Source organism: Barbus barbus, assembly GCF_936440315.1.
Source record: "Barbus barbus genome assembly, chromosome: 43".
Taxonomy (NCBI): Eukaryota; Metazoa; Chordata; class Actinopteri; order Cypriniformes; family Cyprinidae; genus Barbus; species Barbus barbus.
The window spans coordinates 8202182-8274270 of record NC_136721.1 but is presented as its reverse complement, the minus strand read 5'-3'; the positions used below and the strand labels follow the sequence as shown (position 1 = coordinate 8274270).

General features: G+C 41.9%; 3 protein-coding genes across 3 annotated transcripts; all 3 read left to right on the top strand.

The window, feature by feature from the left end:
* Positions 1-23177: 23177 nt before the first annotated feature.
* LOC306862122 (olfactory receptor 52N5-like) lies at positions 23178-24119 on the top strand (the record flags this gene model as incomplete). Its single annotated transcript, XM_079404765.1, has 1 exon — positions 23178-24119. The coding sequence occupies one exon, from the start codon at positions 23178-23180 to the stop codon at positions 24117-24119; it is 942 nt and encodes a 313-aa protein (XP_079260891.1).
* An 8038-nt stretch (positions 24120-32157) lies between these two features.
* On the top strand, positions 32158-33102 carry LOC306862121 (olfactory receptor 8G17-like; the record flags this gene model as incomplete). Its single annotated transcript, XM_079404764.1, has 1 exon — positions 32158-33102. One exon carries the CDS (start codon positions 32158-32160, stop codon positions 33100-33102), a length of 945 nt encoding a protein of 314 aa, XP_079260890.1.
* A 15132-nt stretch (positions 33103-48234) lies between these two features.
* Positions 48235-49173, top strand: LOC306862124 (olfactory receptor 8G17-like; the record flags this gene model as incomplete). Its single annotated transcript, XM_079404767.1, has 1 exon — positions 48235-49173. One exon carries the CDS (start codon positions 48235-48237, stop codon positions 49171-49173), a length of 939 nt encoding a protein of 312 aa, XP_079260893.1.
* Between the last annotated feature and the right edge of the window lie 22916 nt (positions 49174-72089).

Below are 72089 nucleotides of genomic sequence, written 5' to 3'. Positions count from 1 at the left end.
TCTTCCATACCGCTTATACTCTACGGGACTCGGGACGGGAGTGCTGGATGATTACTGACAGCAGCGGTATCAGAGTAAAGAGGTTATGAGAACGTTCTGGGAACCTTCAGAGAACTTTCTGGGAACCTTCTAGGAACGAAAATAGAACATTTCCTTTAGGTTAGGAGAACATTCTGGGAACCTTCTAGGAACGTAAATAGAACGTTCCCTTTAGGTTAGGGGAACGTTCCGGGAACCTTCTAGGAACGTAAATAGAACGTTCCCTTTAGGTTAGGGGAACGTTCCGGGAACCTGTCGAGAACGTTCCCGGAAGGTTTTGGGAACGTTCCCCTAACCTAAAGGGAACGTTCTATTTACGTTAAGAAAACTTTCCTGGCTACCCAAAAGGGAACGTTCTTGAGAACGTTCTGGGAACCAAAAATTGTTAGCTGGGAACTTTGCCTGCCTAGTTTACACAGGACTGGTGGGAAATGTGCATTGATACACCTTTATTATATATGTTACATGGTTTATTTTGATAGGTTAACTGTTTTTGTGGTGTTAAGAGAAAGCACATCCACAGTGCGTTTTTCACATAAGAGAAAGACAGTCTTTTCTGCTTGCTGCAATAAATAGCTGTTTTTCTGCACTAAACAAGTGAATTTTGCCAAAATATTTTCAGAGATGATAGATAAGATGTTATAGAATAATAATTTAATGAAAACCAAAAAATTTTGACAAAAAATGTATATTTGGCCTATTTTCGAATTTCCTGAGAACAGCACGACATCCAACTGTTTTTCCAGATCGCATCACAAATGAGTTTTTCTCCATTTGCATTCAAGATTACAAGTTTCTTTCTTGAGAGAATGGGTATTGCTGTTGTACCATGGCGCAGTGCGTTTTTCTCTAATCTTTTTTAATTTGATATGGGTAACAGCTTCTAATGTATTAGAGAAGATAGTGCCCATACTGCTAGTCATTTCGTCTAGTTCAAGTGTTTATGGGTACAGAGAGCAGTTGAGATATATCAGGCAGTTTATTTGCGAATCTATCTTTGGTGGTTGGAACAATCGTTCTACCCGGATGATAACGCGGAGCCATATAGTTAATATCAGTAATAGGCAGCATGCATGATACAAGGTAGTGGTTAGTAACATCGTCACTTTGACGTACTATATCTATATCATTAAAATAAATTTCATGCAATATAATTCAATCTAGTGTATGATTAAAACGATGAGTGGGTCTACTCTAGTTATGTTTTGCTTGACTCCAAAAGAGTTTAAGTCTGTAAACGTAAGTCCTAATGCATCATTTATATTATCAACATGAATGTTAAAGTCTCTGACAATTAACGCTTTATCAACATTAACCAATAAGTCTGAGAGAAAATCTACAAATTCTTTTAGGAAATCTTTATACGGCCCTGGTGGTCTATGCACAGTAGCCAGATAAAGAGATAGGAAAGATTTCTTTATGTTATCTTAAACCTGTATCCTGTTTTCTGAGTAACATTGAGAATATCACTATATATTGTTGCAATCGACACTGTCACCACGACCAGTCTGATGGGGCTCATGCTTATAACAGTAGCTTGGTGGAGTAGACTCATTTAGACCAATATATTAATTTGGTTTGAGCCAGGTTTCAGTCAAGCAGAGTACATCAAAACTATTCTCTGTGATCATTTAATTTACAATAACTGTTTTGGGTGCGAGTGACCTAATGTTTAGGAGCCCAAGCTTTAAAAATTTTTTTTGTTAATTTAATTAGCATTTTTCCGGTTTAATCACGATCAGTTTTTTTTCTAGATCCTGAATTTAATTTAGATTTTGACCTCACTATTCGGGGAACAGACACAGTCTTTATAGATTGGCCAACGCAAGTACTTCTATCATTTAAGTGGGTAGAACAAAAGCCATCATATCAGTTTTTTGAGAATTGGCTTACTTATCATATGGGCATAGTGTCCTGGAAATGTTTTCCGACTGGAGTTCCGCTCTGACTCTGCTGGGGTGCAGGCCATCAGCGTGATAAAGCCTAGGATGCTCCCAGAAAAGATTCCAATTATTAACAAAGAGCAGTTTCTGTTCTTTACACCATGGCAATAACCATTTGTTTAAAGCAAACAGTCTACTGAACCTTTCGTGTCCTAGTCGATACGAGGGAAGCGGTCCTGACACAATGACACATCATGGGCGTACCATCTCGATCAGGCTCCTGAAGTCCCTCTTCAGTGTTTCCGTCTGCCACAGCTTGATGTCGTTAACCCTCGCGTTCCATTGCATGGAGGAGAGCGAAGCGGTTTCGGGTGGAGATCTCGACGGCCGGAGGTGGTGAAGGGGGAGAGGTCCTCGCCCAGGGCTTGACTCGTGTCTTACACTGCTGATCAAGTCAAGTCAAGTCACTATTATTTGTATAGCGCTTTTAACAATGCAAATTGTGTCAAAGCAGCTTTACATCAGCTTGATATAAAGCTGATATAAAGCTGGGTGGCTTTACATAATGTAAGTAGTAAATAGTGTGTCAAAAGTGTGTCATTCTCCTTTGGCCAGACAAAATCAGCAGTTTAAATCTAGACTGCAGCAGAGTCAGATTTTTGCAAAGGACTCATCTGGTTCCTGTGGTCTTGTCCCAATGGCCGTCTAGGAGACAGGGTCTTCACTGGGGATCAGCCTCTGGGACTCATCTAGTTGTCCTGACGCTGTAGAGGTCATCTCTAGATGCTAATCCACCATCTGATCTGGTTACGGACTGGATCCGGGTGGCTGCAGTGACCATCTGATCTGGATACAGTCTGGATCTGGGTGGCTATGGTGACCTCAGAATAAGAAAGAAACAGACTAATATTAGCGTAGATGCCATTCTTCTAACGATGTAACAAGTACATCGGATGTTTTGGGAGGTGTTCCCGGTTTTGGTAGACCTAATTAATGCAGCCTAACAATCCTTTAATGGATTTGAATTATAGAAATAGTGTATTATGTATAAGCCAGGTTAAAGAGATGGGTCTTTAATCTAGATTTAAACTGACAGAGTGTGTCTGCTTCCTGAAAAGTGTTAGATAGATTGTTCCAGAGTTTGGGCACTAAATAGGAAAATGATCTCCAGTCCGCAGTTGATTTTGATATTCTAGGTATTATCAAATTTGCCGAGTTTTGAGATCGCAGCAGACGTGAAGGACTACAGTGTGATAAGAGCTCACGCAAATACTGAGGTGCCAAACCATTCAGGGCCTTATAGGTAATTAGCAAGATCTTAAAATGTATACGGTGTTTAATTGGGAGCCAGTGCAGTGTTGACAGAACCGGGCTAATATGGTCATACTTTCTGGTTCTAGTAAGAACTCTAGCTGCTGCATTTTGAACCAGCTGGATTTTTTTATTAAACGTGCAAAGCAACCACCCAATAAAGCATTACAATAATCTAGCCTCGTGGTCATGAACGCATGAATTAATGTTTCTGCATTTGACATTGAGAGCATAGGTCGTATTTAGATATATTTTTAAGATGTTTAGATATACAAACCCGATTCCCAAAAAGTTGGGACACTGTACAAATTGTGAATAAAAACAGAATGCAATGATGTGGAAGTTTCAAATTTCAATATTTTATTCAGAATACAATATAGATGACATATCAAATGTTTAAACTGAGAAAATGTATAATTTTAAGGGAAAAATAAGTTTATTTAAAATTTCATGGCATCAACACATCTCAAAAAAGTTGGGACAAGGCCATGTTTACCACTGTGTGGCATCCCCTCTTCTTTTTATAACAGTCTTATATAACAGAACAAGTTGCTCAAGTTTAGGAGAATGTTGTCCTATTCTTGTCTAATACAGGCTTCTAGTTGCTCAACTGTCTTAGGTCTTCTTTGTTGCATCTTCCTCTTTATGATGCGCCAAATGTTTTCTATGGGTGAAAGATGTGGACTGCAGGCTGGCCATCTCAGTACCCGGATCCTCCTTCTACGCAGCCATGATGTTGTAATTGATGCAATGGTCTGGCATTGTCATGTTGGAAAATGCAAGGTCTTCCCTGAAAGAGACGACGTCTGGATGGGAGCATATGTTGTTCTAGAACTTGGATATACCTTTCGGCATTGATGGTGCCTTTCCAGATGTGTAAGCTGCCCATGCCACACGCACTCATGCAACCCCATACCATCAGAGATGCAGGCTTCTGAACGGAGTGCTGATAACAACTTGGGTTGTCCTTGTCCTCTTTAGTCCGGATGACATGGTGTCCCAATTTTCCAAAAAGAACTTCAAATTTTGATTCGTCTCACCACAGAACAGTTTTCCACTTTGCCACAGTCCATTTTAAATAAGCCTTGGCCCAGAGAAAACGCCTGCGCTTCTGGATCATGTTTAGATATGGCTTCTTTTTTGACCTATAGAGTTTTAGCCGGCAACAGCGAATGGCACGGTGGATTGTGTTCACCGACAATGTTTTCTGGAAGTATTCCTGAGCCAATTTCCATTACAGTAGCATTCCTGTATGTGATGCAGTGCTGTCTAAGGGCCCGAAGATCACAGGCATCCAGTATGGTTTTCCGGCCTTGACCCTTACGCACAGAGATTGTTCCAGATTCTCTGAATCTTTGGATGATATTATGCACTGTAGATGATGATAACTTCAAACTCTTTGCAATTTTTCTCTGAAAAACTCCTTTCTGATATTGCTCCACTATTTTTCGCCGTAGCATTGGGGGAATTAGTGATCCTCTTGCCATCTTGACTTCTGAGAGACACTGCCACTCTGAGAGGCTCTTTTTATACCCAATCATGTTGCCAATTGACCTAATAAGTTGCAAATTGGTCCTCCAGCTGTTCCTTATATGTACATTTAACTTTTCCGGCCTCTTATTGCTACCTATCCCAACTATTTTGGAATGTGTAGCTCTCATGAAATCCAAAATTAGCCAATATTTGGCATGACATTTCAAAATGTCTCACTTTCAACATTTGATATGTTATCTATATTCTATTGTGAATAAAATATAAGTTTATGAGATTTGTAAATTATTGCATTCCTTTTTTATTCGTAATTTGTACAGTGTCCCAACTTTTTTGGAATCGGGTTTGTATTTTTAAGATGGAAAAATGCAGTTTGACAAATGCTAGAAACATGTTTTTCGAAGGAAAGAATGCTAGCAAAATTATGCATAGGTTCCTAACTGATGACAAAGAATTTACAGAGCAGCCATCAAGTATTAGACAGTGATCTAGGTTATTACATGCAAAGGTTTTTGGTCCAATAATTAACACCTCTATTTTTTCAGAATTTAGCAGTAAGAAATTGCAAGTCATCCAGATTTTGATATCAACTATACATTCCGTTAGTTTTGCAACTTGGTATGTTTCATTGGGTCGCGAAGAAATATAGAGCTGAGTAACATCAGCAAAACAGTGAAAGCTAACACCATATTTCCTAATGATATGTCCCAAGGGTAACATGTAAAGCGTTAAAAGTAAGCTTTAAGGTACTCCATAGTGCACTTGTGATTGGTATGATACTTCTTCATTTACTGCCACAAATTGATGCCGGTCAGATAAGTACGATTTGAAGCATGCCAGTGCACTTCCTCTAATGCCAACATCATTTTCTAGTCTATTTAAAAGAATGTTGTGGTCGACAGTGTCAAACGCGGTGCTAAGATCCAGTAGCGCTAATAGAGAGATACAACCATGATCAGATGATAAAAGCAGGTCGTTTGTAACTACAATGAGAGCAGTCTCAGTACTATGATATGGTCTAAAACCTGACTGGAAATCCTCACATATAGCATTTTTCTTTAAGAAGGAACATAGTTGTGATGATACTACCTTTTCTAATATCTTTGACAGAAAAGGGAGATTCGAGATCGGTCTGTAATTAATTTCAATCAGGACTCTCTTAAGTCAAAAAGAGTACCATAGACAAGCCTTTAATTAAACTTTTATTGCATATTTACTAAATTTACATTTGGCGGTATGGCTCTGTTCCAAGTTCCCTGTCCTTTTCATGAGCTCCATGAAAGCCAAGACAGGGAAACAGCAGCCACTTCAGGGGCAACTCTCCCATTTTAGGAGTAGGAGAGTAGCACAAAAACCCCCCAGAACAGAGCAAGCAACAATGACAACAGAATGACATTGTTTAAGTTAAACAAGTTAAAGGAGGAGATGGGGAGGAGGTGGGATGCAAGCAGCGTACAGAGGAAGCAGCAAAGCAAGCAAACAGAAGCCGGGTTTAAGTAAGGCGCCCTGTTTGAGATTTGCCAATTGAGATCTTGGGAGTCGGATCAGCTGATAGAGGCCGGGTTTGAATTTCTCCAATCAGCTAATAGCGGAGCTTGACTACGAGGCCTGCCTGAACTAACGCAGAATGCTTGATTAATTATTTGGGGTCAAGTTGTGCTTTTTTAATGAGAGGCTTAATAACAGCCAGTTTGAAGGTTTTTGGGACATATACTAATGACAACGATGAGTTAATAATATTCAGAAGAGGATCTATTACTTCTGGAAGCACCTCTTTTAGGAGCTTAGATGGAACAGGGTCTAACATACATGTTGTTGGTTTAGATGATTTAACAAGTTTATACAATTCTTCATTTCCAATAGAAGATAATGAGTGGAATTGTTCCTCAGGGGAACTATAGCATACAATCTGATGTGATACTGTGGCTGACAGCTGCATGGTTACAATTTTATCTCTAATAGTTTTGATCTTGGAAGTAAAGTAGTTTATAAAGTCATTACTGCTGTGCTGCTGGGTAATGTCTGTACCTGCTGATATGATATTGTTTGTTAATTTAGCCACTGTACTGAATACATACTTGTAGTTGTGTTTGTTTTCCTCTAAAAGAGACGTAAAGTAAGCAGATCTAGCAGTTTTTAAGGCTTTCCTGTAGGAAAGAGTATTTTCCTGCCAAGCAATATGAAATACCTCTTATTTTATTTTTCTCCAGCTGCTCTCCATTTTCCAGGATGTTCTCTTTAGAGCCTGAGTGTGCTCATTATACCACAGTGTTGGACTCTTTTCCTTAATCTTCCTTAAGCGTAAAGGAGCAACCGCATCTACAGTGCTAGAAAAGAGAGAGTCCATAGTTTCTGTTACATCATCAAGTTGTTCTGAGCTATTGGATATGCTGAGGAACTGAGATAAGACAGGAAGATTATTTATAAAGCAGTCTTTTGTGGTAGAAGTGATGGTTCTACCATATTTGTAACAAGGAGTTGGCTTTACAGCTTTAGCTATATGGAATATACACGAAACTAGATAATGATCTGAGATATCATCGCTCTGCTGCAAAATTTCAATGCCAGTGACATCAATTCCATGCGACAGTATTAAATCTAGAGTATGATTTCGACAATGAGTAGGTCCTGACACGTGATGTTTAACACCAATAGAGTTTAGAATATCTATAAATGCTGATCCAAACGAAGCTTTTTCATTATCAACATGGATATTAAAATCACCAGCAATTAGGACTTTTTCTGCAGCTGTAGAGATGAAAAAGATCAAAATGATCATATAAAACTGTAATGAAAAAGAAAAAAAGTTAAAATCAATATGATTTAAATGTATTATTTGGGGTGTCCACTAGGGGGAGAACGAAGGTTGGAGGTTGTGGCTGATGCTAGCTGTGCTGTGCATCACAGCCAATACAGACTGACGCAGAGACAACAGCACGAGTCGTGTCTTCATTTATTAATGTCTATTTTCCCCCCTCTATCAGGTATGAAATACATAACAGAGTATATTTTCATAATGAGTTAAAGCGATATAGTAGTCATGAAACTGGTTATTTCCGTGAATATATGTGAAAGCATGGTGTTTAATGCAAACAAAGACTGTAATGTTACCTATGCTAATCGGCATGCTGAATATGCTAAACATTAGGGTGGAGAAAACTAAATGAGACGTATCTCACAGTGGTTTAAGTGGAACAGACGGGTATATTTGTACAATGTTAATTGAAAGTGAATGTTATGTGTAATTAATTTTTTTGTGTATTTCATAATGAGTTCAGTGTTTTATAATGGATTGTTGAAATACTGTTTTATCGAGTTGGAACTCTGAATCGTTTTCTCATTCTGAATCGTTAATATCAATTGATATTGAACACAAAAGAACTGTATTGTTATCATCAAAAGGGAATAACTAATTTTGCAGTTGAAAAAGGACAGACAGAAGGGTGTTAAGTTATGAATGTTATAGAAGTGATGTATTTGTGTTACTGGCTTCAGACACATATTGATGTGATTTAATGTACTGATGTATTCATTTATTCACAGTTACGTTATTCAAGTAGTATCTGTTGATGAAAGAAAGACATCTCACACCCAATACAGACTGATGCAGAGACAACAGCACGAGTCAAGTCTTCATTTATTAATGTCTATTTTCCCCCTTTATCAGGGTGTAACACAGTTAGCACTAACTGAGATAGACAATCTGCAAATTCTTTAATAAAGTCTTTATGGTGGCCTGTATACAGTAGCCAGTACAAACATCACAGTGGATTTATCACTGACACTTGTTTCTTTGGATAACATTATATGAAGCACCCTTACTTCCTTTTACCTTTTGGGTGTGGCTCATGTTTGTAACAGTAATCTCTGGGGTGGGGGGTTTGGGGGTGTAGACTCGTTTAAAGTAATGTAATTATTTGGTTTTAGCCAGGTTTCTGTCAAACAAAGCACATATAATTTATGGTCAGTGATCATATCATTTACAAAACATGCTTTTGTAGAAAGGGTCTAATGTTCAATAAGCCAAGCTTTATCATTTGTTTATCTGTATTATATCAGTTTTTTTATTTGTTGAATATCAATTAAATTGTTACTCTTACTTTGGTATTGACGTTTTCTGTATTTTCTAGTTCGGGGAACAGATACAGTCTGATATCTAGGTGAAAGAGTCTCTTTGTGCTGAGAATTAACTGACTTCTGTGACGTGAGGTGGCTAGCAGACGGTCGGTTTAGCCAGCCTGTCTGCTTCCTGACCTGGGCCCCAGTTAGTCAAGTACGAACTCTAAGACTATGTGCCATATTTCTATAGAGAAGAGCGACACCACCCCAGGAGGGATGAAGACCATGTCTTTTCAACAGGTCAGGTCTGCCCCAAAAACTCTTCCAATTGTCTATGAAACCTATGTTATTCTGCGGGCACCACTTAGAGTGATGACAGTCTGCTATGAATCTCATCAGGGAGTGGAATGAATATGCAGGGAGCAGACCAGAGCACATGACAGTGTCTGACATCGTACTTGCAAGTTCAAACACCACTTTAACATTATTTATAGTGAAGTCGAACATCATTAGCACCGACGTGGATAACAATCTTTCTGAATTCATGTCTAGCATTAGCCAGCACTTTTAAATTTGGCAAGATGTCAGGCACTCTGGCTCCCGGTAAACATTGGACTATGGTGGCTGGTGTCTCTATTTTCACGTTCCGTACAATAGAATTGGCAATATCTAGAGCACTTTCATCAGGTTTCTCAGTGGGTGTGTCACTGAGTGGGGAGAACCTGTTTGATGTTTTGATCAGAACGGAAGAGCTGTGTTTTGACCCGCGACTATGCCTCACAGTCAACCAGTTGCCCTGCTGCAGAGGCGCTGAGCTAGTCGCATCCAAAGCAGTATATACAGGCCTCACATTCTTACTGTCCTGAACTAAAGTTTGGAGGCAGTAGAAAACAGGAATGGAGATGCGATTGACCCGCTAATAGGCTGGTGGAATGCTAACGTGCTGCTACGCGTAGCACTAGGCGGATGATGTCAAATTAGTCTTAAATCAGAAATATGGTGAGAATTCAATTATACTTTAGTGATTTAAACAACAGAGAGTAAGATAGAGATTTCTTCAGATAAACAAAGCTACACTGAGCTACAAACAGCAGCACAGCAGGCAGGAAGAGGAAGCGAAGTGGTGGGAGTGTTAGCAGTACGCTGTATACTTATCCCAGACTTGTGAGCATCAGCTCGGGATATTTCCAGCACGGCCCTCCGCTATCTCAGCTGGGCCTGCTTCTTCTCCAGGTCACGGATCTGCTTCTCCATGGCCTCCAGCTCGAGCTGCACCGAGTTCAGCTCGAACGTGTCTTCACCTGCACTCAAAGGTAGATACAAATCTGCCATTTAAAGCAAGTAACAGTGAGTAAAGGAATGAAGTTAAGCTGCACAAACTATTACAAAATGCAAATTCCACATTTAAAAAAAAAAGAAAAAAAAAAAGTCTGTGTTATGGATATCTGTTGATACTAGTGAGTGAGCTGCTGATGTAGTATCCATATGTCTTATGTGTAATGTCTGTTTTGGGTTCTGTTTCTTGTTCTTATTTTCATGTCTTTTATTTTGAAATTTAGTTTTGGTTCCTGTTTGTGTCATGCTTCCCTTTCCCTCTTGTCTCCTTGCTATTGGTTCCTCTGTTCAATGTATCATATTCGGATTGGTTGTATTAGTCATGTGTCTTGTTTCCCATTGGTTTGTTCTTGTCATATGACCCTCTCTGGTCATTTATTAATGTTGTAACCTGCTGTCAGTGAGTCTAGTCTGTTTCATGCCATGTCTGTTTCATGTCAAGTTGTCGTTTGGATCACCTTGTTTAATAAACTGCGGAGGGTAACGAGGTAACACAGGTGGGGCAAATTAACCAATAATCAGGAAACAAGGTGGGTGGGGTCAAGACAATTGACACGAGAGCACATAGAACCAAACAAGTCATGTGCTCACACAAAACAAAAACAGAAGCACATGGTCAGCAAAACAAAATCACTAGCCATGTGCAAAACAGGACACAAACACGCAGCAAATGAGGAAACTCATAAGCCGTGTTCACAAAAAATGACAAACATGAAAGCACGCATGACCAAGATAGGAGCATTTGTTTAATTTTTGTTAACTGCTTGAAAATTAGCATTTTCAGCATGGGTGTGTGTAATTTGCATTGTAGAGTAAAAGTATTGTCAAGTTATGTTTATGCCAGACCTTATTTTATAATTTTTTTGTAAAACCCCATTATAATTTCATGTTCATATTTCATGTTTATTGTTGAACACTTAACAATAAACATGAAACACACAACACTATCATACATTTAACACATACTTATTACATTTAAAATTTGCACCTAACATACTGTTAGGAGTTTGGACTTTAGTTTCGTTTTTTTTTTGGTTTTTCTATCTGTTCCTGTTTTCCCTTATTTGGTTTTGTTCTGGTTTTCCCTCATTAGTTCCTTATTAGTTGATTAAGGCTAAGTTCGTTCACCTGTGTCTTGGTGAACGAGCGCTCCACAGAGCCCGTTTCTCCAGAGTGCCCTCAAGTGCCCGCGCTGTCCGAGCGCCCCATAGAGTCCACTCCTCCTGAGCACCTCACAGAACCCATTCCTCCAGAGCGCCCTCTAGTGTCTGCGCCTCCAGAGCGCCCCCAAGTGACCTCGCCATCAGAGCACCCCCTAGTACCCGCTCCTCCTCAATGGCTCCCAGAGGGGAACTTCCCCAAGAAAATTAGGGGGGGGGGGGGGGACTATAGGGTCACGGCCATAGAACCCCTTTACCCGCCTTGGCTGCCCGAAAAAATAAGGCCATGGCCTCCCATGACTCCTGCCCCGCCATGGCCTCCCGAGCTCCCTGATCCACCATGGCCATCCAAGTGTCCAGTCCCGCCATGGCCTCCCGAGTCTCCAGTCCTGCCATGGCCTCCGAGTCTCCAGTCCGCCATGGCCTCCCGAGCTCCCTGATCCACCATGGCCTCCCGAGTCTCCAATCCCGCCAATTCCCTCATTAGTTCCTTATTAGTTGATTAAGGCTAAGTTCGTTCACCTGTGTCTTGTCATCATCTCGTTCACTCCTTTGTTTCCGTTTGCTTTATAAGCATTCAGTTTGATGTCTTGGATTGTCATGTCTTAACTTTATGTTGTTGTGAAATACTTTTGTATTATTAAAAACCCTGTTTTCACGAACTCCCCGTTGCCAGCCTTCCCAGATTCACGTCACGTAACATACTTGTACATACTGTGACGAGTCGGCTGCCTCCCCCCTGTCCATCATCACCACCCCGTCCCGTATTCGCCGCCCTTCACCAGGCTCCCGACGGGAGTGGGTGTGTGAGAGAAGAGGGGCGCTGAACACCTAGGGCTGGCGGTGTGTGATGAGGCGCACCTGATGTGAATAGAGCCTCATCACCGCCGCTGTTTAAACGCCGAGCGCGCCTCTCCTCGGGAGACCGGTCTCTTCCCCGTGCATGCACGCTGGTGTCCTCGTGGGTCCAGGAAGGGTGCGTCGAGGAGGACTGCCGCACCCGTGAGACGGCTGACGGGCCAGGATGCCGGGCCGTCGAATCCCCCAGAAGGCCGGGAACCTAGGAGATGGAAGGAGCCGCGCAAGAGACGCCGCCGCCACTCGCTCCCGGCCCCGAGAGGGGAGCGCGTGCGGCCACCGGACTCCGCCCCTTCCCTGGACCCTTCCCTTCTGAACACTACCTTCCTGCACAAGCCCCGCGGCACAACGAGGACACCAGATTCCCCGTTTATCTGGACACTTTTTTCCCCTTTGGACACTTTATTTTACCCCTTACTGTTTAATAAAAACCTCTCCGAGGCTTGACGCCACTCCCACTGTGTCTGTCGTTTGCTCCTCCCGCCACAATACTAAATTGTCTATTTTGTATATAGTGTTTGTGCTATTTTGCACATTGTCTATTTTGTATATTTGTATATTATTATTTTTATTATCCATGTCTTGTCACTGTCATTCTGTTGCACTGTGGAGCTTCTGCCACCAAAACAAATTCCTCGTATGTGTAAACGTACCTGCCAATAAAGCTAATTCTGATTATAAAAACCCATTGGAAAACCTTGAGGGAACCAACGGAGAACTAGTCTTTACAGTATTAGTCAGGTTTTGACATCACAACTAAAACACTATATTCTCAGGGAATGCAACTAAAACCTGTTCTAAACCTATTATAAATATATTATTATATCACATATGTTTTGTACTGTTGTACTCACTATTTTATCATCACTCTAGTACAATTTGTACTACATATACTAACACCACATATCACTTTTACTACCTTTTTACTCTACTACACTGCACTGTGTCAGTGCATAATATTTTACCACACTGGATCCATGAACGATTATCTGTTACATTTCTTATTGTTTGGTGTGGAGTTTATATCTGTCGCCAAAAAACAAAATGGCGCCGCTGTGTCCGGACGCCGTCCAGGCCGCTCCGCTTAGATTTTGCCTTAATTTACTTTTTTACTTACTTTTACTTTCTCTTTTTACACATTTCACGTCGGCACTGATCACCTATAACATAGAAACACTTTTGGACATTGGAAACCGCTACACCAACCTGTTCCAGGACACTTTAGCCACAAATCCAGCGTGGCCTCTGGAGATTCTTTGGAACGCAGAGATGAACAATAACCCCCCGAGGCGACGGATCAAGAAACACCACGGGAAACGCGCAGGGATTCGAGACAGACTCAGGAAAAGGGCTCACAGTCCTCCTCTTCCGAGCATTCTGCTCGCAAATGTCCAATCTTTGGTGAATAAGATGGACGATCTTAGAGCCAGGATTAGTTTCCAACGGGACATAAGGGACTGTAACATCCTTTGTTTGTCAGAAACATGGCTCTCGTCCTCTGTACCGGACACTGCTGTTATGCCAAGTGATAACTTCTCTGTTTTTCGGATGGACAGAACAGCAGAGGCCGGTAAATCCAGGGGTGGAGGTGTGTGTTTCATGATTAACAAGAAATGGTGTGATCCCAGGAATATCTCCATTCTGTCACGTTCCTGCTCGCCTCATCTGGAACATCTTTCCATTATCTGCCGCCCATTTTATCTGCCCTGGCAATTTTCATCGATCATTGTTACTGCTGTGTACATTCCACCACAGGCAGGCTTGGCTTTGTCTAAGCTTCACTTTCATCAACACGTATCTTGTCCAACTAGAGAACCAAACACACTGGATCATTGCTACCCTCAGTTCCTGAATGCCTACAAAGCCCGCTCACTACCGGCTTTTGGCAAATCGGACCATGCCGCCATTTTCCTCACACCGGAATATAAACAAAGGCTCGTTCAGGAACCCTTGGTGCAGAGAGTAGTGACGCGCTGGTCCTCCCACTCAGAGGCTATGCTACAGTCGGCTCTTGATGACGTTGACTGGGACATGTTCCGGGCGAGTTCTTCTGACGTCAGCGAGTTCACGGATGTAGCATTAAGCTTTGCAAACACGCTAACCGAGCAAGCTACAGAAACAATAACTATAAGGACATTCTCCAATCAGAAACCGTGGGTGGACAGAACAATCCGTGCTCCGGTTAACACAAGCACTGGCGCTTACAATGAGGCTCTTCTGACTGGGAATATGAGCGAGTACAAAGCATCGTGCTATGCTCTCCGACGCGCAGTAAGAGCCGTTCAACACCGATACAGAGAGAGAATTGAGTCTCATTTCCAGCTCAATGACTCTCGACGGATGTGGCAGGGACTGAGTCCCCTGCTCTACTCTCTCTACACGCATGACTGCGTGTCCTCTCACAGCTCCACATCTATTATCAAATTCGCTGATGATACTGTGGTTCTGGGCCTCATCTCCAACAATGATGAGACCGCATACTTGGATGAGGTAGAGAGACTCACATCATGGTGCCAGGACAACTGTGTCTCTCTGAATGTGAGCAAAACTAAAGAGCTGATCATGGACTTTAGGAAGAGACAGCAGCGGCCCTACACTCCTCTTATGATCAGTGGGACCCCTGTGGAGAGGGTGAGTAGCTTCAAGTACCTCGGTGTAAACATCTCCGAGAACCTGACTTGGACTACATACATCCAAACACAGGTTAAGAAAGCCAAGCAAAGACTGTACCATCTGCGACAGCTGAGGAAATTCAGGGTCTCACCATCGATCTTGAAAACTTTCTATTCACTGACCATAGAAAGTGTTTTGACTCAGTGCATCTCAGTGTGGTATGGAAACAGCTCCAATCAGGACTGCAAAGCACTACAGAGAGTTGTGCACATAGCTGAGCGCATCTCAGGGTCTGCTCTCCCCTCTCTGTAGGACATCTACCTCAAACGCTGCAAAAATGGAGCTGTCAAAATCATCAAGGACTCAAATCACCCTGGTAACCGTCTATTCACTTTGCTTCCATCTGGTAAGTGCTTCCGTAGCCTGATGGCAAAAACTGAGAGACTTAGGAGGAACTTCTTCCCCCAGGCCATCAGGCTCCTAAACTCTAACTCTGTGTCATAACATCACTTGACTCCATGTAAATATCACCATATCAATAAGCTATTCATAATTTTTCTCTACCTCATATTGCTGCTATTTAAATACCCTGTACAACTTTTTTGCACATTTTTTTGCACATTCCTCTTTATTACTATTTATCAGAGGTGTCAAGTAACGAAGTACAAATACTTTGTTACCTTACTTAAGTAGAAATTTTGGGTATCTATACTTTACTGGAGTAATTATTTTTCAGCCGACTTTTTACTTCTACTCCTTACATTTTCACGCAATTATCTGTACTTTCTACTCCTTACATTTTAAAAATAGCCTCGTTACTCCTATTTCATTTCGGCTCGTTTTCATTCCGGCTTGTCATCGTCATGGGCATTGCTAGGTCATTTTTAGGGGGCTTTAGCAGCCCTAAATTTCTGCTCAGCCCCCCTAAAAATCTTGCGATTCTTCCCCTTTAAATTTCAAACGGCAGCAGACTTCGGCTCCTCCCCATCTTTCTGCGCTTCAATCCACAGACTGCGATGGCGCAGAGGAGAGGACAAGGTGTGTGTTTATCGATAGATTGTTATAATATCTACATCTGTGCAGTTCTTTGTCTTAAATACAGTTTACAAAAAGTCATGGGAGAGCAATCGGTTTCCAATCTTCTGTAAAGTTTTCGCTGCATTCACCACTCATCACACCACAGCTGTTTCCTTCAGCGAAAGCCCTTAACACATTATGCGCATACTTTATAAATGATCACGTTATTGCTATTTTCATTTGAAAATTTAGCTTTCAATATAGAACTTAATATTACAGTGCATGTGGCATTAACTACCATACAGTTATGCATAGAAGTGATTAAAGACAGTGACATACAGCACTCAGTCAGTGCACTCATTTTAATTGCATATCAGAGTGATTGACAGAGATTGAAACATTGTGTGTCCCTCTCACAGGCTGCTTCAGTTTTTTTTTTTTTTTTTTTTTTTTACTTTTAAAAGTTAATCACAGCACCCACATAGTTTAATCCATTGTCTAGCCTTATAGCTGTGTTGTTTATATTGCTAATATGGATAGTCAGTGTAAGTTTAAAGTGATATGATGTTTTATGTTTCCAATTTTTTGTTTGTACTTGAGCATAGAAAAAGATTTGTACTAGTAATGCAAACAGTAACATTTTTGGTTTGTACAGTAAACAGGTGTGTGTGTGAGATCAGGTAGACTTGTATTTGTACTCGGATGTTATACCCATCTATGCAATAAAGTGGAATACTGCAATAAGTTTAGTATACCATCCTACCCTATTAATACATTTTTTTTGTAAATATTTATTTATTTTTTATTATTATACCATCATTGGGGGCTGAGCCCCCCTAAAATGAAAATCCTAGCATCGCCCTTGGTCATCGCTCAAAAAAATAAAAAAATAAAATAAAAACCTATCCAGATAAATCGCGCCATCCGGATAGAGTGAATTGTGGTTGGATGAGAATATAAACCTATACCATTCCGACACCCTATTGGTTTGTACGCGATCCATCGCACCTGCACATGACACAAATCACGTCACACTCAAAAAAGATTATTTCTTAAAAGTTATTATTTCTCCACTACTGGCTCATTTATCAAACGGGTGCTTTCTCTTCGTCCGTTGCCCTCACAGATTCCTGCAGCTAAGCTTGGATGTACATTTACATTCCAATAAAGGTTATTGATGACATGCCTCTGAAGTTTGACTTTTTGCACCATTACAATACTTACAGGCAACTAGTCATCATATCTTCCGCTCCATGAAACACGTTAATGCTCAGTAGTACACATATATGGTTTTTTAATGTATTTGCATTGTACTAAAATGCGTTCATTTTCAGTGGGCACATATCCGGCTGAAACAGGTAGCCTAGTGCATCCCACATTTTTCAACATTAACATTTTAATATAACATTATAGTCATTATGGCCTTTAGAAAAATGTTTTTTTGAGGAGGTGGGGTAGTGCACAATAGGCCCCTGTGCCGCGGCCTAAGCTTTTGTCCTTAATGGCATTTTTTTCCCTTCCATTACTTTTACTTTTATACTTTAAGTAGTTTTGAAACCAGTACTTTTACACTTTTACTTGAGTAAAAAACTTGAGTTGATACTTCAACTTCTACAGAAGTCTTTTTAAACCCTAGTATCTATACTTCTACTTGAGTAATGAATGTGAATACTTTTGACACCACTGCTGTTTATGTCAACAACATACTAACCTGCACATTTATATTTATATTTTTTATCTTTTATTTTATTTTATTCTTTTTTTTTTCTACTTTTCTTTTTCTTAATATTTTTATTCTATATAATTGCACGGTCCTTGGAGCGGACCTGACCTGCATTTCCCTGCTGGTTATACTCTGTATAATTGTGTATGTGACAAATAAAAAAAATCTTGAATCTTTAATCTGCTATGAAAATATTGAAAACAGACTTCCAGTGTGTCAATTTTTTATTCGTATTTACTGATTTTATTCCATTTTATCAATGATGATCAATTATTAGTAGGCTACTTAAAGATGTATTATTTCGATTTGTTTCCTGTATTTCAATGGGAAATGCTGGAAAACTGTCATAGAACAGAGGCGAGTTGGCTGTATATATACACCTGATGTGCTTGTTAAGGTGAATAGCTGACGAGCTCCACCTGGGCCAGACTGATTATCTGATCGTGCTCCTCCTGAACCTTTTTTAATAAAAAATCATTTAAATTCACGTCTCGCACACTTCAATGCCCTTTGAATGGAACATATATGCTCGCTTCGAGCGTGAATCATGGCGGAATGTCTGAAGTGGGTCTGAAGTGAAGAGAGAAACATACAAAATGTGCAGAGCCGGGGGGCGCGAGGACTGGTGTTGAAAACCGCTGGAATAGAGTACAACAGGGCTAAAGAGACACCTTAAGAAAAAAATTGCTATTCCCTGCACCTCAAGTGCATAATTGCAGAAAAAATATATATGTTTATATTGAACATCAATGGAGCAACAGATTTTGTGTGAAAATATATCATACAAGTTGTTTATTTTGTTTAAAAGTCTTATAAATTTATGAGTTGGCAAGGGGGGCCTTTTACCCCACACATAGGGGAAAAGGCTCACAGCATGGGGTAAAAGGCATACAGTATTGATACAAATACTTCAGCTAAAATAATGTTGTTGCTGTTGTTGTTTTTAATATCTTAGTTAATACTTGTTCAAAACAATCACTTTAGAAAAGTTTGCACTATTTTCTGCTTATTTTGAAAAAATAAAAAAATATATATTTTGGTTCAATAAATATACTGTCATTAAAATGTTACTATAAAAATATATTTTCAAATACAGAAACAAAATCATTTAAAAAAGTAAATATACTGAAAGCATTGAAGAAGATCCCATAATAACTGAATAAAGATTTAAAATAGTAATAACAAATAATATTTTATTATATGATATGATTAAAATCATGTTTTTAAATATGATGGTTTCATTCTACACATGGTGAATATCTCTAATATGGACACCCAACATTAGATATGATATTTACCATCTGAATCTAACCATGTCATGTCAACAAATGGAAAAGTCAGCCATCTATTAATTATCAAGTTAATTACTGTGCCTTTAGCCCCAACAGTAGGGACACTTTTTACCCCAATACCATAGTTTTACATATTCTTTCGTTATTTAAAAACCGTTGGTTTAATTATCTTAAACAAAAATGAAAATCGTTATGAATACATTTGTCTCAAAATATATGCAATCATTTTAGCGATTCTCATTTGCTACTTAAATCTACAGCATTTAAATAAAATAAAATAAAATTTAGATCAAGTAAGCACAGAATCAACTTTGTGCTGCTGCCCGCGATCGCATCAAGGATCAGACAAATATACACATGCATCTTGAAAAGAGAATGTTTTGGAAAGTGCTACGCCATGTTTTTGTGCTATCTAGTGATTTAGAGGAAAATAATATCAAAGGCACCTTTTATCCCGGGGGAACCTTTAGACCTTGTACCCTACCAGTATTTACAAGCCTTGTCATAGCCATAACTGCAACAATATGAGATTCTCTGTGACAATCGGATGTCTCGAGTGCCTTTGGGTCTCACTCCCTGTTTGGGCGATTGATTAGTATGTCGATCAGCTATGGCTTGTTCTTCTACACTTTCTATAGACTGTTGAGATTCACAAGATTCATGGGATTCACTGGCTGTATCCTGAGGGGGTCCGTGACGAAGCTCTGATGTGTGTTCCGCCTACTTCTCAAACTTGCCAAACCGGTTCAAAAGCAGATCACAGTATGGCCAGACAATGCCACCTCAGCACTACAGGACTGCTTCCAGGACACAGACTGGAACATGTTTAAAGAGGCAGCCACCTACAACAACCACACAGACCTGCATGAGTACACTGAAACTGTGACTGCTTACATCAAAAAGTGCACTGATGATGTGACAGTCACCAAGACCATGACCACAAGTGCAAACCAGAAGCCATGGATGACAGCAGAGGTTCGTGGCCTGCTAAAGACCAGATATGAAGCATTCAGATCAGGAGATAAAGCAGCCCTCAAAACAGCAAGAGCCAGTCTGTCCTGTGTCATCAAAAATGCAAAACGGTCATATGCTCAAAAAAATGAACAACCACTTCACAGACAGCAGAGACACACTGAGCCTGTGGCAAGCCATTCAGACCATCACTGACTACAAGCCCCCGCCACAGGCCTGTGATGAGGACACATCCCTCCCCGATGCTCTCAACCACTTTTATTCAGGGTTTGAAATGCAGAATGACACACCTGCACAAAAACTGCCCACACCTCCCAACGACCGGGCGCTCTGTCTGTCTCCAGCCGACATAATGAAGACCCTATCTAGGATTAACCCACGCAAGGCTGCGGGTCCTGACAACATACCTGGCCGTGTTCTGAGAGACTGTGCTGCACAGCTGACAGATGTGCTTACAGATATCTTCAACACGTCGCTGAGCCAGGCAGTCGTCCCCACATGTCTCAAATCCAGAACAATCATACCGTTACCAAAGAAATCACCTGTGTCCTGTCTCAATGACTACCGTCCCATAGCACTGACTCCAATCATGATGAAGTGCTTTGAGAGGCTAGTCATGCACAACATCAAAACCAGCCTCCCCAACACACTTGAACCGCTCCAGTTTGCATACCGTCCAAACCGCTCTACGGACGATGCAATTTCCTCCACCCTCCACCTGGCTCTTACCCACCTAGAAACTAAAGACTCCTATGTTAGAATGCTGTTCATTGACTTCAGCTCGGCATTCAACACAATAATCCCACAACAGCTCATAAATAAACTAAACCTGCTGGGCCTTAACAATTCCCTGTGTAATTGGATCCTGGACTTTCTAACCGGAAGACCTCAGTCAGTCCGTGTTGGCCACAACACCTCGAGCTCTACCACACTGAGCACAGGGGCCCCACAAGGCTGTGTGCTCAGCCCGCTGCTCTTCACACTGCTGACCCACGACTGCACTGCCAAGTTCAGCTCCAACCACATCATCAAGTTTGCTGATGACACAACAGTGGTAGGTCTCATCAGCAACAACGATGAAACGCACTACAGAGAGGAAGTGGCACAGCTGGCTGAATGGTGTGGCACCAACAATCTGTCCCTCAATGTGGAGAAGACAAAGGAGGTTGTGATGGACTTCAGAAGAAACTCCTTTGACCACCCCCACTGACCATCGGCAGCTCGACTGTGGAGAGAGTCAGCAGCACTAAATTCCTGGGGGTGCACATCACAGAGGATCTCACCTGCACCACCAACACCATGTCACTCTCCAAAAAGGCACAACAACGCCTACACTTTCTCCGCCGGCTGAAAAGAGCAAGTCTCCCTCTACCCATCCTCACCACATTCTACAGAGGTACCATTGAGAGTGTGCTGACCAGCTGCATCACTGTCTGGTACGGGAACTGCAGTGCTGCTGACCGCAAGACCCTCCAGCGGACAGTGAACACAGCTGCAAAGATCATCGGTGCCCCTCTCCCCTCCATCCTGGACATTTTCTTTACACGATGCTCCAGCAAAACCAACAGCATCGTGAAGGACTCCACCCATCCCTCCCACAGTCTCTTCCAGCTCCTACCATCAGGAAGGACGGTACTGGAGCATCAGAACCCGCTCCTCCAAACTGCTCAACAGCTTTTTCCCCCAGGCTGTGAGAGCCCTGAACTCAAATCACCCCGCCCCCCTCTGAAACCCCATGCAAACCCCTACCTGCTGAAACATGCACTACAAATCATCCTGCACTGTTCCCAAACCAGCTGCTTGACACAAACTGTCTCTCTTTGCACATGTACAGTATTTGTGAAGCATTAGTATAGTTTGTATTTTATATCTTCTATTTTTTAGTTTGTATAGGGTAAATATTTATGTGAAGCATTCGTATAGTTTGTATTTTTTATCCTTTATTCTTTTAGTTTGTATAGGGTAAATACTTATATATATAGTATACTTATAGTTTAATCTGTCAGTAGGTTAGTTGTGTATAGGTTTATAGTGGTTTTTTTATTTTATTATTTTTTATTATTCTGTATTTATGTAGCACCGTGGTCCTGCAAGGCACGACATTTCGTTCCACTGTATGTCCCCACATGTAGCGGAATGACAATAAAGCTCAACTTGACTTGACTTGATTTAGTAGTCCAGCAATTAACTTTGTTTCAAGAGCTGCAATCCTTTGTAGAAGTCTGTGGTGGTTCATCCATCAAATAGATTCCACAAGAGGCATTTTCTTGTCTGTTTGAATGTAGACAGCTGTGATTTCCTGTCCCCAGAATGTAAAATGCTGGCAGGGAGAGTCAAACAAATATTTTTCATAGTATTATTCCATTCTCAAACTGTTTTTCTTTTAGTGTTTGTGCCAAAAATGTGTTGTTTGAGCACAGTGCTGATCTGCTAAAGTTAAAATCTGAGAGAAAAAAAAAATGTACAGAAACATGGAGGAAATAATATTGAAGAAAGAAGTATCAGACATTTTAAATTATAATCTATAATTTAGGTAATCGTAGATAATCTATACTTTAGGTAATCTTTCAAATGTGTATATACATTTAACAATACAATCAGACAAGCACAAAATCAAAACTGACACATCATAAGGCATTGAAAAAATACCCTATATATAATGACCCTATATACTGTATATTAAACAGAATAACTATCATATAATTTTATATCATTAACGTATATCATTTTAATCAGTGTCTATGATCATGGCAACAAGTGACATGAATCAGTTTTCCCCTCTGGGGTGATAGTATCATAGAAACACCTTTGAACCACATATTAAAACGTGAGGGCAGGTAAACATTTCTTCAGAGAAGTGCAAGTTAGTATTTAGGTAACACTAGATACTGAGTTGACTGTGACTTCATGAGACAACATATGAATCAAATATTTAAAGAAATAAATCAGCTCCCTTAATAATAACAGAATCCATCTGCAGTAAGTATGTGTTACTTTACATAGTCAAACTAATACTAGGTAACTACCAAATATTTCCTAACTTTACAACGTTTATATCAAATTCCTTGATATTTCTGTTTAAAATGCAATACTTAAGTGTGTCCATGTTTTGCTAAAATTCGGATTAATTTTGCTTATATTAACACATGACCCAAGCAATGTAGACTGTTTAACCTGTTTAGACAACAAGTAGTTATGTAAAATGTGATACATAGAGTTTACATGTGGACATCATCTGTATATTAGCACAAAAAAGATATCAAGATAGAATGAAAGATATCTGGGTGACATGCATTTTACTTCCAAGAGCTCATGAACAATATTTCCATGTACATTCTAACAAAGTACAATGCAGTAGTCTATGCTGAAATGTTATAAATTAATATAAGTCAGACTGTTACTGTTTGCAGGATTTGCGCACGAAATGGACAACCTGACATTCAGAAACAGTATTCTACTAGTGGAAGGACTTCAAGTTACACCTCAGTCTACCTATGTTGTTTTCACATTTCTTCTTTTGGTTTATGTCTTCATAATGGTTTCCAATATTGCACTTGTTATTCTGATCTCAACAGAGAAGAATCTACATCATCCTATGCATTTCCTCTTCTGTAACTTGCCACTGAATGATATATTAGGGACAACTGTCATTTTGCCACGCTTATTGCAGGACATTTTAAAAGAAACATCAGAGCGCTATATGACATATGTGGAGTGTGTTGTTCAAGCATATTTTGTGCATATATTTGTAGCAGCATGCCATTATGTTCTTATAATCATGGCCTTTGACAGATATGTGGCTATATGCAATCCACTGCGATACACGACTATAATGACCAACAAAATGGTGGTAAAATTGTCAGCATCAGCCTGGGGGCTGTCGGTACTTATGGTGACAATTCTGATAGGACTCACTGTGCGACTGTCTCACTGCAGATCTAAAATTGAAAATCCTTTCTGTGACAATGCTTCACTGTTTAAACTGTCCTGTGAGGATGGTGTTGCTGTTAATAATGTATATGGAATCATTTATACTGTGGTTTTATTTTCCTTCTCAATTCTGTCTATATTCATAACATATGGCAAAATTGCTACTGTATGCATAACTAGTAAAAACAAAGCACTGAACAGCAAAGCCATAAAAACATGCAGCACTCATTTAGCTGTTTATTTAATCATGCTTGTTTCTGGCTCCACTTTTATTTTTCTCCATCGTTTCCCTCTCTATTCTGAGAGCAGGAAACTAGCAAGTATAATGTTCCACATTGTACCACCAGGACTAAATCCTTTAGTATATGGTTTACAAACTAAAGAAATAAGACAGAAGTTTGTAAAATTTTGGTGCAGAGAAAAAGCATCCTCTTAATTTATTATATTATTATACACTGGGAACAGCATTTAATGTGTTGAGTCAGTAACTCCCCTTTAGGAATAAATACAATGCTGTGATAATCTTCAAACTCTGTCTATGGATCCAATCATACAAGTAATGTTTTAGGAATGTAAATCTTTAGTAACTGCTTTGTAACTTAACTTATTTATTTTAGGGACACTATATCAGTGTGTTCACATGGTAATGTATTACAATATATTTATATTTCCAATAAAAGACCTACTTACATAGTCTAAATTGTATTTTACAAAATTTATTGTGCCCTTTTACATTTAGAAAATCTACTGAATAAATAGTTAGCTTGTTTTTGTTTGTTTTTAATGGAGTACATAGACTTAGTGATCCTTATATAGCCAAATGTTAAGGTAATAGTCTTTCTTTGAGTTTAGTTAGTTATATAATTATACAATTAATTATACATTAATTTACTTTTGACCAGTGTCAGAGTATTTTCTTATCAATTGAAACTCTTCTGTCTGAGATTCGTCTGGCCCAATAACTCTAAGTGGGATTAAATAATAATAATAATAAGCTACATTACTATTGCAATATGCACAATAGTACACTCAAAAATGTATATGTCCTACAATATAAGCAAAATTACAATATATGTGACTTAATATGTGATATACAACGCAACATGGCGGCGCGCACAGACGCAGCGGCTTCTCTCTCTCCCGACAGAATGGTGTTTTCGTGTTTTTTGTCTTGTAATGTTTTTGTACACCTTCGTCACGTCTACCTGTCTTCAAGCGCGCATACAATCGTGAGTTCTTGCTCGATGTCGGCAGAATCACATTTTTAGAGTTAAACTCAGCACACGTAGAACCCTGCATTTCGGCCCGGGCCCGATGTGCCCCGACTTTTTTACGCCTCTAGGGCCGGGCTTCTGGCCAATTTCCACGTCATATAGTTCAGAGGCGGGCCGGGCATCGGGCCTGTTTTGGGTTTCTCCTTATTTTATATTGTAGACGTCTATCGATTAGTGATGAAAAAAATTGCCGCGCTGGTGGAAACAACAGGAGACCGTGCCGCAACTGAGAGCAGCTCGATGGTGTTTAGTGTCCCGCGCGTGCGCAAGTGACTTCAGCGCAGCTGAATAGTTCTGCGTTTAAATGCACGCAATAGGCTAAAGCTTGCTGCAAAACCCCAGTAAACATAACCATGAATGTGTCTGCGGGAAATAATAAGGAGATATTATAATTATTTACTAATAAACAAATGTTTTCTGAGTCTGTGTCGCAAGGATGAAGTTGCTTATCCTGACTCGCCGTCTCCTCATTAGACGCGCCTTTAGAGAGAATTGCATCTTTATTGATTATGATTAAGATTATAATAAAAGAGTTTTTGTTTTAATTTTTTTTATTTCGTTAAGTGATCATTTAAAGCTTTCTGTAGATATATTTATCGTGTCAGTGAGGCATGTATTCGCTCAGCTTCGGTTCATTTTTGTGAAGCGCTCATGTTCAAGATGGCAGAAAGAGCATCATGTTTGTTTTCTTTGTTTTATAAAAGAACTACCTTTTGTTGGTATTGTGAGTGCACGCAAATACAAGTAGACCCTTTACATGTCCGAATGATGTATTACTCTTACCTTTATCAAAAAATAAAAAAATTACGGGGTAGGCTATTTTAATTTGTTTCCACTGAAAAAAATCCAAAGCTGGTGCCTCCATGTCCTTTAGAGAGTGCTTTAGCTTCCACTCTCCGCACAAACTTAGATATAGGCTAGCGCACATTATTATTATAGCGCAGGTTTAACGTTTAAACATTGTTATATGCTTGAACTGTTTTAGTATATCTATAGATTTTATTTTAGGCAAGTCGTGATGATATGAGAAGGCTAAATTGATCAAACATAGGCTATGATCAGCTCATGCCGCTGGCCGCTTGGTCGTTACTTTAAAAAAGACAAAAACTTATAGGCTATTTAACGAACAAAAATGCTCCAAACGTTTTTCTAAATTAACTTAATAAAAAAACTAAACAAAATATAATAATTTTGCCATTACACACAAAACTGAACTATTTTAATAGCTGAAACAGTAGTATAAACTGTTTTAGGAGAAGGGGAAAAAAAAGACGGCTCGGGTCGGACTCGGGCCGGTAATTCTGGTAAGATGTCGGACACGGGCCGGGCTAGGGCCTGAGCGTCTCGGGCCAGGGCCGGGCTAGGGCCTAAGTTTGAGGCCCGTGCAGGGCTCTAAGCACACGCCGAAGAGCTGCGGGACCTCGGTCTGCTCCGAAAGCCTACTCCATCACCGACCTCCACTACTGCATCTCGCCCACAGCGGAGGCGCTACAAGCAGCGTGAGAGGAAGCAGAAGAGGGGTAAGTGCGGAGGTATCCAAGCTAGGCTAGCGGCCAACCCACACAAGCCAGCTAGTCCCACCATCGTACTGGCAAACGTACGCTCTTTGGACAATAAACTGGACTACATCCGACTACTTCGCTCTACTCAGAGGACTGTAAGAGACTCTTGTGTTTTTGTGTTTACGGAAACATGGCTTAACAACAGCGTACCGGACTGCGCCATACAGCTCGACCAGCTAACATGCTATCGAGCTGACAGAGCTCTCGTCGAGGGAGGTAAGATCCGCGGCGGTGGGCTTTGTGTTTACATCAGTGATGCATGGTGCCGCGACGCTGTTGTGGTCTGCAAACACTGCTCACCCTTGGTGGAGTTTATGATTATAAACGAGGGAATATACAGCCATACTGCTCGTTGCTGTATACATCCCTCCCAGCCCCAACAACAACAACAGGAGTGAGGCACTAAATGATCTGTACCAGCACACCAGTGAGCAGCAGACAGCCCACCCAGATGCTTTTCTCATCTTGGCTGGGGATTTCAACCACGCAGACTTAAAGAGTGTGTTCCCAAAAATACATAAAAACATAGACTTTCCAACAAGGGGAAAAAATACTCTGGACTTTGTTTACACCACCCAGAGAGGAGCTTACAAGGCCCTCCCCCTCCCCCACCTCGGAGCCTCAGACCACATCACTGTCATGCTAATGCCTGCATACAGACCGCTCGTTAAAGCCATCAAACCAATACACAAACAGATACAAGTGTGGCCAGAAGGGTCGTCAGAGGCACTTCAAGACTGTTTTGACACCACTGACTGGAATATGTTTAAACAGGCTGCCACGTACAACAACACTACAGACCTCCAAGAGTACTTGGAGACCGTCACTGCCTACATCACCAAGTGCATTGATGATTTAACAGTCACAAAGACCATCACTGTCCGGGCCAACCAGAAGCTGTGGATGACAGGGGAGGTCTACAGACTTCTGAAGGCTCGGAACGCTGCCTTTAGAGCTGGAGATGAGGAGGGTCTGAAGACAGCTAGGGCCAAACTTTCCCGCGGCATCAGAGAGGCCAAGAGACAGTACTCCAGGACGATAGCCCATCGTTTCAGTGACAGCAGAGACACTCGGAACCTGTGGCAGGGGATACAGACCATTACGGACTACAAGCCCACACCACAGACCTGTGACAGTACCATCCCCCTGCTGAACGAGCTGAATGTGTTCTTTGCTCGCTTTGAGGCACAAAACAGCACCACTGCACAGAAGACTACACCTCCTCCCGGCGACCAGGTGATGACGCTGTCCCCGGACAGTGTGAGGAGATCCCTCAGCAGGATCAATGCACGCAAAGCTCCGGGTCCTGACAACATTCCTGGGCGTGTACTGAGAGACTGTGCAGTGGAACTCACTGATGTCTTCAAAGACATCTTCAACATCTCGCTAAATCAGGCCGTTGTCCCCACATGCTTCAAAGCTACCACCATCATTCCAGTCCCGAAGTAGTCATCTCCATCCTGCTTCAATGACAACCGTCCAATAGCACTCACTCCTATTCTCATGAAGTTCTTTGAACAGCTAGTCATGCACCACATCAAGTCTGCCCCCCCCCCACTGGACCCCTTCCAGTTTGCATACAGGTCCAACCGCACGACTGAGGATGCAATCGCCACTGCCCTCCACCCAGCCCTCACACATCTGGACAAAAAAGACTCATATGTCAGGATGCTGTTCATAGACTTCAGTTCAGCATTCAACACAATCATCCCTCAACAGCTCACTCACAAACTGGCCCAGCTGGGGCTCAATACCTCTCTGTGCAACTGGCTGTTGGACTTCCTGACCAGGAGACCTCAGCCAGTACGGGTCGGCACTAACACATCCAGCACCATCACACTGAACACTGGGGCCCCACAAGGATGTGTGCTGAACCCCCTCCTCTTCACTCTGCTGACCCACGACTGCACACCGTCACACAACTCCAATCTTTTCATTAAGTTTGCGGATGACACGACTGTGGTGGGTCTCATTAGCAACAGAGATGAGACAAACTACAGGAGCGAGGTGAGCCGCCTGGCCGGGTGGTGCAGTGACAACAATCTCTCTCTGAATGTGGAAAAGACGAAGGAGATTTTTGTTGACTTCAGGAGAGTACACACTCAGCATGCCCCTCTGACCATCAACGGTGCGGCTGTGGAGAGAGTGAGCAGTACCAAGTTCCTGGGTGTGCACATCACGGAAGACCTCTCCTGGACTAAAAACACTGTAGCACTGGCCAAGAAAGCACAGCAGCGTCTCTACTTCCTCCGCAAATTTAGAAGAGCCAGAACCCCGGCCCCCATCATGTGCACCTTCTACAGAGGCACCATCGAGAGCATCCTGACTAGCTGCATCACTGTGTGGTATGGCGCTTGCAACGCATCCTGCCGCAAGTCACTTCAACGCATAGTGAGAGCAGCTGAGAAGATCTTTGGTGTCTCTCTCCCCTCCCTCCAGGATATTTACAGCACCCGTCTCACCAGCAAAGCCCTCCGCATTGCAGGTGATCCCACCCATCTGACACACAGCTTCTTCAGTCTGCTGCCATCAGGGAGGAGACTGCGGAGTCTCCAGGCGTGGACCAGCAGACTGAAGGACAGCTTCATTCATCAGGCTGTCAGGAAGCTGAACTCCCCCCCGTCCTTGCCCCCCCCCTCCCCTCTTTTACCCCATGCAACACTGAACACTGACAATACGACCCCCCCCCCCCCCCCCCCACCCACTTAAAAACTGTGACCAGCACCTGTCACTTGTGCAGCATTGGACTGATCACTACCTCATCCAGCATTGACTGCAAACTACCTCTTCAGATGATCTGATAAAAAGACTGTTCTCCTGTCACTTTAACAGACTGATAAGCTCTTCTTGCACTACACTAGGGATGTAACGATTACCGGTTTGACGATAAATCATGATAAAATTCCCCACGGTTAGTATTACCATTTCATATTTTAATTATCATTAAAACCGTATTCGCTTACTGCGATCTGAACAACTCACGATAAATAAATACTGTCCAGCATAAAGCAGAGTGTAACAGTGTCACGAGCGCACGGCAGCAGAGTAAGTTAGTTTCATTCTGAGTGAAAACAGGGCGGAAAAACTGGGAGGTTTTAAAAGAGTGCTGAGGGAATTATACAAATGAATATATCAGTGAATTAATTATATGAATGTACCTCTGAAGGATCTGACTGTCTTCAGAAACGATTCGATGGCATTTTGTTTTCATCTTAGCTCCATGTAATACCTAAAGGAAGTGTTCTTAAACACAATACTGCTTTGTTCGCAGAGTTCACGGGAATCAGCTGTAATTCAGCTTTTCCGTATAAAGCGCCACCTGCTGTCAGAGAGTGCTGTCAGCCACTGCTGTCTGTGTGCAGTTTCTGTCTGTCCAAAAAACGGACCAAATTTGCATGCCCTGCTGTAAATTATAATCGGTTGATGAAAAACAAGCTTATGTGGATTCTACACATTTAAACAATTCAGATAAGCTATATAGAATTATTTATGGAGCAGATAAGTGGATAGAGAGTTGGACTTGTAACCTGAAGGTTGTGGGTTTGAGTCTCAGGTCTGGCAGGGATTGTAGGTGGGGGGAGTGAATAACCAACACTCTCTCCACCCTCAATACCACGACTGAGGTGAGACCCTTGAGCAAGGCACCGAACCCCCAACTGCTCCCTGGGCGCCACAGCATTGGCTGCCCACTGCTCCGGGTGTGTGTTCACTACTGTGTGTACACTTGGATGGGTTAAATGCAGAACACAAATTCTGAGTATGAGTCACCATACTTGGCCACACACCACTTCCCCCCTCCCCTTCCCCTTATTAAATTATCAATTATCATTTTGACTTAACTCTTTTCTTTAAAGGATGAAATGTGAGGTTTACCTTTATATGAAACTTTTTCAAAGCTTTATTTGAACATTTACATTATTTATTTGAACATGCTATTAAACTGGTGTCAGTCAAGTTGTCATTTAAAATCCAGACCTCATTGGTAATGTTATTGTTTTAGTGATTATGCAAACAAAACGTCATTTTATTTCCTGTTTGTTGATTTTTTTGAAAACTTGGTGAAGTGATTTATGTATCGGTACTTTTTGAACATCTCCAGCACATTTTAACAATACCGTGATAATACTGATAACCGTGATAATTTTGGTCACTATAATCGTGATGAGAAATTTTCATACCCTTACATCCCTACACTACACTTATATCTGCACAGTTTTTGTTTAATTTAACTGGTTTGCACTCTATATATTCTGCCTTGTGCCTTATGCCACTTTATTTATCTCTTTTTTATTTTTCTACAAATGTCCTCAGACTGATAAGCTCCTCTTGCACTATATATATATATATATATATATATATATATACACTCTATACATATACACATATAACTGCACAGTTTTGTTTTATTTAACTGGTTTGCACTCTATCTATTCTGCCATGTGCCTTATGCCACTTTATATCTTTCTTTTTTTTTTTTTTACAATGTCCTCATTTGTATATCTGTATGTACATATGCTTAAACTGTACTTATCTGTATTTGAACGTCTACTGTCAGTGTTTAATGTTAACTGTATGCACCAAGGGTCTGAGAGTAACGCAATTTAAATTCTCTGTATGTATGTGCCGTACATGTGGAAGAATTAACTATAAAGCAGACGTGACTTGACTTGACTTAATTTCTTAATTCCTTCACTTTTAAGAAACCCCCAAGCTTTTATTTTGGTGCAGGGAGACCTTTACGTGACATTTAAGTTTAAGCTAAGGTTTACAAATGCTTCTTCTTATAGATTTGTGTTATAATGTGAAATGTTTACCTGTCCCCAAAAATATTGGAAATTATGCTAAAGTGAAAAGCATAACTAGCACATGTGTTCTCAAGTGCATATTAAACTCAAAGCACATGCAAAAATTGAGTTTGCTGGTACTGGTGAATCGATACTGTGAAAAATTAGTGTTGAAACCATTTCAAACATTCAGAATCACATATTGATTAAGTTCAGAGTAAGTGTCCTTACCTTGAGCCATACTGGCAATCATAACAAAGAGACACATGACCCCTACAGGTAAGTACACCAAAGATAACCACCAGACTTATCAGTGGTTGTTAAGCATGTCACCAGGTACTATAGTTGTTTTCCCTCTTGGGTGATGTCAGCATCAATACAGTATTAAAAGGCAAGGGCAGTTCAAGATTTCTTCAAAGAACAAGTTGATATGTGATACTAAATTTTGATAGAAATCTTGATACTACTCAATACCAGTCAACTTGACATCTGCTAAGCAATAATTCAATCTTGGTAACTGAACTGCTCAGTCTCCAAAAACTTCTGGTGCAAGTATGAATTACTAGATGCTAATGTTGTTAGACATATAACTACCAGGTATTAGCCTGGATACTGTAACTTTAAAGTGACAGATTCAAGGATCTATAATTTTATAAGTTACTTGTGGTGCTAATACGGTTCAGAATGGTTGTGTGCTTTTAAAAACATGCAGTTAGTGCAGAGTGTAAAACTGAATAGACAGCAAACAATGTTTGTTAATTACAGATTATGCATCATAACAAATTTATTTATGGGGGAAAAACAGTGACAGGTCTGTTTGATACTCTTTTTTCAGGTTTTGTGAAGCACAACTAATGGACAACCTGACATTCACAAACAACATTCTCCTCATGGAGGGACTGAAAGTTACACATCAGTCCTCCTATCCTGTATTCATCCTGCTTCTCTTGATTTATGTTTTTACAATGGGGTGTAACGTTGGACTTATAATACTGATCTCAGTTGACAAGAATTTAAATCACCCTATGCATTTTCTGTTCTGTAACTTGCCATTGAATGATATCCTAGGGACCACTGTCATTATGCCACGCTTACTACAGGACATTTTAATGGAAGCCTCAGAGCGCTATATGACATATGTGGAGTGTGTTGTTCAAGCTTACTTTGTACACACATTTGCAACTGTAAGCCACACTGTGCTAATAATCATGGCCTTTGACAGATATGTGGCTATATGCAATCCACTGCGATACACAGCCATAATGACCAATAAAATGGTGGTTAAACTATCAGCATTAGCTTGGGGGGTGTCAGTACCTGCAGTGGGAATTCTAATAGGACTCACTGTACGCCTGTCTCGCTGCAGATATAAAATTGAAAACCCTTTCTGTGATAATGCCTCACTGTTTAAACTGTCCTGTGAGAACAGTGTTTTTATCAATAATTTTTTTGGAATATTTTCTACTGTGATTATGCTTACCTTCTCACTTGGGTCTGTATTCATAACATATGGAAAGATTGCTGTAGTATGCAAAAGAAGCAAAAACAAAGCATTCAACAGCAAAGCCATAAAAACCTGTGGCACACACATAGCTGTTTATATAATCATGTTTGTTTCTTGTGCAGTCATGGTTTTTTTCCATCGTTCTCCTCAATATTCTGAAAATAGAAAACTAGCTAGTATAATGTTTCATTTAGTACCACCAGGACTAAATCCTTTAGTATATGGTGTACAAACCAAAGAGATAAGGCAAAGGGCTGTTAAACTTTGCTGCAGAAACAAAGTTAATGTCAAGTAAATTGTTATTCTTATGTTTGAAAAGGAATTTATATATATATATATATATGTGTGTGTGTGTGTGTATATATATATATATAGGTCCTTCTCAAAAAATTAGCATATTGTGATAAAGTTCATTATTTTCTGTAATGTACTGATAAACATTAGACTTTCATATATTTTAGATTCATTACAACACAACTGAAGTAGTTCAAGCCTTTTATTGTTTTAATATTGATGATTTTGGCATACAGCTCATGAAAACCCAAAATTCCTATCTCAAAAAATTAGCATATTTCATCCGATCAATAAAAGAAAAGTGTTTTTAATACAAAAAAAAAAAAGTCAACCTTCAAATAATTATGTTCAGTTATGCACTCAATACTTGGTCGGGAATCCTTTTGCAGAAATGACTGCTTCAATGCGGCGTGGCATGGAGGCAATCAGCCTGTGGCACTGCTGAGGTGTTATGGAGGCTCAGGATGCTTCGATAGCGGCCTTAAGCTCATCCAGAGGGTTGGGTCTTGCGTCTCTCAACTTTCTCTTCACAATATCCCACAGATTCTCTATGGGGTTCAGGTCAGGAGAGTTGGCAGGCCAATTGAGCACAGTAATACCATGGTCAGTAAACCATTTACCAGTGGTTTTGGCACTGTGAGCAGGTGCCAGGTCGTGCTGAAAAATGAAATCATCTCCATAAAGCTTTTCAGCAGATGGAAGCATGAAGTGCTCCAAAATCTCCTGATAGCTAGCTGCATTGACCCTGCCCTTGATATAACACAGTGGACCAACACCAGCATCACTGACTGTGGGTACTTGACACTGGACTTCAGGCATTTTGGCATTTCCCTCTCCCCAGTCTTCCTCCAGACTCTGGCACCTTGATTTCCGAATGACATGCAAAATTTGCTTTCATCCGAAAAAAGTACTTTGGACCACTGAGCAACAGTCCAGTGCTGCTTCTCTGTAGCCCAGGTCAGGCGCTTCTGCCGCTGTTTCTGGTTCAAAAGTGGCTTGACCTGGGGAATGCGGCACCTGTAGCCCATTTCCTGCACACGCCTGTACATGGTGGCTCTGGATGTTTCTACTCCAGACTCAGTCCACTGCTTCCGCAGGTCCCCCAAGGTCTGGAATCGGTCCTTCTCCACAATCTTCCTCAGGGTCCGGTCACCTCTTCTCGTTGTGCTGCGTTTTCTGACACACTTTTTCCTTCCCACAGACTTCCCACTGAGGTGCCTTGATACAGCACTCTGGGAACAGCCTATTCGTTCAGAAATTTCTTTCTGTGTCTTACCCTCTTGCTTGAGGGTGTCAATGATGGCCTTCTGGACAGCAGTCAGGTCGGCAGTCTTACCCATGATTGCGGTTTTGAGTAATGAACCAGGCTGGGAGTTTTTAAAAGCCTCAGGAATCTTTTGCAGGTGTTTAGAGTTAATTCGTTGATTCAGATGATTAGGTTAATAGCTCGTTTAGAGAACCTTTTCATGATATGCTAATTTTTTGAGATAGGAATTTTGGGTTTTCATGAGCTGTATGCCAAAATCATCAATATTAAAACAATAAAAGGCTTGAACTACTTCAGTTGTGTTGTAATGAATCTAAAATATATGAAAGTCTAATGTTTATCAGTACATTACAGAAAATAATGAACTTTATCACAATATGCTAATTTTTTGAGAAGGACCTGTATATGTGTGTGTGTGTGTGTGTGTGTGTGTATATATATAAATATATACACACACACACATATGTATATACATACATATACTGTATATATTGCTGAGTACTATTCTGAAAATAATGATTTAGCGCAGTTGTCATTCCTTTTATAAGCATAGTTTATAAAAGGTAAAAGGCAATCTATTCTGCCATGTGCCTTATGTCACTTTATCTATCTCTTTTATTTTTCTACAATGTTCTCAGATTGATAAGCTCTTTTTGCACTACAAATATATCTGCACAGTTTTGTTTTTATTTAACTGGTTTGCACTATCTGCCATGCGCCTTATGCCACTTTATCTATTTCTTTATTTTTTTTTTCTACAATGTCCTTACTTGTATAGCTATAGAGTTGTATGTACATATGTTTAAACTGTATTCATCTGTATCTGAACGTGTTTAATGTTAACTGTTTACACCAAGGGTCTGAGGGTAACGCAATTTCAATTCTCTGTATGTATGTGCTGTACATGTGGAAGAATTGACAATAAAGCAGACTTGACTTGACTTGAGTTGTTATTCCTTTTATTATCTTGTTTTTTTATATAAAAAAAAATTAAACTTAATAATTGATCTAACACTTGATTAATTTTCTTTAAAATGTTTTCCTCTGTTTTAACTTTCCCTTGTGAATATGAATATGATTCACTTTTGATCAGATTTTAAAACATAAAAAAAAAAAACTTTTGTTTTCTGTATTCACAGAAATGCATTTCATTTTATGTTCAAACAGTGTATAAGAATATTATATTTAAGAGAGAGAGAGAGAGAGAGAGAGAGAGCAAAATACACTGTAAAACAAGGAGGACTTAAGGACTTTTCCCACACTGGTTTAGATCCTACCACAGGACAACAGGAGAAAAAAAAAAAACGGGGAATAAGGATCTACTTTCAAACTTCACTAGAATAATAAGAAAGTTTCATAGAAAATCATTTAATTTAATTTAAATAAGGATTTACCAAACAGCAGAGACAAAACAACAGTTAAAGGACCAACCAAACCAACAAAGGCCTTGAACTTGCCCTCTGGTAGCAAATAAGAGTCAAGTCAAGTCAAGTCACCTTTATTTATATAGCGCTTTTAACAATGTAAATTGTGTCAAAGCAACTGCACAATATCCAAAAAAAAAAAAAAAAAAAAAAAAAAAAAAAAATATATATATATAATCATTTAAAGAATAATAATCATAACAATAAAAACAGGGAATTTCTAAAACTGATAACACTTAACACAAAAACAAACATTCTTACGCTTTGTTCAAACTCTTCCCCAAAAAATCACAAAAAATACCTAACTATTCCACTACTTCACCCCCTACTTACTTTGACCATCATAAACCAAACAAATAGAACTCAGAGGTCCTACTTTTAACTGATTAAACAACCAACTTTCTTTGCCACATTCACTTTATCTTCACAGCACTTACTTTAGCCTTCTGTTTAAACTTTTAAAATGATTTAAAAATGTATGGAAAATTAATTAAAGCACTTAAGAATAGAAAATGATTATGCATAAAATACAGTGCAAACAGTTCAGAGTAGCACAGTGCTCATTCAGTAAATGCACAGCTAAACAGATGTGTTTTGAGTCTTTTTGAATCTCTTCTGGAAGCTGGTTCCATCTGCAGGTGGCATAGCTAAAAGCAGAATCCTCTTGTTTTGTGAGAACCCTTGGTATTTCTAACTGACTCAATCCTAGTGATCTGTTGGGTCTGTTAGGTTTATATCCAGTGTGCATATTTGCGATGTATTCAAGTCCTAGGCCACTGAGTGATTTATAAATGAGTAAAAGTTCTTTCAAATCAATTCTAAATGTAACTGAAAACCAGTGTAAGGACCTGAGTACTGGTGTGATATGGAGAAAAAAACCTTGGGAGAAACCAGGCTCAGTCGGGGGCCAGTTAACCTCTGGCCAACCAAACCAGCAGTTCAATTCCAACTGAAGCAAAGTCAGATTGTGAGGTCTCAACTGGTTCCAGTAGTCATTTGGTAATTCTGTATGTTGTCTGAGCGTTGGCATCTTCCGAAATCCTCTGAGGGGTTGGCATTATCTTTTCTCAGGTGTTCGGTCATCTCAGATCATTTAGGGGTTGGATCCAGACTGAAGCTTCTGTCATTCCTAGTTACCACGGGATGTTAATTATCTGTACTTTCTACTCCTTACATTTTAAAAATAGCCTCGTTACTCCTATTTCATTTCGGCTCGTTTTCATTCCGGCTTGTCATCGTCATGGGCGTTGCTAGGTCATTTTTAGGGGGGCTTTAGCATTTAGCATTTCTGCTCAGTAGTGATGGGAAGTTCGGATCATTTTACCGACTCGGACCTTTGAGTCTCGTTCAGCAAAATGAACGAATCTTTTTTCGAGTCATTTCGTTCATTTCGTTCATTTTAGCAAAATATAATTCAAATGTTACGTGTTACTTTCCAAACACATCTACTACTTATGCAAACGTTTATCACACTACAAACAATACAAAACTATGCTATAAGAAACAGAAAATATTACTTAATTGTTTACCTGGGTCTTTAGTCTATGATTAGCGCACCACCTCTTATCTGACAAGTGTTCGGGTTTGAGTCGTTCGTTCATCACGTGACAGCCCCATACGCTTAACCAATGCAGCGTGAGCCGGAAAGAGAATTGATTAGTTCTTGATCGAGTCTCGGGTTTGAGTCGTTTATGATAATTCTTAAATATGATCCAACATACAAAAAATACAGTTTCAAAAATACGATCACGTTATTGCTATTTTCATTTGAAAATTTAGCTTTCAATATAGAACTTAATATTACAGTGCATGTGGCATTAACTACCATACAGTTATGCATAGAAGTGATTAAAGACAGTGACAGACAGCACTCAGTCAGTGCACTCATTTTAATTGCATATCAGAGTGATTGACAGAGATTGAAACATTGTGTGTCCTTCTCACAGGCTGCTTCAGTTTTGCTGTTTTTTTAATTTTTAATTTTTTTACTTTTAAAAGTTAATCACAGCACCCACATAGTTTAATCCATTGTCCAGCCTTATAGCTGTGTTGTTTATATTGCTAATATGTTCAAGTTCAAGTTCAAGTCAGCTTTATTGTCAATTCTTCCACATGTACAGCACATACATACAGAGAATTGAAATTGCATTACTCTCAGACCCTTGGTGCATACAGTTAACATTAAACACGTTCAAATACAGATAAATACAGTTTAGACATATGTACATACAACTATACAAATATACAAATGAGGATATTGTAGAAAAAAAAAAAGAATTAGATCGATAAAGTGGCAAAAGGCGCATGGCAGATAGAGTGCAAAACCAGTTAAATAAAAACAACACTGTGTAGATATATTTGTAGTGCAAAAGAGCTTATCAGTCTGAGGACATTGTAGAAAATAAAAAAAGAGAGATATAAAGTGCATAAGGCACATGGCAGAATAGATGGAGTGTAAACCAGTTGAATGTACAAAAACAAAACTGTGCAGATTTGTTTTGTTTTGTTATGAGTGTAGTGCAAGAAGAGCTTATCAGTCTGTTAAAGTGACAAGTCGAAGTGACTGTTAGATTCGGATAGATTTTTGTCAGACTATCCGAAGAGGTAATTTGCAGTCAATGTTGGATGGGTAGTGATCAGCCAATGCTGCACAAGTGACAGGTGCCGGTCACAGTTTGTTGGTCGGTGGGGGGGGTGTCACAGAGTCAGAGTTCCTAGTGTGTTGCTGTGTTAAATGGGGGTGAAAGAGGGGAGGGGGGGCAAGGACGGGAGGGAGTTCAGCTTCCTGACAGCCTGATGTATGAAGCTGTCCTTCAGTCTGCTGGTCCTCGCCTGGAGACTCCGCAGTCTCCTCCCTGATGGCAGCAGACTGAAGAAGCTGTGTGTCGGGTGGGTGGGATCACCTGCAATGCGGAGGGCTTTGCGGGTGAGACGGGTGCTGTAGATGTCCTGGAGGGAGGGGAGAGGGACACCAATGATCTTCTCAGCTGCTCTCACTATGCGCTGAAGTGACTTGCGGCAGGATGCGTTGCAAGCGCCATACCACACAGTGATGCAGCTAGTTAGGATGCTCTCGATGGTGCCTCTGTAGAAGGTGCACATGATGGGGGCCGGGGCTCTGGCTCTTCTGAGTTTGCGGAGGAAGTAGAGACGCTGCTGTGCTTTCTTGGCCAGTGCTACAGTGTTGTTAGTCCAGGAGAGGTCCTCAGTGATGTGCACACCCAGGAACTTGGTGCTGCTCACTCTCTCCACAGTCGCACCGTTGATAGTCAGAGGGGCATGCTGAGTGTGTACTCTTCTGAAGTCAACAACAATCTCCTTCGTCTTCTTCACATTCAGAGAGAGATTGTTGTCACTGCACCACCCGGCCAGGCGGCTCACCTCGCTCCTGTAGTTTGTCTCATCTCTGTTGCTGATGAGACCCACCACAGTCGTGTCATCCGCAAACTTAATGAAAATGTTGGAGTTGTGTGATGGTGTGCAGTCGTGGGTCAGCAGAGTGAAGAGGAGGGGGCTCAGCACACATCCTTGGGGGGCCCCAGTGTTCAGTGTGATGGTGCTGGATGTGTTACTGCCGAACCGTACTGCTTGAGGTCTCCCGGTCAGGAAGTCCAACAGCCAGTTGCACAGAGAGGTATTGAGCCCCAGCTGGGCCAGTTTGTGAGTGAGCTGTTGAGGGATGATTGTGTTGAATGCTGAACTGAAGTCTATGAACAGCATCCTGACATATGAGTCTTTTTTCTCCAGATGTGTGAGGGCTGGGTGGAGGGCAGTGGTGATGGCATCATCGGTCGAGCGGTTGGACCTATATGCAAACTGGAAGGGGTCCAGGGAGGGGGGGAGCACAGACTTGATGTGGTGCAAGACTAGCCGTTCAAAGCACTTCATGAGGATGGGAGTGAGTGCTATTGGACGGTAGTCATTGAAGCAGGATGGAGATGACTTCTTAGGGACTGGAATGATGGTGGTAGCTTTGAAGCATGTGGGGACAACAGCCTGATTTAGTGAGATGTTGAAGATGTCTGTGAAGACCTCAGTGAGTTCCACTGCACAGTCTCTCAGTACACGCCCAGGAATGTTGTCAGGACCCGGAGATTTGCGTGCATTGATCCTGCTGAGGGATCTCCTCACACTGTCCGGGGACAGCGTCATCACCTGGTCACCGGGAGGAGGTGGAGTCTTCTGTGCAGTGGTGCTGTTTTGTGCCTCAAAGCGAGCAAAGAAGGCATTCAGCTCGTTCAGCAGGGGGATGGTGTTGTCACAGGTCTGTAGTGGGGGCTTGTAATCCGTAATGGTCTGTATCCCCTGCCACAGGCTCCGCGTGTCTCTGCTGTCGCTGAAACGATGGGCTATCCTCCTGGAGTACTGTCTCTTGGCCTCTTTGATGCCGCGGGATAGGTTGGCCCTAGCTGTCTTCAGGCCCTCCTCATCTCCAGCTCTAAAGGCAGCGTTCCGAGCCTTCAGAAGTCTGTAGACCTCCCCTGTCATCCACGGCTTCTGGTTGGCCCGGACAGTGATGGACTTTGTGACTGTTACATCATCAATGCACTTGGAGATGTAGGCAGTGACAGTCTCCGAGTACTCTTGGAGGTCTGTAGTGTTGTTGTATGTGGCAGCCTGTTTAAACATATTCCAGTCAGTGGTGTCAAAGCAGTCTTGAAGTGCCTCTGACGACCCTTCCGGCCACACTTGAATCTGTTTGTGAACTGGTTTGGTGACTTTAACGAGCGGTCTGTATGCAGGCATTAGCATGACAGTGATGTGGTCTGAGGCTCCGAGGTGGGGGAGGGGGAGGGCCTTGTAAGCTCCTCTCTGGGTGGTGTAAACAAAGTCCAGAGTGTTTTTTCCCCTTGTTGGAAAGTCTATGTGTTGGTGAATTTTTGGGAACACACTCTTTAAGTCTGCGTGATTGAAATCCCCAGCCAAGATAAGAAAAGCATCTGGGTGGGCTGTCTGCTGCTCACTGGTGTGGTGGTACAGATCATTTAGTGCCTCACTCCTGTTGTTGTTGCTGGAGCTGGGAGGGATGTATACAGCAACGAGCAGTATGGCTGTATATTCCCTCGGTAGATAGAACGGCCGGCACTTAATAATCATAAACTCCACCAGGGGTGAGCAGTGTTTGCAGACCACAACAGCGTCGCGGCACCATGCATCATTGATGTAAACACAAAGCCTGCCGCCGCGGATCTTACCTCCCTCGACGAGAGCTCTGTCAGCTCGATAGCATGTTAGCTGGTCGAGCTGTATGGCGCAGTCCGGTACGCTGTTGTTAAGCCATGTTTCCGTAAACACAAAAACACAACAGTCTCTTGCAGTCCTCTGAGTAGAGTGGAGTAGTCGGATGTAGTCCAGTTTATTGTCCAAAGAGCGTACGTTCGCCAGTACGATGGTGGGGATAGCTGGCTTGTGTGGGTTGGCCGCTAGCCTAGCTCGGATACCTCCGCGCTTACCCCTCTTCTGCTTCCTCTCACGCCGCTTGTAGCACCTCCGCTGTGGGCGAGATGCAGTAGTGGGGGTCGGTGATGGAGAAGGCCTTCGGAGCAGACCGAGGTCCCGCAGCTCTTCAGCATGCGCGGAGTTTAACTCTAAAAATGTGGTTCTGCCGACATCGAGCAGAAACTCACGACTGTATGTGCGCTTAAAGACAGGTAGACGAGACGAAGATGTGCAAAAACATTGCGACTTACAAGACAAAAAACACGAAAACACCGGTTTGTCGGGAGAGAGAGAAGCTGCTGCGACTGCGCGCGCCGCCATCTTAGGTTAACACTATGGATAGTCAGTGTAAGTTTAAAGTGATATGATGTTTTATGTTTCCAATTTTCTGTTTGTACTTGAGCATAGAAAAAGATTTGTACTAGTAATGCAAACAGTAACATTTTTGGTTTGTACAGTAAACAGGTGTGTGTGTGTGTGTGTGTGTGAGATCAGGTAGACTTGTATTTGGCTTGTACTCGGATGTTATACCCATCTATGCAATACAGTGGAATACTGCAATAAGTTTAGTATACCATCCTACCCTATTAATATTTTTTTTTGTAAATATTTATTTACTTTTTATTATTATACTATCATTGGGGGCTGAGCCCCCCTAAAATGAAAATCCTAGCATCGCCCTTGGTCATCGCTCAAAAAAAATAAAAAAAATAAAATAAAAACCTATCCAGATAAATCGCGAGTGAATTGTGGTTGGATGAGAATATAAACCTATACCATTCCGACACCCTATTGGTTTGTACGCGATCCATCGCACCTGCACATGACACAAATCACGTCACACTCAAAAAAGATTATTTCTTAAAAGTTATTATTTCTCCACTACTGGCTCATTTATCAAACGGGTGCTTTCACTTCGTCCGTTGCCCTCACAGATTCCTGCAGCTAAGCTTGGATGTACATTTACATTCCAATAAAGGTTATTGATGACATACCTCTGAAGTTTGACTTTTTGCACCATTACAATACTTACAGGCAACTAGTCATCATATCTTCCGCTCCATGAAACACGTTAATGCTCAGTAGTACACATGTATGTTTTTTTAATGTATTTGCATTGTACTAAAATGCGTTCATTTTCAGTGGGCACATATCCGGCTGAAACAGGTAGCCTAGTGCATCCCACATTTTTCAACAATAACATTTTAATATAACTAGGGCCGGGACTTTAACGCGTTAATTTAGATTAATTAATTACACAAAAATAACGCGTTAAATTTTTTTTACGCATTTTAATCGCACTTATTTTTGCACCGCGGAATGTTTCTCACTGGATGAGTTTCGGCGGACCGATTATACTGGAGCACCAACTAGCGTTCTAGGCAGAACGGATTTGCGTTCTCGTGGAGACCGGTCTTGCCAAGCTTCCTTGGAAGAACGAACTCGGAAGGACGCGAGAACACAGAACGCACACTTATGAGAACTGAGATGTACTGCATTCCTGCTTAACTGACCGCATAGTCTCAGCATAAGAAACGGCCAATGAACAATCAATATTACAAAATGTCATAACTTATTAAAACATTTCATACTATTATAGATATTACTTTCATATAATTGTATTGTTTTATTTTACAGCGTTATATGTTTTACTGTTAAGATTCATTTTAATATGCCAATAAAAATGCAGACTTTCTCCGGGTCTTATAACTTTATTAAAATTAACCAAAACAAAACGATAAATGTTTACTTTCAACTTGAAGAGCCCTTAAGTATTTGTGAGAGCAACTTTAAAGCTTACAGGCTTCCGTACACCGGCCACCCACAGCGTTTTCTGGGATTTCTAACGGCTCGATTCTCTCAAGTCTGCACTCGATGCATCCTCAGTTTCAAGAACATATCCGGGCACTTTCATGCATCCTCTGTACTTGCGTTCTTGAGAATTGGAACTGAACTTCGACGGTTAATGATGACGTAGAACGAGAACACAAGGACGCAAGATCGCTGAAGAACGCTTCTATGTCTTAAGTTTGTTCATTTAAAGCCTATTTTGCTTGTAAATCTTTTGATTTTCATAATAAATAATAAAAAAAAAAAAAAAATCGCTGAAGAACGCATATTGAGAAACAGCCAAAAACAAACCACAGTGAACATGGACAAAGAAGCTGATGAGACCGCTTTGGTTGGCCCTGTGGATGGGAAATTTAAAAATCCATATGAAAAAACTTACTTCTCACTGTTCTCAGGTCAAATATTTATATGCGATTAAAATGCGATTAATTTCGATTAATTAATTACAAAGCCTCTAATTAATTAGATTAATTTTTTTAATCGAGTCCCGGCCCTAAATATAACATTATAGTCATTATGGCCTTTAGAAAATTTTTTTTTGAGGAGGTGGGGTAGTGCACAATAGGCCCCTGTGCCGCGGCCTAAGCTTTTGTCCTTAATGGCATTTTTTTTCCCTTCCATTACTTTTACTTTTATACTTTAAGTAGTTTTAAAACCAGTACTTTTACACTTTTACTTGAGTAAAAAACTTGAGTTGATACTTCAACTTTTACAGAAGTCTTTTTAAACACTAGTATCTATACTTCTACTTGAGTAATGAATGTGAATACTTTTGACACCACTGACCATGGCGCAGTACGGTTTTCTCTAACCTTTTTCAATTTGAGGGGGGCAACAGCTTCTAATGTATTAGAGAAGATTGCCCATGTTGCTAGTTATTTCTTCTAGTTCATGTGTATTTATGGGTACACAGAGCAGTTGAGATAAATCAGGCAGGTTATTTGTGAATCTGTCTTTGGTGGCTGGAACAATAGTTCTGCCCGGACGATAACGCAGAGCCATATAACTAATATCAGTAATACGCAGCATGCACGATACAAGGAAATGATCAGTAACATCATCACTTTGAGGTACGATATCTATATCGGTAAGATCAATTCCATGCGATATAATTAAATCTAGCGTATGATTAAAACGATGAGTGGGTCCGGTGACGTTTTGCTTGACTCTAAAAGAGTTTATTAGGTCAGTAAACGCAAGTCCTAGCACATCATTTGTATTATCAACGTGAATGTTAAAATCTCTGACAATTAGCAGTTTATCAACACTAACCAATAGATCTGAGAGGAAATCTGCTAATTCTTTTAGGAAATCTGTATATGGCCCTGGCGGTCTATACACAGTAGCCAAAGCAAGAGATGGGAGAGATTTATTTTGCATATCTAACAGTGTGACATTAAGCAGAAGTATTTTGAATGAGTTAAACCTCCTGTATCCTGTTTTCTGAGTAACATTGAGAATATCACTATATATTGTTGCCACACCGCCGTCACGACCAGTCTGACGGGGCTCATGTTTATAACAGTAGCTTGGTGGAGTAGACTCATTTAGACCAAAATATTTATTTGGTTTCAGCCAGGTTTCAGTCAGGCAGAGTACATCAAAATTATTATCTGTGATCATTTCATTTACAATAACTGCTTTGGGTGCGATTGAACTAATATTTAGGAGCCCAAGCTTCAAAAATTGTTTTTGTTCATTTATTTTGTGTTTTTCTGGTTTAATCACGATCAGATTTTTTCTAGATCCTGCATTAAATTTATATTTTGACCTCGCTATTCGGGGAACAGACACAGTCTGTATAGATTGGACAACGCGGGTACTTCTATCATTTAAGTGGGTAGAACAAAAGTCATTTGAGAATTGTCTTACTAGTCAAATGGAGCGTAGCGTTCTGGTGATGTTGTCTGACAGGAGTTCCGCTCCGACTCTGCTGGGGTGCAGGCCATCAGCACGGAAAAGCCTAGGACGCTCCCAGAAAAGATTCCAATTATTTACAAAGAGCAGTTTCTTTTCTTTACACCATGACAATAACCATTCGTTTAAAGCAAACAGTCTATTGAACCTTTCGTGTCCTCGTCGATACGTCGGAAGTGGTCCTGACACGATGATCTTCGCCGCGGGCGATGTGCTGCGTACCGTCTCGATCAGGCTCCTGTAGTCCCTCTTCAGTGTCTCCGTCTGTCGCAGCTTGATGTCGTTAGTCCACACGTGCAGCACGACAGCACCGATGCTGTCATCGCCCTTCAGGATCGCGGGTATCTGCACAGAAACATCGAGCACCGGGGAAACAGTGTGTGTGCACTTTACCTTCAGCTAACGTAGCACGGACGTGCCGGACGATGGAGCATCCGATGATCACAGCGTCGCGTCGCGTTCCGTCTCGCGGAGGGGAGCGAAGCGGTTCCGGGTGGAGATCTCGAAGACCGGAGGCGGCGAGGTTGTCCCCCAGGGCTTGGCTCGCGTCTTCCGCTGCTGTTGTTGCACCCAGGGTCTGTGGCGTCCCGGCGCCGGAGTGAAGGACATCTGTGAAGATCGCGTCCTGGGTGCACAGGGTCTGTACAGAGAAACACACGGAGTAGAGGTGGTGGGAGTGTTAGCAGCGTGCTGTATACTTACCCCGGACTTGTGAGCGTCAGCCCGGGATGTTTCCAGCGCGGCTCTCCTCTCTCTCAGCTGGGCCTGCTTCTCCACCAGGTCGCGGATCTGTTTCTCCACGGCCTCCAGCTCCAGCTGCACCGAATGCAGCTCGAATGTTTCCTCACCTGCACTCAAAGGTAGACACAAATCCGCCATTTAAGTAAATAAGAGTGAGACAAAGGCAATGTGTGTGAATAGAGTATTAGCAGTGTAAGCGAGATTAGCGGCAGGCACGCTGCCTATGCTAACGGGCTATAAGCTAATAGCAAACACGAGAAATCAAAATAAAACTAGTGATAACAAGGCGCTCCGATTGTTTTTGTTTTAGAATGCTATCGTGGATATATTCACACGTTATAGAAACGAAAATGATAGTGTATAAAATTGTTTTTAAGATAAAAAATAGACAATAAAGAATCAACTTGACGGAGCTCAAACTCAAAACACGCAGGGTTTGTCAGTCTCTCAACAGAAGTGACTTGCTAAGCATGCTGCTGCTAATATTATTTAGAACCTTGCATCTGAATTTGCTATACGTGCTATAAAATTTGCACAAAAGTGCTTAGAATTGCTACTGCCCCTTTATTAAATAAACAATTTAGCTTATTTCACTTTGAAGAGTTAATCACAAACTCTGGTTGAAACTCTGAGCTGACAGAGGGCATTTATATCAAGCTTTGTGAGCCCGGTGAACCTGATCTAAACCAGGAGCCTGTTTCATAAAACAAGTTTACCAAATAAGCCATTTCCGTTAGCCTGACTTATTGTCAAATGATTTGGTTCAAAATAAGTCAGACTTACTGAAATAAGCCTGGCTTGTTCGGCAAACTTGTTTTCTGAAATAGCCCCCAGATTAGTTATATAGGGTTTTTGTCAACTCAAAACTTACTCTGCAACTCTGAGTTTGTTCATCTCGCTTCATCCTACAAGCCTGCAGGTGAACTAAATACAACAAGCAAACTAGAAGCTGAAACTTCACAGACACATTCTGAGGACATCCAAGACATTACATCTTGTAAAAAGGAGCATAATAGGTCCTCTATAAACACATCAGATTTGCCATTGTGGTCATGTGCTTAACAGATATGTCGGCAATTGGCTAAAATGCTCAACAAATTAAATTAAATATTTATGCACACAAAATCACATCAAAAACAGTCACATATAGTGGGTACAGAACTGACTTGGAACTACTGTTAGTGCAGATAAAACCCATCCCCCATTTTCAAAAACTTGGATCTACACATCACACAGATCTATTTTGGATTCAAAACAGAAATTTAAGTTTCCATCCCTACTATGACATTTCTGCAAAATTATATTTTTATTGTTTCTTGCACATTTTACTGCACTTTCAGAGTGAAATGTCCAGTGAGTGGCCTTAAATGTGCATTCTGTTTCCCCCTGAAGAGATGAATGTCAATGAGCCAATGTTTGATTACACTAGCTGTTGTATGCATCATGGCAGTTCGAAAATGAAATATATTCATTTGAAATAATGTCCAAATATGAACCATTAGCTGTTAAATGTATATTGTGCATACTGGAAAACGTAATGATTTTGTGCCACACGTGTACTAACATGTAAATGAACATATCATTTACATCTCATCCAGCAGTTCTTTAACTTCAGATATTTTACTTCAGATCTTCAATATCTTAATGCAAGATATTTCAAATGAATATATTTCATTTTCGAACCGCCACGATCAAATATCATCAAATGTTGTAACAGGGATGGAAACTTGTTAGCTTTTGGCAAAAATGTCTGTTTTGAATTTAAAACAGGTTATCTGTGTGATGTGTAGATCCAAGTTTTTGAAAATGGGGGATGTTTTTTTTTTTTTAGTTCTGTAAAAACCAAAACCATGGAGTCTACTGGTAGACTGTAACTTCACTTGTAGGCACAAATCAACACAATCGAGAGTCTTGCTTTGCATGGCAACAAATACTACGAATCAGTTTTCCCTGTTGGGTTGATAAAAAAAGAAGACTCATATAAACCCCACATTAAAAGGTAAGGGCCGTAAAACATTTATACAGACAACTGTGTGACTAAATCATTATAAGGAGGATCTTAAGGAGACTGAGGCAAGATGTAGTATTTACATTTATATGCTAACATTAATGTATATAGACAGCTATCAACTGATATTTCTTTACATTAGGCAACATTTTGTTTGTGCATCTATAAATCAGGTACCTTGTGAGAATGTGCAGTTAAAGTTTAAGTTTTGTTTTTTGTTTTGTTTATTATAACTGTCAAGTTTTTAGTTTTTTAAAATATTGTTGTCATGTTATGTACTGTAGTAACAGCAAGCAATGTATATTTTAAAACACGCTCTACATATGAAGTTGTACATGTTAAAATCAGGCACAATACAATGGAAGGGGTTTATTTTGAAATATGTCAAATATTCAATTAAACAGTTCAAGTAATAATATTATTAATCAATGTGATATCTGTTTGTTACTGTGTTTGCAGGTCTTTGACTCTTGTGTACAACAAGCAATGGACAACCTGACATTTAGACACAGCATTCTCATTGTGGAGGGACTCAAAGTTACACATCAGTCCTCATACCCTGTTTTTATTGTGCTTTTCCTAGCTTATATTTTTGCAATTGTATCAAACATTACACTTATATTTATGATTACAACAGAGAAAAATCTGCATGATCCTATGCATTTTCTGTTCTGTAACTTGCCGATAAATGATGTAATAGGGACCACTGTCATTTTGCCACGCTTAATGCAAGATATTTTGAGAGAAGCCTCAGAGCGTTATATTACATATACTGAATGTGTTATTCAAGCTTATTTTGTGCATGTATTTACAGCAGCATGTCACTATGTATTAATGATCATGGCCTTTGACAGATATGTGGCCATATGCAATCCACTGAGATATTCTGCTATAATGACCAATAAAATGGTTATTAAACTATCAGCATTGGCCTGGGGGCTGGCAGTACTTGTGGTGACAATTATGATAGGTCTGACTCTTCGTCTGTCTCACTGCAGATCAACAATTGAAAACCCTTTCTGTGATAATGCCTCGCTTTTTAAACTGTCCTGTGAAAATGTAGTTATTAACAACGCATTTGGAGTTATTTATTCTGTAATTGTAGCCTGTCTGTCAGCAGTATCTATATTTATAACATATGTCAAGATTGCTGTTCTCTGTATAAGGAGCAAGAACAAAGCACTCAACAACAAAGCCATAAAAACCTGTAGCACTCATTTAGCTGTTTATTTAATCATGTTTATTTCTGGAGCCATTTTTATTTTTCTTCACCGTTTCCCTGAATACTCTGAAAGTAGAAAACTAGGTAGTATAATGTTTCACATTATTCCACCAGGATTAAATCCTTTAGTATACGGTTTACAAACCAAAGAGATAAAACAGAAGATTGTTAAAGTTTGGAATAGAAAAATAGGGAATTCTTGAATTTATTAACATAAATTTGACTGGAAAGTCTATATTATACAGTAATTTATTATGTATTTTATCTGTTATTTTCTTCAGTGATAGAAAATATATTGTTAATAAATCTTTTTTTTTTAATGCGTATTAATCTTACACTTGATTTTAACTGGAAATATATGTAGCCAGGAAATGAAGTTTTTCTCTTTATTTTTCCCTTTTAAGACAAGTATGAGCATATTGGTACTGGAACATTATTTGGATAGTACTCATGTGAAAGTGATTTAACAGAGTGAACTCAACAGACAAACGTTTAAATTGGACTTTAAAATATTTTATACTGAATATCTACAGTAGTTATTTTATGGAAAAAAGTACATCTAAATATGTTTTTCCTATTCCTCCATACATAATATCTTGAATTATTGAATATTGTAGGGGTTTCTAGCATGTACAGTCTTCAAATCCCTCTCCAGAAACATTTGTTGAAGACATGATCATACTATGAACTTCAATTTCCAGACTACTTTATTGAGGACTGATGTTTACATTAGGTGTTAGCTTCCTCTAAATTTATGCTGTACTAATCTGAACTCTCTCCGTTGGTGATGTGTAATAGGATTTTCCAATGCCATTTCTGTTTAAGCTGCACAAACTATTACAAAATGCAAATTCCACTCTCAAATTAAAAAAAGAAAGAAAGAAAAAAGTATGTTTTATTGATATCTGTTGACACTAGTGAGTGAGCTGCTGATGTAGTATCCATGTCTTATGCAGGAAAAAAAAAATTGGTTTTCATGGGGTGTGCTAACTTTTCACAACCTCTGTATATTATTTTTTTATGAATTATTAAATTATGTAAACATTAAACTAATTTAACTTCTAAAAAGGCACAGGATAATTTTTTTTTGGGGGGTTATAGACTAGTGTCAATCACAGTCACCAGCCCAGTCTACTTGGAACTATATTTCCCAGCATCCCTTCTGGTTAACACCTGCACCACAGTCAGCCATCTTCACACCTTCCACAGATGATCATCAAGTTTTACATAAAAGCAGTCATTCTCCATTTCCCCCTTGTCTGGTCTCATTGTTCCTATGTAAAGACATTAGCAAAATGGTCATCCTCTAGAGCAGTATGTGATGGAATTTTTAGAGTTTTCCCAACTGGTGAGTTGGAGCAAAACTACCCTCAATGCCTGCCTTTAGATGGGATTGGATAATGAGGTAATTTGTTTGCTGTCTCCATGTCATTGTGATTCACCCTTAGTCAATTCAATTCAATTCATCCTCCGGCTAAATGGTTATGATTGACATGGTGCAAGAAATTAAAGATGCTACTCCACTCACAGAATTCACTCCTGTGTGTCAGCCCAATCCACAGGCAGCAAAAGCCTCAATGCTCCATTTGACCTCAGCCCAAAGGAGGAAGCTGGAGAAAAAAAAACTGCTCCAGTCCTTCAACCCGCTCCAGAGTCCGCTCTATTGTCTGCTCCAGCCCCTGAGTCCACTCCAGTGTCGGCTCCAGCCCCAGAGATCAGTATCAAGACCATTACAATACCAAATTTACATGGGAGCCCACTCTAACCCCTGAATTGGCATCAGATACAAGATACTGCTTGTGCCTTTGAAATATCTCTAAATTTAATTCCAGTCCTCGAGTCTATACGAGAATTCCCCCAGACCATATCCAATTCACAGCTCCAGCCTCTGACCAGAGTCCAGTGATGACTCTAGCCCCTGACCTGAGTCAAGTGATGGCTCTAACCCTTAACCCTTGTTCTGTGCCTCATCTCATCCCCAGAGCTCAGAGTTTCCTGCTAACTTACAGGAAGTACCTGAGTCTTGTAGAGAACATCAGGAAGATGGCCACCCCCTTTCCACAAAATGTGTGGATGGGATTCATTCTGATGAGATCAGGCTTTTTGGACAACAAAACATGCTTGTGCCTTAAGATGAATAACGCAACCTGTTATGAAGAGGGGTGTAACATTAACATACAGTAATCCACATGCAGGAACTGCTTTGTTCTCCCTGAAGCTTATCACTTGTGGAAGGCAAGAATGAATACTTAAGCTTTCCATTGATCAAAGACTGATCTGATTATTACCATGTGTTCTTTTGCTGATCACAGTCCTTCATTTTGAGACCTAAAGGCCTTTCCACACTGAGTGTGAAGCGAAAAAGCGAGGCAAATCTCCGACGAACAGTGCTTTCACACCAAGCGCGAAATTAATGTTCGCCTTCTGCTAATTCACACCTGCACGCTAGGGGGCGTTGACCAACAATGTATTTTTCCTCAGGTGTCTCGTATGTGGATTTAACATATAAATTAAGATAAACAAAGTTTGGTTCTACACCAGAAACATCTTTTATTTTACAGCCTCCAAAGTGTCACATGCTCACGCCTAAGAAGACGCGCCGAGGTCGACGAGGCAGCAAGACCAGGCAGCAAACCCATATCAATGGTGAGGAAGCAGAGCCGGAAAAAGATAACTTAATCTTCAACCTCACAGGCAACACCCTACATCCAGACGAAGTTAGCCTTCTCAATAAGGGTTTGAGTTTTGTCCCTAGTAAACCTGCTGATTCTTTTGTTACCAAAATAGAACTGTTTAAATGTTTTCGCAATCTGAGATTGAAGACCTATTATAAGGACACTACCACTACCTCTTCTCAGATTTATAACAAACAGGAGCGAGGTAAATTTAAACCAACAAGTACTTTTTGCCCTCCCACCTTTAACCCCTCATTGGATACTTTCTGTAGACTTGTTGAACGTGATGTTGAGCAGCTTTTTAGCAATCCTCATCCTCACTATGGTATTAATAATTTGACATTTTCTGAAAGACAGGCCCTTGACAAACTTTGTAAAGATAAAAACATTGTGGTAAAGCCAGCTGATAAGGGAGGTGGTCTAGTAATTATGCCTAAAACTCTGTACGATCAGGAGGTTCTAAGACAATTACAAGATCTGACTTATTATAGAACTTTGCTCACTGATCCTACTAGTAGATTTCAAAAGGAAATAGAACTATTCCTCCAGCAAGCTCACTCCTCTTCTCTTATCTCTGAACGAGAATTCCAATACTTGTTCAATCGTACCCCAACTAGACCAGCTTTCTATATTTTGCCTAAGGTTCATAAAAATGTATCTAATCCACCAGGTCGCCCAATTGTTGCAGGTAATAATAGTCTTACTGAACCTCTTTCTAACTATGTAGACTTTATTCTCAGACCTTTGGTTACTTTACTTCCTAGTTATCTCAAGGACACATCTGACTTTCTTAAATGTCTGTCTCAGATTGGTCATCTAGGTCAGGATGTTTTGCTTGCTACTATGGATGTAACTTCTTTGTATACTAACATTCCTCACACTGATGGTTTGACTGCCTTAAAGTATTTTCTTGATCTTCGGACTAATGATGATGGTCTACCTACTAAATTCATTGTAGATATGTCTGAATTAGTGCTCACTAAAAACTATTTCTTGTTTGAACATCAATATTACCTTCAGATCAGTGGCACAGCTATGGGTGCCACTATGGCCCCTGACTATGCCAATCTATACCTTGGTTTTTTGGAAGAACAGTATGTGTTCAATAACAATCCTTTCTTGGAGAAGATAATTTTGTTCAAGAGATACATTGATGACTGTTTTGTGATTTTTCATGGTTCTTTATCTGAATTTGAACTTTTTGTTTTATACATGAATTGCTTAAGACCTTCTATTAAGTACACCTATACAGTGAGTGCCACTAGTGTGAACTTTTTAGACACCTGTATTTCTGTTATTGATGGACATATTGTTTCTTCTTTATATAGGAAAGACACAGAGAAAAACAGCTTACTTTATGCCACAAGTGCTCACCCTTCATCTCTGAAACGTGGTCTGCCTTTCAGTCAGTTTACCAGATTGCATCGTATCTGCTCTGACAAAAATGACTTTGAGGTAAAAGCACGACTTCTATACAGAGATTTTAACTCTAGGGGATATCCCAACAGTTGGCTTGATACAGCACTAAACAAAGTACGTGCCTCTGGTACACATTCGTCCAATGTGGTTTCCAAACAAAATGAGAACCGCTGCATTCTAAAACTGACCTATAGTCCTTTGAGCAGAGAAATTAGAAATATTGTTAATTCTCATTGGCATATAATTAAAAGTGATTATCAACTGAATGGGCTTTTTCAAAATTTGTCTCTTTGTGTCTTTTCTAGAAGCCCAAACCTTAGAGATAGGCTGGTCCATGCTGATATTGCCACGCCTCCCTCTAGTACTCTTTCTAATGCCCAGGGTAATTTCCCATGCAAAAGATGCACTTCTTGTTCACATTACCTTAAACTCCAGTCTTTCACACATCCGCTTACACACGTAAGATATATCAAATCAAGCAATTGATTACATGTAAATCTACCCACGTAGTGTACATTTTGATCTGCCCTTGCCCTTTGTTGTATGTAGGCAAAACCATCAGGGCTTTACGAACGAGAATTTTGGAACATTTGAGTGCAATTAGGAGATGTGATGCAACTTCGTCTGTTTCCCAACATTTTCAACTAGCTAAGCATGCAATTTCTGACCTGAAATAACCATTGAAAGAGTTTTGCCTAAAAGGAGAGGTGGTGATTTAGATAAAAAACTGCTACAGAGAGAATCTTTTTGGATTTCTGAACTCAACAGTCTTTTCCCGAAAGGGATGAATGAAGAGATAAACTATTCATGTTTTCTGTGAATATTTCCTTTTTAAGAGATAAACATTGTTAACTTTTCTATAAAAGGGAAAAATTGCCCCTCCCATTGCACATGTTACTTGTTCCCTGATTACTGAGTACTAATTGACTGCATGTCTGGTGTTGATTCATTATGAGCATTGAGAATAGCTGGATGGCTGAAACGTCTGCTCTTGCTCTATTAAAAATTTGGTTCTTTTTGTAAAAGACTTTGTCTAGTTTTTCAGAGTGCGAACCATCTACAGTCTCTTTTATTTTACATCCTAAAACATAATTAGAAGTAAAATTAGTATCAAGCTGCACTTGAAAATGTATTTAATTATTAATGTATTTGCTTACCCACTTTAAATCATCATCGAGTGCTTGTAATAACTTCCAATTTTGATTTATAGTTGATTTTGTGTCTATAATAAGCACATGCACTGAGGAAGCTGTTGTTTTATTCCAGTGCGTCATCGCGTTCGAAATTAGTTTTGCTTTTTCGTTCTCAGTGTAGAAAGGCCTTAAGACTGAATGACCACTGACTACCACAGACTGACCAAACCTTTTTTACCTTGTGGATGAAGCCACAAGGCAAGGACACACCTTGACAGTCGTTCACACAAAATGGACACAAAATTGATTAAACCTTCTTCATATAAATTTACTATATATATAACTGTATATACTTAATTAGCAGTGTTGGGGAAAATTACTTTTAAAAGTAATGCATTAAAATATTGTGTTACTCCCTAAAAAGTTACTAATTACGTTAGTAACGTTTTATGGAAAGTAATGTGTTACGTTACTTTTGAGTTACTTTTTAAATCTGGGCAGAGCTTGCTTGTTTGTTTTTAATATAAAAAAAGTTATTTTACAAATGTAAAAGCCCTTTAGCTCCAAAAGTGAAATTAATATGCCTCAGGCTGAAGGAAATGTAAATTAATGTCTGTACAGTAGAGAGTGCAGCTCAAACAAATTGCGTGAAGAATATGACGCAGGAGAAGAAAGTTCAACACTTTTCAGCAATAACAAAAATGAAACACAAATGTGTAATTTTTGCTTAGTATGGTTGAATTGGATTATTGAAGGTCAATAGCAAAGACATTGGTTAATAAAAAGGGATTAAATAGATAAATTATATTAATCTTATTTAACAAATTTAATTATTGCAGGTTTGTATAATATTCTGACTCTCCATTTGACTGTTTGTATTCATTTTGAGGAATACTGAATCTGTTTTTGTGCAGGTGAGATGAGTAAATACATGTTCATATTTAGTCTAGAACTATAGTAAGCAGCACAACTCTGAAGAGAACAATGATGAGGTAAATATTTGTGAATTCTACTTGAAAAAGCATGCATTTGTGGCAGGAAAAATAAGGATTACTTATCTTACAGGATTTGCACATCCCTTTGATCGATTGGGAAAATAGTGGTCTTACACCCTCTGATCCCAACTGTGGTGTCCATGTCCCTGAGACTGACTGCCCTTTGAGACCTGATGACCTGGCTGGACTTAGTGCTGCTGTGGACTCAATGGGCCACTCAACATGCATGGGAGTAGATAGATATTTCGCTGCACTGGAATATATGCACAGCATTGGCTATGTGTACAGATATCTGTATGAACTCTAAATATCCATGCAATCACAAATGCAAGTTCATGTTTTTAATAAAGTTTATTGTGAATACATTTCTTCAACTGTCAAGTACAACACTGAACCATTTCAATAAAAGCCAACATTTCAAAATCTGGGAACAATGAGTTACTAATTAATGTTTAGATATTCAACAATGTATATAATCTTTCAATTATTAATTCTATTACAATTCAATAGAAAACAAAATTTAATGAAATAACTTTCCAATTCAGAACTTTCCACTTTCTACAACAATCCAAATCCACTGTCATTTGTGGCAATGCAGTTGTCTAAATTAACACTAAATTCTCTGAAACTGTTGTAGTAACCAGGTAAGCGAAGGGTGCGGAAGCATATGGATGAAATGGGATATTCCGCTCAAACCACCTCCACTTTCATGTTAGCCTTGGGTATCTCCCATACAACCCAAAATTGAACAAGCTGTTTCAGCTGCTCTTGGGATACTGAAAATAAAAAGCATCAAAGCACAAAACAAGGATTCTCAATGGATTGAAAACTGAGATAACTGTCTTACCCTACGGTACAGTAAAACATATTTTGCAAGTTTACAAGCAAGTTTAGGTTAAAAGCCTATAGTGTACATTTGTTTCTATCTGACATGTTTGTATAAATTACTATATATAGTATGTTGATGTGACTTAAGGTAGAACAAGACTTTCATGTCAGTTAAATACATTCTCTGCTTAGTATCTCACAACAGTTCATCGAGAACTACGCTGACATCGCACGACCACTAACTTCCCTCCTAAAAAAGAATGAAACCTTCGTTTGGGCGGAAGCCCAGGACACAGCTATGAGCCAGCTCAAACAGCGCCTGTGCTCTGCTCCATGCCTGGCCTACCCAGACCAAGGAAAATAATTCTATCTGGACGGTGGATTCTCCAATCATTGCCTCAGTGCAGGCCTATACCAGCTCTGTGACAAAGACAGGTGAGTGGTCACTTATGCCAGCAAAACGCTGCTTCCCCCAGAATGCAAGTATTCAAACTTTGAAAAAGCTTTGCTTTGCACTGTGTGGGCTATCCAACGTTTCTCTAACTACATCGGTGCACAGAAAGTCATCATCGAGACTTGTTACCAGCCAGTCCCCTTCCTCAACAGCCAACGCATCAGGGATGGCGTGGTAACCAACGCACGCATAGCTACCTGGTTAATGACGCACCAAGGACAGGGAGGTCGAGTCAAGATATGCCCAAAATTACAGATCCTCACTAGGAAATGGGCTAACACCCTGCCAAAACTGTTCAATGGACATGCTGCATACCTCAGCACCCATTAAAAGAACCTTCACAACCACAACTGACAAACCACAGGTTCCCTTCCAGGAACTTCGAGCTGCGTCGAAACGCATATGGGAACGCCTTCAGCGTGACCAGGCTCTGAATATGATGTGTAATCAGTCAAACAAGGGCGAGGCGTCACGGAAGGGGTGACGTCACGACCAGGAAGCATATAAGCACGTGCAGCGGAGCCGGCTTCAGCTTTTTGTCATTCAGCGAAGCGCTCTGTGTGTGTCAGTCTTATTTACTGTTGTTTGTCCTAGTTTTAAGTGGAAAGCATTCAGTATCATGCCAAGCTCAGGGGTGAAGCTTTCAGACCACGTTTTAAGTCGTGTGTGCATCCTTGCCCTCGCTATATCACGAGCGAGGACACACACGATTTGTGCGTGGTCTGCCTGGGTGCGGAGCACGCAGAATCGGTCTCCGCACCCGGAGGGCTCTCTTCGAGAAGGAAGCCTTCGCGAGCTCCCCGCACGGTGCCGGTCCCGCTGCTGCCGAGGCAGAGCGGCGGCTGCACTCGTGGGGCTCGCAGGCTGATCTGGCTGGCGAGTGTGAGACGGGCATGTCCTTATCTCCTCCCGTATCCGCCAGATCTGGCGCCCCGTCTCTCGGTGTGGAAGCGGTCTCTTCCCCCGAGACGAGGGCTCAATGCTTCGTCTCTCTTCCTCTGAGGAGGTTGATGTGACGAGCGTTCACGAGGTTTCGCCGCCTCTGTCACCCCAATATGATATAACTATGAGCTTTGTAAGCTGCAGTGTTTGCACAAGCACGAAGAGAAAAATAAGCCGGTCCCGCTTCTGCCATAAAAAAGAGAGAAAAAAAGGCAGAGCGGCGGCTGCGCTCGCGGGGCTTGCAGAGAAAAAAAAAAAGAGAAAAAGGCTGATCTGGCTGGCGAGAGTCAGACGGGCATGTCCCTATCTCCTCCCGCGCCTGATCTGGCACCCCGTCTCTCGGTTCAGAAGCGGTCTCTTCCCCCCGAGACAAGGGCTCAACGCTTCGTCTCTCTTCCTCCGAGGTGGTTGATGTGACGAGCGTTGACGAGGTTTCGCTGCCTCTCTCGCCCCAGTGTGAGGAGCTACTTCTACACAGGAGCCTTCCGTTTTCCCCGATCTCCTCACCGAGGTGTCGAGATCGCGGGTGAAATCTTTTCGTCCCGGCCATTCGTTCCCGCGGGAACTGAATGAGCGCGGGTACACGCTGATGCGCGCGGGTTGAACAGACGCTTGCGAGCTATCTGTCTCCCTCTACGGCATCGCCTTTGAAGGCTCCTGCTCTGCTTACAACATCTTTGGTGGGCAGAGGGTATGCGCGCTCTCTAAACTCAGGTGGCTGCTGGGCGGGCGCAGCCTCCTCCGCATACCAGCTCCTCGCGCAAAAGGTCCTGACGGGCGAGCCCCAGGACCGCGGAGGGTGACCCCTACTGGGGTGGAGCGGCTTGCACCGCGGCACACGGTGAACGTCTCCCCTCGGTGCCCTCCGGGGATTTGTCTGTCAACCCTGCAGTTCCAGGGCACAGCAGGTCCCAGCGAGTGTTACTCTCAGGTTCTTCCGCCTGTGATTTCAGCGGGCCTGAGAAACTCGCCTCAGCCGCCAGATTACACGTCTCATTCCGGTGCGCCGCATCGAGACAGCGGTCTGGCCGCTTCTCTGAACCCAGAGGTCAGTCTCGAGAGACTGATTCCCTTAGAAGATCATTGGGCAGCGAGCTGCCGAATGTGTCTCTTTGGGTCCTGCCTTGCAGGGTCTGTTTCGTTCAGAGGTCCTGACGGGTGAGCCCCAGGACTACGGAGGACGACCCCTACTGGGGTGGAGCGGCTTACACCGCGGCACACGGTGACCGTCTCCCCTCGGTGCCCTCCGGGGATTTGTCTGTCAACCCTGCAGTTCCAGGGCACAGCAGGTCCCAGCGAGTATTACTCTCAGGTTCTTCCACCTGTAATTTCAGCGGGCCTGAGAAACTCGCCTCGGCCGCCAGATTACGCGTCTCCTGCCGGTGCGCCGCAGTGAGGCAGTGGTCTGGCCGCTTCTCTAACACCAGAGGTCAGTCTCGAGAGACTGATTCCCTTAGTAGATCGTTTGGCAGCCTGGCAGCGACTGCCGAATGTGTCTCTTTGGGTCCTGCGGACGGTAGAGGCTGGCTATTCCATCCAGTTCGATGGGCCACCTCCGCTGTTCAACGGGGTCTGTGTGACTACGGTCCGCCCCGAGCAGGCTCTGGTCTTGGAACAGGAAGTCGATACTTTGCTGAGGAAGGAAGCCATCGAGTTGGTTCCTCCTCACGAAGTCCACGCCGGCTGCTACATTCATTGTTCCAAAGAAGGATGGTGGACTGAGGCCCATACTGGATTTGAGTCTTCTGAACCGCTCAGCCAGAAAGCTAAAGTTCAAGATGCTCACTGTCAGGCAGATCGTGTCTCAAATCAGGTCCGAGGACTGATTTGTCACGACAGACCTCAAAGATGTCTATTTCCATGTACCCATCCTTCCCTCTCACAGGGAGTTCCTGAGGTTCGCTTTCGGGGGCAAAGCGTATCAGTATCGGGTTCTTCTCCTCGGCCTAGCACTCTCACCCCGCACTTTCACCAAGTGTGTGGATGCGGCACTGGTCCCGTTGCGACTGCAGGGCATCCTCATACTCAATTATATTGACGATTGGTCGATCCTCGCTCAATTAGAGCGGGCGGCGATTCAGCATCGAGGTGTCGTTCTCGCCCACATGAAAGATTTGGGGGGTTAAGACTAAACACCAAGGAAAGTGTGCTTTCTCCAGCTCAGAGAACTCATTATCCAGGTGTAGTGTGGGATTCGACCACGATGCAGGCTCGTTTGACCCCTGCTCGGATCGAGTCGATCCTCACGGCAGTCGAGAGAGTGTGAGAAGGCCAGCCATTCACTGTCAAGCAGTTTCAGAGACTGCTTGGGCTCATGGCAGCTGCGTCCAGCGTGATTCCTTCTGGCCTGCTGTACATGAGGCCCCTACAGTGGTGGCTCAAGACCAAGGGGGTCTCCCTGAGGGGAGACTCACTCCGCGCTGTCAAAGTGTCACGCCGCTGTCCATGCCTTAGACATGTGGAAGAATCCTTGGTTCTTGTCCCAGGGCCCGGTGCTGGGAGCTCCTTGTCGCCGTGTCTCGCTAGCGACGGACGCTTCTATCACCGGTTGGGGTGCGGTCATGAGTGGCCACCCTGCCCGCGGTCTGTGGAGTGGTCACCACCTGACGTGGCATATCAACCAGCTAGAGATCCTAGCTGTGTTCCGTGCGCTCAAGCACTTCCTCACAGACCTAAGAGATCACCACGTGCTGGTGCGCACCGACAGCACAGCAGTGGTCTCTTACAGCAACCACCAAGGAGGTCTGCGGTCGCGCCCCTTGTATAAGCTGGCACACCAGATCCTTGTGTGGTCCCAGAGCAAGCTCCTATCACTGAGAGCTGTGCACATTCCTGGGCATCTTTATGTGGGAGCAGGCGTCCTGTCGAGACAGGGGCCGAGGCCCGGGGTATGGATGCTTCACCCTGAGGGGTGAAGCAGATGTGGAAGGTTTTGGCCAGGCACAGGTGGACCTCTTCGCCACTCGAGAGTCAGCGCAATGTCCCCTCTGGTTCCTCCAGCTCCTCCGGGACTGGAGGCTATGGTACAGACGTGGCCGAGGCTCCGTCTGTACGCCTTCCCCCCCGATCGCTCTGCTCCCGGGAGTTTTGGCGAGAGTGCGCCGGGATGAGGTCAGTCTACCGTTGGTAGCGCCGTTCTGGCCGGGCCGAGTATGGTTCTCGGACCTGATATCTCTCCTCGATGGCACTCCGTGGGAAGTGCCCGTCAGGAGGGACCTCCTCTCACAGGCCGGGGGCACCGAGGTGCACCCTCACGCAGAGTTATGGAAGCTGTGGGTGTGGCCCCTGAGGGGGCACAACTCATAGCTTCCGGTCTGTCAACCGAGGTTGTCGAGACCATCCTCCAATCCAGAGCTCCCTCAACGAGGAAACTGTACGCCTTGAAGTGGAGGCTCTTCACTTCTTGGTGCGGGGACCGCCATGCTCGACCCAGTCAACTGCCCTTTGGTGCAGTACTGGAGTTCCTGCAGGCTCGTTTCTCCGCAGGGGTAACCAGTTCCACTGTTAAGGTCTACGTGGCAGCTATTTCGTCATACCACGCCCTTATTGGTGGCCAGTCAGTGGGTAGACACCCCCTAGTTACACATTTCCTCCGCGGTGCGCTGAGGCTGAGGCTGAGGCCTCCGGTACGATCTCGCGTCCCTACGTGGGACCTGGCTGTGGTTCTGGAGGCTCTGTGCATTGCACCTTTCGAGCCCATTCAGGAGATAACTGAGAGACTCCTCACTATCAAGACCATTTTCGTATTGGCTATCACCTCTCTGAGGAGGGTGGGTGACCTTCAGGCCCTGACTACGGCCTCTATTCACTTTGCACCCAGTTCGGCGAAAGTATTCCTCTACCCCCACGTGGGGTATGTTCCGAAGATCCCATCGGTCGTTCCACAGCCGGTCGTACTTCAGGCCTTCTGTCCTCCTCCCTTCGGGGAGTCAGACCAGGAGAAGCACAACCGTATGTGTCCAGTGCGAGCACTAGACGCATACATTCACAGGTCCTCCCTGTGGAGAAAGTCGGACCAGCTGCCCGTGTGCTATGGTCCGCCTAGGAGGGGTCTTCCTGCTACGAAGCCCTCTCTTAGAAGGTGGATTGTGGGTGCCATGGCTTTGGCATATGAGGCCTCTGAGCTCCCCCCGCCGGTGGGAGTCAGAGCGCACTCAACCCGAGGTGTGGTGGCCTCCAAGGCCTTCTGGGCAGGTGTTCCATTCAGGACATCTGCAACGCAGCTGGGTGGTCCACGCCCCTGACTTTCGTTAGGTTCTATGACCTCGACATCCGAGCCACTCCCGGCTCCTCTGTCCTTTCGTCCTAACACCAGGCAGGGACTTGTCAGTCTGGCGGCGTTGGTATCTCGTTCCCATATGCGTTTCGACGCAGCTCGAAGTTCCTGGAAGGGAACGTCTCAGGTTACGTATGTAACCATGGTTCCCTGAAGGGAACGAGACGCTGCGTCGCGTTGCCACACTTCCGGCATCCCTGCAAGCGCTTGCTTCATGACTTGAAGCTGAAGCCGGCTCCGCCGCACGTGCTTATATGCTTCCTGGTCGTGACGTCACCCCGCCCGTGACGCCTCGCCCTTGTTTGACTGATTACACATCATATTCATAGCCTGGTCACGCTGAAGGCGTTCCCATATGCGTTTCGACGCAGCGTCTCGTTCCCTTCAGGGAACCATGGTTACATACGTAGCCTGAGACGTTCTTCGAGGAGAATGTGTGTGAAGGGATTCCCACAGCATATGTCGATGGCTCCTCCTGCAATCACCAGGGCAACTTAAAGGTGGGAGAGGGTGTGGTCTGGCTCAACAATGACCCGTGCCAACCGCAATAATTCAAATTAGGCCCTCACTCATCGCAATATGCAGAAATAGCAGCCATCCTTTTCCCCCTACAACTGGCTGCATCTGTAGAAGAGTTTTATTAATCAAAATACAAATTAATCATATGTAATCAAGGTGAATATAGCCATTTATGTATCAAGTTACGCTACTATTATAAAATTGTATCTGCCTGCATGTGTAGGCCTGCAGATGAATGGAATGTGCAGACGTATGGTTTAAGGTAAAGCTGCTCTTCCTTTAACGTAACATAAATTGGGGCCTATTGTCTGCTCTAGGAAACAGATGGAGACAGCCAAAAAAAGGTAAACAATAATGATATAGGAAATGTATTGAACACGCCTTAGGGGAAAAAAAAAATGTATATAAGAGGGTATGAATACAGATTCGAGAGATTCTCTGCAGGGCCTCTCGGTTTTATTGTCTCTGATAATAAAAGCTAAATTCTGGCATCAAAACCCCAAGACTCTGAGAATGATTCCTCATAGTACTGGCAGAAGCCACCACAAATTGGCATCACGAACAGGATTGGAAAGGAGCAGATGGTGAAAGACCACGTTGGGCTGACTTGACGAGCAACACAAATTAAGTGGCCACTAGAAAGGTAGGCAGTTTTTGCTTATATATATAAATGGTTTGTTTTGTTTGCTAGTTGGCCCTTGGTGGTAAGGTCTCTTAAAATTGCTCTTCCAAATTTAAAGAACAAAAAGAAAAAAAAAAGGGTTTTGATTCCAGTAGAAATAATTGCCTTTATGGATAGCAGTGAATTAGGGCAGATTGTGCATGCACAAATCTGTGTTTACTGTCAAGAGAGCCTTGAAGGATAGCAGTGGACATTAAGCAGATATACATTGCATGCAATGGTCTGTGTTTAAGTGGGCCTGGATGGATAACACTAAACGTTAAGCAGATAAAGAAAAGAGATGCGCGCAAAATCCTACGGATACCACTCTGTTGGCGTAAAGGAATTTTACAGAGGTCTGCACGGGTAGGCAAAAATTCCTGCAGCGTGCTGCTTTTTTACTGTGTCGAGGAAGTGTACAGTGAAAGAGCGAGTAGAACTGACAGGTCTCTCAGGAACAGTGTAGTGTAGTCTATTTTAATGGATGTGTTTGTGTGAGTGATTGTGGCTGTATGAGGAAATAAGCTCTGTATCTGTTGGACCAGAGGTGTGCACCCCTCCTGGACCATCATGTGAGTGTGGTCAGGCAGCGGAGATGGGAGCGGCTGGTGTTATGCTGGAGAAGAGCGAATGAGTGTATGAGCCCTATATCTAAAAGAGAGACAAAGAATGTGTGTTATTTAAAGAAAAAAATAAATAAATAAAACAAAATTGTTCCAAGATATCGACATTGCAGATGATTGAAATAATAATAGATTAATGAAAATAAGATGTACATTTATAATCATAATGACATGTCTTAATAGATTAATAAAAAAATATCTGAAGATGTCTAAAATGTGTATCTTGTTATCCCTGGGAGACCGTGTGAAAGTAAATACATTACAGAGTTTCAAAGATTTGGGTTTGAGTTAACTAAAGATAACTTGTGTAGGGAAATGTTGAATGAGAGCAAGATTGGCTGACAGAAAGTTCACAGAAATTTTAATTCAAAAGATATAGGACATTTTACAGTAATAATGGAACTTGTTCATTAAATAATAAAATAAGTTAAAAGGAATTATACTAGATTATTTTGAACCATGTATGCAATTATAAAAGAAAAAGTATGATTGAAGTCTTTAGTTTTACCATACGCATGTCATGCTGTTGTAGAATGAAGGATTTGTTTATTTTTTTTAGTGTAGTATACTTAGATAATAAAGGTAGCTGCTTTCTGCAGTTTGCAAAGAAAAAAACTGCTTGCTGTTTTTCTGCAATGAACAACTTGCTTTACTAAAATAGAATAAGGGAACTGCGGTTTTTAACCAGATGACCTTATTTATGTATTTTATTTATTTATTTTCATTTAACCTTTTTATTAAGGAACCATTGAAAGAGATGGTTGAAAAGTGAAAATTAGATAAAGAGCTGATTGCTCATACACAATTAAGTCAGAGTTTATAAAGGTTCAGTTTGATTAATGCAGTCTCTGAGTGTTAAAAATTTCAGATGGCTTCTGGAAGAGAGCCTTGACAAAAGGAAGCAAAGAACTGGAGTTGGTGAATGCGGTCAATGCAGAAAAGAAGCAAAGACTCAGCTGCAGAGAGAAGAAGAGGGAGGGACTAATGGATTGTCAACTCCCCGTCTGAAAGAGGAGGGCACACGTCAACATGGAGAAAGGCTGACTTAAAACAGGAAAAGGTGAATCTTTCACTTGAGACTTTTCCTAGGGGTAATGAGAACATCCTGAAATGCAAAATTCGCAGGATCAATCAAAAGCCAGAATGAGGAGAGCCAGAGAAACAATGGAGACCATACACCACAACATTAGGCCTTTGAGTGCCATCACAGACTGATGACCCAGTGCAACAGACAAACAGCTTCAAAAGACTGGTGATCTAACCAGAAGGACTTCCATCCCTTCCCTTTGCGTGCACAGGTGCTGCAAATTTATTTGATCACTATAGAGACTGTTTCAAAGTTTGTTATTTTATTAACTGTATTAATCTTGATTATTCATGGGTCTCCCAGCAGTTCCCTGAATTCTGTGCTTTAACAAACATTCTCAATCTGCTTTTCGGTAGGTACCAGTCCAGCCTTATGTCTTAAAGAAAAAGGAATTTTGACAGACAGAAGTGGGTGCTTGACTCGCCAATCAGATAAAAATTGAGATGGATTTGGCATAGTGAGGGCTATCTCATTAACCAACTAATGGAAAATGTACAACTGAATTATTGAAAAATTAATAAAAATAAAAAATAGCATCAAAAAGGGTAGACAAACTGTCAAATAAAAAAACAATATTAGTTCTAAAATAAAAAAAATACTGGTCACTCCATTCTGTTTAAAGGTAATTTACTAGGGATAGATTGAATAAAATAACAATACAAATTTTTACTACAGAGATCAAAAATCATGAAATCTTAAATGCTATCCTCACTGAGGGTAAAAAGATAGAAATGTTGATGGCCATGGATCCTAGATTATGCAGAGATCTCCAATCCTCTTCTCAAAGTAAACACTGTGGTGTTAAATTAAACTGTATGGTGACTGACGTTGTCCAGTTGCATAATATGACATCCAGCAACTATGTGGAATGCTACCAGGTCTACGCTCAATAGAGTGTAATGAAAAAGAAGTTCATGTTATCCTACTTAGAATCCATGGCATTCCACAGCTAAAATCATTCAGTTCACAATCTGCTGAGGTCTCACAGAGAAAAAAAAAAGTTTTGACCATAAGAGGGGTGTGAAAGAGTGTGAAAGGGTGTGAATGATGGTGTTGTATAAAATGAAGAAGGTGTCTGATGAGACACTGAGGCAAATTTTGCCAAAACAGCTGTATGCTAATTTTAATATGTGGGCCCACAGGGCAAATTATTCCCAGTAAAATAATGACCATGGATGAATTTGGTAAGTTTCCTGGTCAGTACCTAGGTCATTATTGTGGCAGAAAGAAAAACAGTGCCATACATGCGCAGTGCATTACATGGGAAGGCAAAGCAAGCAAGCTTGCTCTGTCCACATTTTCACTTTCACCTTTCAGGATATCATGATGGAGCTGTTTCTGTGTCAAGTATAAAATATTGTCTTTCTGAAAGTAAACATAAAGTGGGTTGAGTGTTCTCCAGGTCAAAAGGCCTATGCTAATGAGCAAGATAGGCCTAAGGAATGATCTAGTGATATAGTGGAACTCAGATTATAAAACAAAAAGATAAATTAATTAGTAAATTATTGAGAATAACTTTGAAATCATTTGAAAAATAAGATGCAGATAACTGAGTAAAACCAAATTCTTTATTATATTATAGAAAATGGGTGTTAACCCTATACTCATTGTATTGACAGAACTGGATTTGTGAGAGCTCAAAAAAGGGGCCAGGATAGCCCTCAACCCACATGAAGTTTCCACAGGTCACACCAAAAAAACGATTGGCCAGATGAGCAAATGAGCATGCTTGATATCACTAACAAAAACTGTGAAGGTTTCCATTTACAGGTTTTAGCAGTTCTATCAAGGCCAGAATGGTTTGCTCCACCAATAAGAACCAGTGAGTGCGCAGTAATGGTCTTGAGGGAGAATCTTGCATTGATCAGCAAAATGGTTACAAAGTGACACCTGGGTCCACATCTTTCACCTTAAAATGCGCCAACCAGCTTTAACAACCCCGCACAGCATGAAGTTAGGGATGATGGGCGTGCTAGTAACGACCCTCCCTTGCCAACGAAGGAAAGACCATTGCAACAACTCGCAAAGAGTCACCCTGGTGAATATTAAATGATTGATGGGAGATGGCTAGTAAGATGATCAAAATACTTTGGAGCAGATGTGGGCCAACAAATGGAAAAGAGGAAGTGGAAAGAGAAGGAAACAGACAAGTAGACAACTCAGGAAATAGTGACAAGAAGAGACCGGTGACACAAGATGAAGTCAAACTGATGACAACTCAAAAAGAGATAAGCAAGGAGCGCACATTCTTTTGTCAGAGAAGCAGAAAATAGAAAAGATATCTGATGATCAACACATGCCTAATGCATCTAATTCTACAAGCTCAAGCCGTAGACAACAGCACCCAGACTTGCCTAGAATTGACTTTTCAACCCTCATCTGTATCTGGCAGTGGCTTTTACTTAATACAAAATTAATAAGAATTGGACGGGAAGCAAAAAATATCTAGATAAAATTCAAATGTTTTATGGGAAAAGGTAGAAGAAAATAATTAGTGTAAATGGGTAAATTACACACACACACACACACACACACACACAAAATGCTTAGTTTGCTTTGAAGCAAGACTAGTCTTATATATTGTGCCAATACTCATACACAGGTCAAGTTGTAAAATATTTCATGATGAATGGTTTAAGACAGAGGTTCTCAAACTTTTCCTTTCCACGACCCACCTAAACAAGTATAGGCTAATCTATTTCAAGACCCACCAAAATATTTGAGATTTAAAAAAAAGGCATTATGCCCATACTGGTGCCAGTTTCTCCAATCTACGACAAACTACAGAGAAGCAACTGAATTACAGTGCATACGTACCCGTAAATGGCCAATAGTACAGAAAACAAAATTACAAAAGCCACAAGGAAAATACAATTAATGGCAAATCAGGAATTTGAATGTTATGACAAGAAGGGAAATATTGACGTAGGAAGATTTTAAGAAAAATGCAGCAAAATATGGAAAATACCATGATGGAAAGATGACTATTTAGTGATAAAAAAAGGCCCACCACCTATGTTTGATGACATTGATATTGCATTGGCAGACATTTGGTAGATATATGGATTAGAATATGGCCTCTTGACAACATTACCAGAAAAACGGTCAGGATTATGTACTAGGGTTATGGTGACACATAAAATTAGTCACATCTCTCTAGAAGAGGAAACAACAAATGAAGAGAAAATCAGATCCAAAAGAGCCTATGAAAAAGACCCTGCAGTTTATATAGATTAATTTGGTCAACCTAAAGGTACACCTAACAAATTTAATGCAAGAGATGAAGTTAAATCAGGGTTTGAATCGAAAAGTATGTGTTATGTTTGAGGAACAATGCAGTACTTATATCCCAAATAATACTGCTCCAAAAGGAGCTTTTAGTGAAGTAATAATCAAATTAAAAAAACCTAAGGTCTAAACTTAAAGAAAATGCTGGAAAAGATAATCGAATGTGGGATTGGTTTGATCTAAATTTGGGAGCATGGGGAGCATGGATAGCTAAATTAGGAATGTTTTTAGGAGTTGCAGTATTAATAGGAGGATTACTGTTTTGCTGTGTGCTTCCTATACTGAGGTCACTAGTTGTCAAAGCCACAGCTAGGCAAATGGAAATGCTAAGATGTCAAGATGATGAGAAATTGAATTTCAAGAGTAACCAAAAATGTACACCCGCCTTATACACCCAATTGGAAGTCATGGACATTGACAAATGATGGAGAGTCTAGTACCTCAACTGAGGATGAGGAAGAAGTGTAAAGATGAACCATACCCTGGGTGTAAGTGCTAGCCTAACCTCTGCCCACTACGATGCGCAAAGTGTCTGGGCTGAAGATCAACTATGCTATATTTGTGTGATATTACATGTTATTGTCATGAATTAATCAGGAGGAAGCAAGGATGCAAGCAAAATGGATTTATTAGGTCAGAGGACAAACACACTGTAACAAAGTCTCTCGGGTGGGCAGGTGTCGCAGGGATTATTCAGCGTGCCGGTGATGAGTGGTGTTGGTGAATCCAGTAGAGGTGCACATCCAGGTGAGACGAACCACGAAGACGGAACAAGGACCAGGAACCAGGCAGCAGACGACATACGAAGACACACTGAGGACATCAACCAACGATCTGACAATGAGAGGAGAGTGCGGTGAGACTTTATAGGTGAGTGGATTGGCAGCAGCTGGTGCTGGGAATGAGATCAGCTGGCGCGCTGATGAGCAATGAGCGGTGACGCCCACTCACACACACACACAGAGAACAACAATACACGAGACATGAAGAAACCAGTGAATTCATGAACCGTGACAGTACCCTCCCTCCTAGGAACGCCTCCTGGCGTTCCCAGACTCCCTTACCTGTCGATTGTAATCATCAATAAGGGAGTGATCCAGAATGTCTCTAGCAGGCACCCAACTTCTCTCCTCCGGACCGTAACCTTCCCAGTCCACCAAGTACTGGAATCCGCGTCCCCTCCGCCTTGAGTCCAGAATACGATCAACCGAATAAGCAGGTTCCCCTTCTACGAGTCACGGCGGTGGGGGAACCGGGGCTGGCGGATTAATGCGGGCATAAAACACGGGTTTGATTTTGGATACATGGAAAACGGGATGAATTCTGTACACTGGAGGAAGATTGAGGCAGACTGCCACCGGACTAATGATCTTGGTGACAGAGAACGGGCTAATGAATTTAGGAGCAAGCTTATTAGACACGGAGCGGAGAGGAATGTTCTTGGTAGAAAGCCACACTTTGGAACCGACGACGTATACGGGAGGTCTAGACCGGTGGCGATCGGCCTTGGCCTTGGTGCGCGCTCCCACTTGGAGTAGAGTCTCGCGGGCTCTAGTCCAAGTGCGATGACACCTCTGGACAAAAGCATGAGCGGAGGGAACCGCGACTTCGGATTCCAGACTAGGAAAAATTGGTGGCTGGTAACCTATACTACATTCAAACGGAGATAGGCCCGTGGATGACACTGGTAATGAATTGTGGGCGTACTCCACCATTGACAGTTGTTGGCTCCATGAGGAAGGATTCTTGGAGACCAGACATCGCAACGTTCTCTCCAAATCCTGGTTGGCTCTCTCAATTTGACCATTGCTCTGGGGATGAAACCCTAAGGACAGACTAACAGTCGCACCCAGTAATTTACAAAACTCTTGCCAAAATTTGGACACGATTTGGGGTCCTCTGTTGGAAACCCCGTCCGTCGGGAGGCCATGTAACCGAAAGACGTGGTCAACGACTGTTAACGCTGTCTCCTTGGCTGAGGGTAATTTGGGCAAGGGAATAAAATGGGCCGCCTTCGAGAACCGGCCCACCACGGTCAAAACTACCGTGTTACCCTGAGAGGGTGGGAGGGCGGTAACAAAATCTAGAGCGATATGGGACCAGGGTCTCGAAGGGATCGGCAGCGGTAGAAGGAGCCCATCTGGGGGTCTATTGGAAGTCTTACCAGTGGCACAAACTGAGCAAGCCAAGACAAAACTGTGAACATCGCAAGCCATGAGTGGCCACCTAAATCGTTGCTTGACTAAAGATGTAGTGCGACTGACTCCTGGATGACAAGCCACATTGGAACAATGCCCCTACTGAATAACGTCGGACCGTAATCCCTCTGGCACAAATAACCGGTTCGGTGGGCAGCCGACTGGAGGCGTTACCCCTTGTAAGGCCGTCTTGACCTTCGATTCGACCTCCCATGTGAGTGTGGAGACAATTAGGGTCTCCGGAAAAATGCACTCAGGAGTAGACGGGCGATCGGAACGGTCAAAAATACATGATAAAGAATCGGGTTTGATGTTCTTGGAACCCGGGCGATACGAGAGAGTAAAGTCAAAACATCCGAAAAAAAGTGCCCACCGAGCCTGCCTGGAGTTCAATCTCTTAGCAGTTCTAATGTATTCCAAATTCTTATGATTGGTCCATACGATAAAAGGTACCCCCGACCCTTCTAACCAGTGACGCCATTCTTCCAATGCTAGTTTGACTGCCAACAACTCTCGGTTACCAATGTCATAATTACTTTCGGCAGGGGACAACCGGTGAGACAAAAACGCGCACGGATGCATTCTGTCGTCTGCAGGAGAACGCTGGGATAGCACTGCACCTACCCCCACCTCTGACACATCGACCTCCACCATGAACTGACGTGATGGATCAGGGGTAACTAGGATGGGGGCTGAAACAAAGCGGCCTTTCAGTTTGACCACCTGAACGTAGTTCTGGGGGAGGTCAAGGTGGTCAGAGGAGAGGCTAGTTGGCTTAAATTGCGAATGAACCGCCGGTAGAAATTGGCGAACCCCAGAAACCTCTGTAGGGCCTTACGGGAATCTGGACTTGGCCAATCCACCACAGCCTTAACTTTCTCAGGATCCATACGCACTCCCTCAGACGACACAATGTACCCTAAGAAAGGAACAGACTGTGCGTGAAAAGCGCATTTCTCCGCCTTGACAAAAAGCCCATTCTCTAACAGCCTCTGAAGCACTCGTCGAACGTGCTGCACGTGCTCCTGGAGAGAAGAAGAAAAAATCAATATGTCATCCAGGTAAACATATATGAACTGATCGATCATATCTCGCAGTACGTCGTTGACGAGTGCCTGGAAGACTGCCAGGGAGTTGGACAGACCGAAGGGCATGACCAAGTATTCAAAGTGCCCCCTGGGGGTGTTAAAGGCAGTCTTCCATTCATCCCCCATCCTAATGCGGACTAAATGATAAGCGTTACGTAAGTCCAGTTTAGTGAAGATTGACGAACTCTCGAAGGCTGAGGACATCAGCGGCAAAGGATATCTATTCTTTACCGTGATGTTGTTCAGCCCCCGGTAGTCAATACAAGGTCGCAGGGATCCGTCCTTCCTCCCCACAAAAAAGAACCCCGCCCCCGCTGGAGAAGAGGAGGGACGGATGAACCCCGCTGCTAGAGAATCAGAAATATATTTCTCCATAGCCTCTCTCTCTGGAACAGAAAGTGAATATAACTTGCCCTTAGGCGGAGACGTACCTGGCAGTAACTCTATCGCACAGTCATAGGGACGATGCGGAGGGAGAGAAGCAGCACAAGACTTACTGAACACCTCCTTCAGGTCGTGATACTCCGTGGGCACGTTTGACCAATCCACTGCCTCCTCCTGAAACGTAGAAACAGAAACAGATGGACAAGCAGACACAAGACAGGACTCATAACATTTACTGCTCCACTCCGATACTGATTTCTGCTGCCAGTCGATCTTTGGATTGTGTTCGGTGAGCCAAGGGTGACCTAAAACAATGGGTGCGAGGGGGGAGTCCAGGACGTAGAAGGAGATGGTTTCAGAGTGGTTGCCAGATACAATGAGTGTGATGGGTCCAGTGGTGAAGGAAATGGTGGGAAGGGCTTGGCCATTAAGAGCGTGAACTGCGATGGTATGAGTGAGGGGTAGACGGGACTGACCACGTCCCTGCCGCTGGCTCGTAACTCCGGTGTGGCTGCAGGAGCCCGAGCGGATAACAGCCGCCGTTCCACT